Source organism: Amblyraja radiata, chromosome 3 (assembly GCF_010909765.2).
Source record: "Amblyraja radiata isolate CabotCenter1 chromosome 3, sAmbRad1.1.pri, whole genome shotgun sequence".
Classification (NCBI taxonomy): Eukaryota; Metazoa; Chordata; class Chondrichthyes; order Rajiformes; family Rajidae; genus Amblyraja; species Amblyraja radiata.
In genome coordinates, this window is record NC_045958.1 from 100,101,627 (window position 1) to 100,173,715 (window position 72,089).

General features: G+C 44.8%; 2 long non-coding RNA genes across 2 annotated transcripts; one reads left to right on the plus strand and one right to left on the minus strand.

Moving 5' to 3' along the window:
- The first annotated feature begins 3,085 nt into the window (after positions 1–3,085).
- LOC116970703 lies at positions 3,086–8,959 on the plus strand. The gene is made up of 3 exons (XR_004411277.1): positions 3,086–3,150; positions 8,058–8,060; positions 8,949–8,959. It is a non-coding gene; the product is annotated as an uncharacterized LOC116970703 (long non-coding RNA).
- A 13,930-nt stretch (positions 8,960–22,889) lies between these two features.
- On the minus strand, positions 22,890–38,681 carry LOC116970704. The gene is made up of 3 exons (XR_004411278.1): positions 38,671–38,681; positions 32,524–32,528; positions 22,890–22,970 (listed from the first exon to the last, which is right to left on the minus strand). It is a non-coding gene; the product is annotated as an uncharacterized LOC116970704 (long non-coding RNA).
- Positions 38,682–72,089: the final 33,408 nt, after the last annotated feature.

Here is a 72,089-nt window from a genome sequence, read left to right on the forward strand (position 1 = left end):
AAGTACAAACTCCGTACAGACAGCACCCGAAGTGAGGATCGAACCTAGGTCTCTGCACTGTAAGGCAGCAACTCTACCGCTGCGCCACCGTGCTGCCCGATAATTACTAGGCTGGGTCTTTATTCCTTGGAGAGCAGGAGTCTGAGGGGTGACCTGTCTCGCGACGGCAACATCTTTCATCTTCATCCTTTGAAACTTTTCCTGGAGCTTTATCCTTTTGTTTCATTTTTTCTGTGGCTTGAGGTGCCCCGCGATTAGAGGAGATCGTGACAGATAAGGGCACGCGATGCTGGTGGTGGTGCCTGAGGAATAGCCGCTTCACTGCCAGTGCCCCGCTTTCGTAAGAGCAATCGATGGAAGGTGCAGCTCGGTGAAGAGGCTTCAGTGCATGGGGATGGTGTCGTCACTTGTGAATTTCTGACCTCCTTTGTGAATAAGTACATTGCATTCCACCGTCTGCCTAACGTCCGCGTTCCCTGCACCACAACCAAGTTTAAATGACCAAATTAAGGAAGGTTCAATCGTAATCTATGCCTGTCTAGCACTCCATTACAGAAACTAAATCTTGATGGCAAGATTAGTAAGGGAAGCTAATGTAAACTTCCATTGCATATCTGGGTTTGATTCCTTTGTGTATTCCAAATATAGACGTTGGAATCTTAGTCTTACCCTGACAGAGATGCAATTGAGTGTAATAATGTCATGAAGGTGGTATGTAAAATTAAACCTGCCATTTGTATTGTACAAGCCATGACCAAGCTGGGAAGCAAAGAAGCTTGCGTCCACCCACCTCATTTATACAGAGGATGACGGGACTTAACAACAAGACTTGTAGCAAAGTGAGATGAGGCCAGCAAGAGGTGAAGGCTTTTGAACAAAGGACGGTAGTCCTGATCGATGGGAGGGTAGCCAAGGGCATTCTTCTTGGGAAACAGGAGGATGCAAGGCGGGAACGATGTAAAACAAAAAACCTCTCATCACTTCTGTGTAAGAAGGAACTGCAGATGCTGGTTTAAACCGAAGGTAGAACACAAAAAAGCTGGAGTAACTCAGCAGGGACAGGCAGCATCTCTGGAGAGAAGGGATCTCTGCAGAGATGGCAGCTGTCCCACTGAGTTACACCAGCTTTTTGTGTCTATCTTCTCTTATCACTTCTGATTGCCATGGAGGGTGAAAACACAGGGAGCAAGCGTGCCGAGAATCTGTCATCAGGGAATGTTGTTCTCATTTTATGGCAGGGTGCTGCACATAGAAACATAGAAACATAGAAATTAGGTGCAGGAGTAGGCCATTCGGCCCTTCGAGCCTGCACCGCCATTCAATATGATCATGGCTGATCATCCAACTCAGTATCCTGTACCTGCCTTCTCTCCATACCCCCTGATCCCTTTAGCCGCAAGGGCCACATCTAACTCCCTCTTAAATATAGCCAATGAACTGGCCTCAACTACCTTCTGTGGCAGAGAATTCCAGAGATTCACCACTCTCTGTGTGAAAAATGTTTTTCTCATCTTGGTCCTAAAAGATTTCCCCCTTATCCTTAAACTGTGACCCCTTGTTCTGGACTTCCCCAACATCGGGAACAATCTTCCTGCATCTAACCTGTCCAACCCCTTAAGAATTTTGTACGTTTCTATAAGATCCCCCCCTCAATCTTCCCCTCATAAAGGAAAACGTGGGGCGGCACTGTAATGGCGGGGCAGTACAGTAGTGCAGCGGCAGAGTTGCTGCCTCACAGAGCCAGAGACCTGACTAAGGGTGCTGTTTGTACAGAGTTTGCACATTCTCCCTGTAACCACATGAGTTTTCTCCGGGTGCTCTATTTTCCTCCCACACTCCAAAGACATGCAGGTTCATAGATTAATCGGCTGCTATAAATTGTTCCGAGCGTGGAAGATAGAACTAATATACGGGTGATCACTGGGTGGCGTGCACATATTTGGACGATTAACCTGTTTCCACACTTTCATCTCTCTGAACTCTCTAAACTATCTGGACAAGAAAAGCTGGACACGGTCCAGCCACCCAACGGCACAGTGGTGTAGAGAGATGAGGCACTGCGTCATACCTGCAGCATCCCTGGTTCAATCCTGACCTCTGGTCTCTCAGTGTGGAGTCTGCGTTTAGTTTTTTTTAGTTTTAGAGATACAGCGCGGAAGCAGGCCCTTTGGCCCATCGAGTCTTCACCGACCAGCGATCCCCGCACATTAACTCACACTAGGGACACTTTAAACTTGCACCAAGCCAATTTATCTACACACCTGTTTGTCTTTGCAGTGTGTGAGGAAAGCGAAGATCTCAGAGAAAACCCAAGCGGGTCACAGGGAGAATGTACAAACTCCGTACAGACAGCACCCATAGACGGGATCGAACCCGGGTCTCCGGCGCTGCAAGCGCTATAAGGCAGCAATTCTACCGCTGCTTCACCATGCTGTCTTGTTGTCCAGTGATTGTTTGGGTTACCCCTGGGTGCTCCGGTTTCCTCCCATATTCAAAGACATGTGTACGTTAGTGGTGGGATCTGCAGTGCATTGATAGAAATGTCCGAAGAATAAAATGGGTTAGGGTAGGATTAACTTAAAAATAGGTGGCTGATGGTTAACATGGACATAACGGGCTGAATTGCCTGTTTCAGTCACTACATTACTCCAATTAGTCCTTCAGAGCCCTGAAAATAAATGTCCCATGGAGACACAGTGGAGCAGTGGTCAAGTTGCTGCCTTACAGCTCTTGAGACCTAAGTTCGATCCCGACTATGGGTGCTGTCTGTACGGAGTTTGTACGTTCTCCCTGTGAGTGCGTAGGTTTTCCCCAGGTACGCTGGTTTCCTCCCACACTCCAAACACGTACAGATTTGTAGGTTAATTGGCTTCAGTAAAGATTGTACTTTGTCCTTCGTGTGTGTAGGATAGTGCTCGTGTACGGGGATCACTGGTCGGCGCGGTTATCTCCAAAGTAAACTAAACAAAACTAATCCAGACGAAGCACTATAAATGCTGGGCAGGTTTTTTACATAGAGGGTGGTGAGTGCCTGGAAAGAGCTGTGTGGATGATGGTTGAAGCAGACAAGTTGGTAGCATTAAAAGCCTTTTGCATAGGTACGTGGATATGCAGGAGATGGAGGGATAGAGATTATGTGCAGGTAGATAAGTATCCTTGGGCAGGGAATTTAGAGAGTTTAGAGAGATAACAGTGTGGAAACAGGCCCATTGGCTTAATGTCCACGCCACCAATGATCACCAGTATATTAGTTCTACCCTACACGCTAGTACATAGGCACGTGGATATGCAGGGGATGGAGGGATAGAGATAATGTGCAGGTAGATAAGTGATGGTTGATAGATAAGTGATGGTCTTGGCATCATGTTATGGGCCAAAGGGCCTTGTCTTGTGCTGTACTGTTCTATGTTCTATGTTCTTCAAATTCCAGGTGCCACACGTTTGTCTGTCAAAGAGTCAGAAACTGAGGTTTTATGCATTTGTGTACAGGACCAGAAGAATTGAATTGTAGCCACTCAATCAAAAATAACCAAGCGAACTCTAAGTTCATGAGTTGATCGCGTTTCCTCTGCAATTCAATCATGGTTAATTTATCTTTTCCTCTCAACGCCATTCTCCTGCTCTCTCCACATTTTTTTTTCCTTTCCAAGGACTTTATTCAGTACCAACATGTACATAAACGTTCAATGGTTACAATACATCAAGCAGTCACTATAATACAATGATGCAGTCATTATTTGCAATGCTCACGGAAGGCCTCCAGAGTCCCCATGGACACCAGGTCTTCCCTCTTCATGGACATGCGAGCATGGACATAGACCCGGAAGAGGGGCAGGCAGCTGACTCTGTGTAACCATCGACCACCTGCTCCTGGTAGAGCCAGGCCTGTCAACCGCCTCCGAAAAAGACACAGGAATGGCTCCACACAGACACTGTACAACTGACCAGACATGGGACACCCCACTCCCAAAGTGAATGGGTGCCAACAACACGCCATTAACCTTCACGGGACAATCCGCTGCAGCGTACAAAAGTCGGAAAATGCGATCCCAACCTGAACACTTGCAGCGTCCCGAAGATGAAGTTATGATCTACCCTGTCAAAAACCTTCTCCTGATCAAGGGACAGAAAAGCAGCTGACTGACCAGCACCCTGAGATAAATGAATCAGCTCCTGAACCAGGTATATGTTATCCTGGATGAACCGGCCAGGGACGCCCTCTCCACATAACCTCTGACACCCGTACTAATCCTGAATCTCATGTGATAGGAGCTAATTTCAGGTTATTCGGCCCATCATGTCTACTCCACCATTCAATCATGGTTGATCTATCTCTCCCTTAACCCCATTCTCCAGCCTTCTCCCCATAACCCCTGACACCCGTACTACTCAAGAATCTGTCAATTTCCGCCTTAAAAATCTCCAAGCTGTTGGCCTCCACAGCCGTCTGTAGCAATGAATCCCACAGATTCACTACCCTTTGTCGAAAGAACATTTTTCCCATCTCCTTTCCAAATGCACGTCCTTTTACTGCAGAGATCGGTGATGTTCTTCTGAGTGGATAGAAAGGACTTCACTCCAGGGAAGGTACTGGATTTGACATTTCCATTGTCATTCTCGAGATGAAATTAAGTAAAACGTTTTGTTTGATAATAAAGGCCAAGACTTACTGTCGAGAACTTTATCGAGCATGAGGTGGGTAGTTAATGATAGTACAACAATAGTCCGTGTTATACTGGAGGTAGCCACATTGGTTCAATAATATATATTAATGAGGCTTGACGGAGAATAATTGCCTGAAGCAAAGTAATTCATCTCCCGAGATTCCATTCATGTAATTAAGAGTTTGTAGGGACTTCAAGCAAATGGGATTAGCCTAGTTTGCCAACTTGGTCAGCATGGACTAGGTGGGCTGAAGGGCCTGCACGGCACTCTATGACTTGCACAGGAGATATTGTTTGATATCAGTGTGGTACTGAGGGCATGTTATATTGTTGGAGGAGCAGTTAAAAAGTTAAACCTAACTGTTCATTCTCTTAATTGTAAGAACAGCTGTGTAGATCTTCCAAACCTGTGGTAGACACAAAAATGCAGTAACTCAGCGGGACAGGCAGCATCTCTGGAGAGAAGGAATGGGTGACGTTTCGGGTCGAGACATTTCTTCAGACTGTGGGCCAACTTCTAAGTTCAACTAGTGTTCAGGGGAAGTAAAATTTGATTGATGGGATCTTGTTATGTGGTAAATAACACTGAGTTACTGAGTTACATGTTTACAGATTATAGTCTAGTATAGATATTTAAAACACAGCATGCATTATTGCCTGTAAGGTATGTTAAAATATCCTGTTCGGCAATAACCAACCAGATCTCCTGTTGGCTCAGCACTTCAACTCCCCCTCCCATTCCAAATCCGACCTTTCTGTCCTGGGCCTCCTCCATAGCCAGAATGAGTCCCACCACAAATTGGAGGAACAGTATCTCATATTTCGCTTGGGTAGTTTACACCCCAGCGGTATGAACATTCACTTCTCCAATTTCAGGTAGTCCTTGCTTTCTCCCTCCTTTCCCTCCCCTTCCCAGCTCTTCCCACAAGCCTACTGTCTCTGCCTCTTCCTTTCTCCCCCCCCCCCACCCCCGCCCCCCCGACATCAGTCTGAAGAAGGGTCTCGACCCGAAACGTCGCCTATTCCTTCGCTCCATAGATGCTGCCTCACCCACTGAGTTTCTCCAGCTTTTTTGTCTACCTTCGATTTTTCCCGCATTTCCAGCATCTGCAGCTCTTTCTTAAACAGATGTTCTGTAAGGTGCTTTGTAAATTAATGCATTTCAATGACAACAACTTCCGATTTTAGTCTAGTTTAATTTATTTTAGAGATACAGCGCGGAAACATCCCCTTCGGCACTCCAAGTACGTGCCGACCAGCGATCCCCGCACATTAACACTATCCCACACACACAACACACTAGGGACAATTTTTACATTTATCAAGTCAATTAACCTGCAAACTTGTATGTTTTTGGAGTGTGGGAGGAAACCGAAGATCTCGGAGAAAACCCACGCAGGTCATGGGGAGAATGTACAAATTCCATACAGACTGCACCCGTGGTCGGGATCGAACCAGGGTCTCCGGCGCTGCATTCGCTGTAAGGCAGCAACTCTATTGCTGTGCCACCGTGCAGCATTCCTTAAAACCACAGTTTTTGATTCATAATTGAAAGGCAAGAACTTCCAACCCAATTTTTGGGAAGAGGTTCGGTGGCCTGGTACAGGAGGTGTCAGAAACTGGGGCCATGCCCATTTTATTGTATCACCCAGCCTATAATCACTGCGCTGGCTGGAGAATTCAGTTTTGGCAGGAGAATAATAAAGGAACTGCATAAAGGGGACTGGGTGGAACATGACAAGGTGTGTACATTGGTCACACCATACATGGAAAAGATAAAGATGTTTTTCATGGACAATAGAATTCTTGAGCTGAAAGCAAACCAATATTAAATATTGGAGTCAAGAGCGTTTTATTGTCATATATCCAAAACCGAACAGTGACACTCTTACAACAGATATGTTAACATAATACTCAATAGATACCATAATAAAGAACAAGAAGTTCAATAAATACCGAGCTGCAGTGAAAAGCTTTTGTTGGTGTGCTATGCAGTGAGGGAATAGACTGTACGTGAATGCAAAGAAGCTTATTACCTGCTACGTTTTATCCTCCCTCTCCTGTCTTCTGGCTTTCTCCCCCCACAATAAGTCTGAAGAAAGGTCCCGACCCGAAACGTCAACTATCCACATTCTCCGTGTGCTGCCTGACCTGTTGATTTACTCAAGCACTTGGTGTCATTTTGTGCAGACCAGCATTGCCGTTCCTTGCTTTGACTTCTTCAGCTGCAGCTCGCTTGGTGTCTAGCAGGAGTTTGGAGAATCTCCAAGGAAACCCTTGTCATGTACAATATCCTCACCCACACAACCACCAGGAATCGCCTTGCATTTTGAATGTAAAAATGGATGGTTTTATTTCTCTTAGTTGCTGCACAATATTTGGTGTCGATGAAGGGGGGCGGGGGGGGGGGGCTTGGTTGCATGTGCACCCATATGTTTAGTTTGGTTCAGAGATACACTATGGAAACAGGCCTTTCAGTCCATCGACCAATGATATTTCTACACTGCACACCAGGGACAATTTATCAAAGCCAATAAACCTGCATGTCTTTCGAATGTGGGAGGAAACCATAGCCCCCAGAGAAAACCCATGCTGGTCACGGGGAGAGCGTACAAACTCCGTACAGACAGCACCCGTAGTCAGGCCTCTGGCGTTGTAAGGCAGCAACTCTACCTCTGCGTCACTGTGCCAACCGAATAGTTGGGCACTGTGCTCTTTTTTTTAAATAGTTGTATAAACAAGTCACCTGGTCAGAGGGTGTAGAAATGTCAGCATGTATAATAGTAGGATTAAACGAGAACTTACCAGTTTGAAGTTTGATCTGTATTTTATGAGGAGTTACGATGAGGGATTACGTGAAGAACCCGTCCAGCACGCATGCGCGACATACTTCAAAGCAGCAGTGTGGGATCACAGAAACAACACAATAATTGAAATAAACATAGTAAAGACAAGCAGAACTAAGTTACCAGATGATCTCTATAATTGAGGGTGGGAGCGGAGGGCACGTAATCCCTCATCGTAACTCCTCATAAAATACAGATCAAACTTCAAACTGGTAAGTTCTCGTTTAATCCTACTATTTTACTTCGGAGTCACGTGAGTGACTACGTGAAGATTTTAAAGCTCTGTGATTTCAAACCGTGTAACAGTTCATACTTCACTCGCTGCCGAAGTCATTCGAGGGAGGAAGTATGTTATCGTAATCAACCATGAATCTGTTTGTAAAACAATACTGGTGTTATTAACAATAACAAGACCAAAATGCTCCCCCGGGCTTAAATTATATATTTGCAGATTCTAATACTTTTTCTGCAAACGATACAGATTCTGCCAGCGGCTTGTTATAAAAGTTTGGAACGTATACTCCCTAGACCACCCCGCTGTAGCCAGGATGTGGTCCATAGGCTCGTCCATCCTCTTAGTCACCGATGTGGATGCTGCCCTGGTGGAGTAAGATTTATACACGTTAGTATTTACTCCAGCAACTCCCAGTACCTGCTTGAGCCACTTGGGATAGTTTGGCTCATCACCCGACCATGAGGTTTCTTGTGGCTGACCCATAAGGCTTTTTCTCTCCCTCGGGGATTTCTTATTGTGTCGATGTAATTCAATAAGTGGGTCATGACACATAACCGTGGTTCAGGTGGGTATGCCCGGAATTCCATGACTGGACCTGATGTTCCTGGTCTGCTCTGTTTGACCAGCCCCTGAATGGTAAATGTGACACTGAATTGGTAAATCGTAGTAGATGGAGGAACTGGACTTTGTGCTGAGACAAGGCCATCAGCATGACCGTCTTCAGGGTAATCTGTTCCAGGGTGAGGGACCTGGCTGGTGACCATCCCCTAAGTTACGTCATAACCACACTGACATCCCAGATTTGGGTGTACCTACTGTAGGTCTGGGGATTAGAGTTGAATATGCCTCTCCTGAATTTGATCACCAGTGGGTGGTACCCTATGGCCTGTTGTCCTGGTGCCTGAGTTAAGTAGGCTGACAGAGCACTTCTGGCTGTATTGATGGCGCAGTAGCTGAGTCCTTCATTGTGGTGAAGACCTGCCAGGAACTCCAGTACAGGTTTTGTTGTAGTTGAATATGTAGTCCCTGTATTTGAACAGTATCTTCCCACTTCATGATGTTCGCCAAGTCTGTTCCCTTGTGGATATGCGATGGGATGCTGTCATCGTGTCCATAGTGCTGTCTGACAATCCAGGCCCGGCGGTGGTCTTCCCAATTCTGCAACCCAGGCCCAGCAGTGGTCTTTTCAAATCTGCAACCCAGTAGTTTAATTTATCGTGGCATGGGTGGCTTATGCCTGAAACTGGGTGAGTTGATAAGTCTGGGCTACTGGGAAAATCATTAGGGATTTAATGACCATGTCGAGGACCACTGGGAACCATGACTGTGGGTTTAGTCGGGTACTATCAAAATAACTGAAGCAGAGTCCATCTGTATTTTGCGTAGTACCCGACTGATGAGGCCGTAGCACCTGACTGATGAGGTAGAAAAGGGGAGAACATAGAGATTAGATTCCCCCCCCCCCAGTTCAGTGGGAATGTATCCATTGCCGCTGCCTCAAAGTCTGGTTTCATGTGACATACATCGGTACGTGGTGATTCAATTGGAATACAAGAAATTCGATATCTGGTGTTCCATATTGCTTTGTATTTTCAGCAAATACTTTGGTTTAATATGTCTGTTTACAGTATTTAGCTCACCTGGTAGGTAAGTTGCTGATCGTCAAATATGTTTCACGACATACGGTTACCAATTGTTAAATAAATTGTCACATGATATCGATTTTATTCCGCCCAAATGGTTTGGTATATGCCACCACTGTGATGTTGTTAATTTATAAACGAACATGCAAAATGGTGCACTACTGAACAATATGCTTTTACCCATTGAACGTACTCAATATTTCCAACTAGGTTTTATGCCCAGTGTTTATAGTGATGACGACTCCAGATTAGTCCATTTGCCACCATGTTCTGGGTATGGGTTATTTTGTTTAAACACTAGCACCTTAGCTCTAATGGAAAGGTTCAAGTTAAGTAGCTGGTAATGCTGCTACTAATTCCCAATTACTCTAGCCACTTTGTTGAATGGTTGGTTGATTGATACCATTAATTGTTACAGGTTGTGTCATACGCTGACTCTCCTTATGGCAATGTTATAGATGAGTGGATAGAGTTAATTGAATACCAGATAGTCAATAGTTGTGGATGGTGTCAATGTAGATTTATCTGGAGTGTATGACAGAGCCCAGGCTAAATAAGTTTTAGTAACTAATGCTGCTGATTTAGCTATTTTCATGGATTTGTCTGTCGTTAATATAATTGAGACATGCCATGACGATATGTTCCTTAATAGTGTCAGGGCTGGTTTGAATATCTGGGAACAGTTTTGGCTCATATTAGCCATTGTCAATAATTTATACTGCCATAGTTACCCCATCCAGGTAAATTATGGTATCTCCGAAAATCTTTTATGAATGGGTACTGAATAGTATGCATCTTTTAAGTCGATGTCTACCATAAAGTATCCTAGGAAATCCACGGTTAGCAGTTACAAGTTTCCATAAAGTGTGTAACCTGGTGAAAATACTCAAGTGGTTAAGTCAATGATGGTGCGACATTCACCATCTTTTGTTTTTTTGGTACCAAAGGTTCATATTAGACTTCTTTATGACCCCTTTGTATATCTTTTCCAGTTAGCTAGTCCCTCATGTTCTTTTTTAGTGGGAGGGTAGATCCCTTTGGGGTGCATGCTGAACTGGTGGCAAGTTTCTTAATTCAATTATTATCCTTGAATATTTTTGGTATATAACTACCAAGTGTGATAGATCTTCATGCTTCCAACCCAGGTGTGATCCCCCCCCCCCCCCCCCCCCGTTAGTACAAACCCTTCACCTTTTATGTGATGGTAGGAACCATATTTATCTGTCTTCACTGTTGTTAGTGGTGTGTTCATTTCTTAGGTTTCTGGTTCCTTGTCTGTAGGGATGGTATTGTTGGGGGTTGGCACATTTTCCATGGGGCCCGCTCTGGACCCTGGCCTGAAAAGGCTTACGGGGGCTGGCATGCGGGCCCCGAGCTTACACCAGTACCATTAAGTAGACACCTACTGGTGGACGCATGGAGGTACTGCTGTCTGGTTTTGTGTGGTTTGCTCATTCCAGGCCCTGCCTTCTTGATGCCGAATATCTTGGACACTTCATCCAGTTTTTAGGCTTGGTTTGGTAACTTTGCCAGATAGCAGGATCTGTGGTTGTGAGGTCGGCGTTCTCACAGTCCTGTGAATTTTTTAGGTTGAGGGCAGGTTTTATGACTTCCTTCGAGAAGTAGCGGAGCATACTGTGTTGAACAGTAGGGTCAGGTGTTTTGCCATACTACCCTGCCCCTCTGCAGTAAGCATGCAAAAATGATAGCCGATGTCAGGGGTATCAAATGCAATTTAAGATATTTGGGTTTTTAAATGCCCTGCTCAATGTACCCCCAATAATGGTAGGCAATTTGAGTAAATGCAATTTTGGGGAAGCGTGATTAAATCCAACGCCTCATGACTACCTGTCTTGGAGAGGTTTTTTTTGTTGGAAAAAACAGGTAGTAAGCTGGCCGTCAGTTTAGACTGAAAAGACCATCTCGCTAGTGGTGTAGCCACGTAGCGGCCACACCCAGCAGCTCTTCCTGATCCTGTACCTCAAGCATACTCCCGATGTTGTTCAGCCAGTGACCCCTCTTCTTGACCAGCCCAGCCCTGGTCGCCATCTATCCCTCGATAAGGGAGATGGCCAGTGCTGTTAGTGCACTGGAGCGGGAGTGTTATGCTCCCTTGGCGAGCTTGCCCCAGCTCCCGAGGCAAGTCTAGCTGGAGTTTTTTACTCCATGACTTTACTCTAGACTTGGAGAACAGACACTTACTTGCTCTCGGGCGGTAGTTTATGTGCCGGTTCCATCTTCCGTGTCTGTCTCCAGCCCGAGGTTTGGTTGCTGACTTTGCTCTAGAGGCTGCCTGCCGTTTTCGGGCGGCATTTCTGCGGTTCTCGGGTGGCGAGTCTCCTTGTCAGGAGTATGCAAGGGTTACCGGCCGGTTTTTGAGTTTCCTTCCAGTCCGCTGCTGTTGGTCAGACAGCTGTTAGCGGACTGGGCATCGGCTCAGTACACTGACTGTGGACCGCAGCGTGTGCGGTCCAGGTGCCGCCTCTCCCCCCTCCACTGACAGAACGTTCCTTCCCTGGAGTCGAACGGGGGCCGCTTCCCTCTGTTCTGCTTTGCTCTCTCCAGTTTCCCCTGGAGCAACAAAGGGGAGCAAAGTTGTAAATTCGAACCTGTGGATAAGTGCTTACCTAACGGTCCGTTCTTTCAGGCTTGTAGCGGTAGCGCCCGTACTCCCGTTCGTCGCTGTTGCATCTGCGTGAACGCTCATGTCGCGCATGCGTGCTGGACGGGTTCTTCACGTAGTCACTCACGTGACTCCGAAGTAAAATGAAAGTACTGTGTGTAGTGATCTCCTTGACATTAATTTAAGATTAAGCAGCTTTGTTTGAAGCTTGTGTCTTCTATCAATGTTACTGTGGATGGGTCTGCCAGCAATTCATTACTTTCTACTTAAGAATACGTTGCAAGAGTCAGAAAGATATTATAACATAGAACATCAAACAGATTGCAGAGAACAGTTTATAGAGATTAGAGAATGATGCAGTGCAGGAATAGGCTCTTTGGCTCAGCAATACTGTGACAAACATGAAGACAAATTAAACTCAACCAAACTCCATATACATGGTCCATGTACCCACATTCCCTGCCTGTGCATGTATCTGTTTAAATGCGTCTTAAACACTTTCTCTTGCAGGAAGTTCATCATCAACCATCCTAGCTGAAGATGGACACAAAATGCTTGAGTAACTCAGCGGGACGGGCAGCATCACTGGAGAGGAGGAATGGGTGACGTTTCAGATCGAGACCTTTCTTCAGACTGAGAGTCGGGGGGGAAAGAAAGGTCTTGACCCGAAATGTCACCCATTCCTTCTCTCCAGAGATGCTGCCTGTCCCGCTGAGTTACTCCAGCATTTTGTGCCTATCTTTGGTGTAAACCAGCATCTGCAGTTCCTTCCAACCATTCTAGCTGTCCTTGTAAATCTCCTCTAAAATCTTCCCCTCATCCTTACTATTTGAAATGTCCATCTTGTGTTAAAGACCATCTATGCTGTCTATGCCTCTCGCCATTTTATAAACTTCTATCAGGTCGCCTCTCAGCCTCCGATACTCCAGGTAAAACAATCCTAGTTTGTCTGACTTCTCCTTATAGTAGGTATGTGGCGGCGCTGTGATACAGCTGCGGCTCGCCTGCAGTCTGTCTGTTTTTACTTTTTATGTTGTTTTTTTTTGTCTAGTTTAGTACATTTTTTGGTTATTAGGTGGTGTTATGTATGTGGGGGAGGGTGAAACAGAGCTTTCTGTCTCTCCCTTCGAGGGAATGCGACTTTTTGTCGTATTCCCCTTCTCTTCCCCTGTCTGCGCTGAGGCCTAATGGCGGAGCTGGCGGCCTCCAACCTGCGACCGACCTCGAGGGTCCGGAGGTAGAGCCAGCCAGGACTCACCAACGCGAGGCTGGCCGTCTTCGAGCTGTGGCGACGTCCAGGTATCGGCACGACTCGGCGCTCTGGTGAGGGCGAACGGTGCGGGGCTGAGACACTCCTGTGCGGCCGGCACGGCTACCGGCTGGAAGGCGCTCCCGTGTGAGCAGCCTGGTGTGGGGCTGAGACGCTGCCGTGAGGGCGGACCGGCTCCCGGCTGGAAGGTGCTTCCGTGGGGGCAGCCCGGTGCGGGGCTGAGACGCTGCCTTGTGGGCGGCCCGGTGCGGAGCGGAGACGGTGCTACGGCGGCTGAGGCGGCGGCGACCTGGATCCGGGGCTCGGCCGCGGGCCAGTGGATGACAATGTCAGGAGCTCGCAGGTCACAGGCTGGTGCCTGTTTTCCGGAGCACCCGTTGCAACAGCTGCGTCCTGGACTGGAGGGCGGCAGCTTTGACCACCCCCGGGCCGCGGAGCTTGAACCGCGGACTGACTTACCATCGCCCGGTGGGGTATCGCCTCGGCGCAGAGGGAGAAGAGGAGGGAAGAGACAGTAACTCTAAGACTTTTGCCTCCATCACAGTGAGGAGGTGTTTGGTGAACTCACTGTGGTGGATGTTAATTTGTGTTTATTGTGTTTTGTTATTATTACATGTATGGCTGCAGGCAACAGCATTTCGTTCAGACCGAAAGGTCTGAATGACAAATAAAGGTATTCTATTCTATTCTATTCTATTCTATGTTGTAAAACGTACCTGAAGCGTCGCTGAAAATCTGTCCTAGCCCGTGTGCGCGATTTTGGCGCCGTTTAGAGGGGGGCGGGTTTAAAACGTGATTTTCTCTAGGCTGTTCAAATCGAGGATGTTCAGCCTAGTTAATTATTAACAAAAAATCGCTGGAAGATTCCGTCGCTTGAGCTATTTTTAGTTTTAAGGGGTTTATTTACTTGTTATAGTAGGTTAAAAATTAACCTCTAAACCCGCGACCGCCGACAGCGGGCCAGATCTCATACAGGGGACAACGGAAGGTAGGTTGTTTATTTTTATGTTAAAAAGGGCTTCTTAAGATCCCTTTATACAAAATGTAATGTTGCGAGTAGCTAATTTGGGGCTCATTATACCCCGCAGTATTTTTCTGGGCATTTGGGGGCACAAATCTACCGCAATGTGAACGTTCTAAACCAGCGCGTTCCACAGGATTCCCCACTCGCAAGCTGATTTAAATGGCCATTAATTTACAGCAATTGAACACTAAATTCCTTCCATTTGGCCTATAAATTAATGTCAATGAGATTTAAAAATCATGTTTTATTGTGAATTCTTTGTGAATATTATTTGGACACTTAGGCTATTTAAAAATGTTAATCTTTACTTAAGAAATGGATAGATGTTTAGATCTAGTAATTGAAGTTTGGAATTAGCTACAATTGGGTAACTAACTAACTATATGCTTTAATTTCAGGTCATCCAAGTAAGATTATTTTATATTTGTTTCAGAATGCTTCAATCTATGATAACTGGAAATTTCATTCAGTTCTCTTAATTTTTAAGAAAGTTATGGGCTTTTGACTGTCCTCGATCACAGCTTTTTTGTAATGTCCATAGAAAATCAATAGGGAACAAGATGTTAATTTCCAAGTATGAAAATAGCCATAACTTTTTTAATACTTGAGATATGAAAGTGAATTAGGTGTCAAATTAAACTTCTTTTTATGCTTTATCTGGTGGGATAAATTGCAGGCTTGATTTTTAAAATCTCAACATTTTGTAACATTGCTACTTATAGCTAATACTATCTTATCCTGCTAACCTTTTTTTACATCCTCTCCAAGCAGCCACTTTGTCCCTGTAGTGCGACGACCAGAACAGCACACAATCTTCCATAAGTGGCCACACCAAAGTTTTATACAGCTGGTACGTGGCTTCTCAACGTTTAAACTCAATGCAGTGGGGCAGCACAGTGGAGCAACGGTAATGTTGCTGCCTTACAGCCCCAGAGACCCGGGTTCAATCCTGACTACAGGTGCTGTCTGTACATAGTTTGTACGTTCTCCCTCAGACCACATGGGTTTTCTCAGAGATCTTCGGTTTCCTTCCACACACCAAAGACGTACAGGTTTGTAGGTTAATTGGCTTGATATAATATAAAATTGTCACTGGCAGTGTTAATGTGTGGGAATCACTGGTCAGTGCGGACTCGATGGGACAAAGGCCCTGTTTCTGCGGTGTACCTATAAACTAGACTAAACTCAACCAAACGAAATGCCCTGACCTACGAAGGTAAGTATGCAGTGGACCTTCTTGACCGCCCTCTCCACTTCTGTTGCAACTTTCAAGGAAAGTGTAAAAGGATATTAAAGGCAAGAAGTTTAGTCATCTAACTTAGGAAAAAAATCATGCTTTAAACCATGTGCTTATCTCATTAACTCTGCATAAATCTCTGGCCACAAGTAAGGACAGTAAAACATGTGTCAGGTCTAGGGTGGCATGGTGGCACAGCGGTAGATTTGCTGCCTTACAGCGCCAGGGGCCTGGGTTCAATCCTGACTACGGGTGCTGTCTGTATGGAGTTTGTACATTCCCCCCATGACCCGTGTGGGTTTCCTCAACTAGCTTCAGTTTTGTCCCACACCCCAAAAACTCCAAAGGTTTGTAGGCGAATTGGCTTGGTGTAAATTGTCCCCAGTGTGTGTAGGATAGTATTACGATAGTAGGACAGTGCGGAGATCGCTGGTCGGCATGGACACAATGGGCCGAAAAGGCCGCTTTCCGCGCTGTATCTCTAAACTAAACTAAAATTATTCCTGCTGTTTTACTCTGCAGACATCAGTCACATTCAATTTTATATATATCCTGAAGGTCACATCAGTTGCAGTTGTGTTTGTTTGTTTGTCAAACATCAGGCTCACCAACCAAGCAAGATTAAAGCAAGGAAGACAGCAAAGGTGTAAATAGTGGAACAAGCTAAAAGTAAAAGCACAGGGGAGCTCCTGTACTGTGATAGCGTTTTGGCAGGAAAGTAAAAAAAACAGCAGGTCATAGGCAACTGGGTGGAATATAAAAAGGTGCGTCTAATGGTCACAGTATACATGGAGAAGATGAAGATGTTTTTCATGGACAATAATATTCTTGAGCTGAAAGAACATCAACGAGGGGTTGAAGGTTTTGTGGCAAAGTTTGTAGATGATACGAAAATAGGTGGAGGGGCAGGTAGTGTAGAGAAAGCAGGGACTCTGTAGAAGGACTTGGACAGGTTGGGAGAGTGGGCAGAGAAGTGGCAGATGAAATATATTGTAGCAAAGTGTAGAGTCATGCATTTTGGTAATAGGAATAAAAGCATAGACTATTTTCTAATTCTGAAATTGGAGGTGCAAAGGGACTTGGGAGTGCTGGTGCAGGATTCCCAAAATGTTATCCTGCAGGTCGAATTGGTAGTAAAGAAAGTAAACTCAATGCTAGCATTTATTTCAAGAGGACTTGTATACTAAAACAGGGAAGTAATGCTGAGGTTCTGTAAGGAGCTGATAAGGCCACATTTGGAATATAGTGAGCAATATTGGGAAGGACGTGCTGGCTCTGGAGAGGGTCCAGAGGACGTTTTACAAGAATGATCCCAGGAATGAGTAGGTTAACCTATGATGAGTGTTTGTCGGCACTGGGCCTGTATCACTGTAGTGTAGAAGAGTGAGGGGGGACCTTATTGAAACATACAGAATAGTGAAAGGCTTGGATAGAGTGGATGCAGAGAGGATGTTTCCACTAGTGGGAGAGCCTAGGACTAGAGGTCATAGCCTCAGAATTAAAGGACGTTCTTTTAGGAAGGAGATGAAGAGAAAATCTATTTCGTCAAAGGGTGGTGAATCTGTGGAATTCTTTGCCACGGAAGGCTGTGGAGGTCAAGTCAGTGGATATTTTTAAGGCAGAGATAGATAGATTCTTCAGTAATGCAGGTGTCAGAGGTTATGAGGAAAATAACCTCTGACGCAGGAGAATGGGGTTAAGAGGGAGAGATAGATCAGCCATGATTGAAATGGCGGAGTAGACCTGATGGGTCAAATGGCCTATTTCTACTCCTATTCCTTGTGGCCTTGAAGTCAAGTGTTTTATTGTCATATGTCCCGAAACGGAACGGCAGGTATGTAAACATAGTACTCAGTAGATACCACAATAAAGAACAATAAGCTCAATAAATTAAAAAAGAACAATATACTGTAGTGTGAAACCAAACATAGAGCCCTAAGTCCTTAGTGCCACGAAGGCAGTGCATCCAAGAAGTGATGGAACAGAAGAAAATACCCAAACAAAGTCTGAAGAAGGGCCCTGGCCCAAAAATTCACCTCTCACTGTACTCTGGAGATGTTGCTGAACCCGCTGAGTTACTCCGACACTTTGTGTCTTTTCTTATATTGGATAAGGCAAAAATCAGTTGAGGGGCAGCACGGTGGTGCAGCGGTTGAGTTGCTGCCTTACCAGAGACCCAGGTGCGATCCTGACCATGAGTACAGTCTGTACGGAGTTTGTACCATTCTCATTTTGACTACGTGGGTTTTCTCCGGGTGCTCTGGTTCCCTCCCACACTCCAAAGACGTACAGGTTTGTAGGTTAATTGACTTCGGTAAAAATTGTGAATTGCACCCAGTGTGTGCAGGATAGTGTTAGTGTACAGTCACTCGTCGGCGCGGACCTCCTGGGGCCAAAGGGTTGTATCTCTAAACTAAACTAAACTAAGATGATTGAGTAGAAGTGATTACTGCACAAGGGGGTGCTTTATTTGCATTACTGCAGAGATTGCTGGATATTGGAAGTGAAACCTTGATTTTCACCTTCCAACTTCTAGGTAAATGTTTCTTTGCAAAAGGCAAGACTTGGTACTAAAATAGTTCTAAAGACATACTTTGGGTAGTCTGGACAAGAGTCCAAACAAAGCTTTGTAACCATTCTTTAATTGCAACTTTGCATTATCAGCTGACCAAGGATGGTCAAATGGGCAAGTAAATGGCCTGTCCCACTTGGCGATATTTTTCGGCGACTGTCGGCATAATTGACTGACGTATCAGGTCACCGTACAAGAAGCTGCGGTGACGCGGCGTGATGACGTATTGGCGCGCGGTGTTTCCTCAAGTGTCGCAACATTTATTTTGTCGCCGTTGGATTTTGAAATGTTCAAAATATTTTGGCGACCCTGATACGTCAGTGAATGACGCTGGCAGTCGCCAAAAAAATCGCCAAGTGGGACAGGCCCTTTAGGTACAGTAATTGTTTAACAGTTCTCCGGGAAAGAAGTGTTGATGAGTTGCATGCCCAAGTCAATGGAATTGTTAATATGTTGCCAGAAGGTTTGTGTATCGGCAAAACACTGAGAAGGAGTTCGAGGAACACACAAAATACTGGAGTAACTCAGCGGGTGATGCAGCATCTATGATGAGAAGGAATTGGCAATGTTTTGGGTCTCGACCCAAAACGTCGCCAATCCCTTCTCTCCTTTGATGCCGCCTCACCCGCTGAGTTACTCCAGCATTTTGTGTCTACCTTCAATTTACCAGCATCTGCAGTTTTTTCTTAAACAAAGAAGTTCAAGGAAGTTGTGTCAGTGGGCCGTTTCCATCTTATATCTTTCAATTAATTCTATCGATTCTTCAATATACATATCCCCACTATGTTTGTCTATACATATACAAACATTTTAACTCCCCATCATATTCCCACACTGACCTTTCTGTCCTGGGCCTCCTCCACTGTCAGAGTGTGGCCCAGCGCAAATTGGAGGAACAGCACCTCATATTTCGCTTGGGCAGCTTACACCCCAGCGGTATGAACATTGACTTCTCCAATTTCTCGAGCCATCACCCGTTCACACTCATTTTATGTTATCTAACTTTTTACCAATCATGGACATTGAAGAATATAGAGAAATTGTTGCTTAAGTTGAAAAAGCCAAATTAAATATGAGTGTAGAAACAGCAAGTGAAAGTAGGATAAGCCCAAAACATTCAGCAAGTCTGGCAAGCTCTATGGAAAAAAAAAAGTTAACATCTCAAGTCCAGGGGCTTTTATCAGGGAGAGAAGCAAAAAGTTGTTTTTCAGGAGCAGAGAAGGTGGGTGGGGGATAGATAGAACAAAAGGAATATCTCTGGTAGGGTGAGACCAAATGTTTAGTTTAGTTTAATTTAGTTTAGCTTAGTTTAGTTTAGAGATATAGCATGGAAACAGGCCCTTCGGCCCATCGAGTCTGCGCTGACCAGCGATCCCCACACATTAACATTATCCTACACACTAGGGATAATTTACAAATTTGGCTTGATTGAACATAATGTATAATATTATCTGACTTGATTAGATGGCATGCAAAACAAAGCTTTACATTGTACATTGGTACAGGTGACAATAATAAACCTAAACTCAAACCTGTTTATCTCTCCATAGATGCTACCTGACCTGCTGAGTGTCTCCAGTATTTTCAGATTTTATGTCAGATTTCCAGCATCTGCTGTTTTTGTTTTTTTGATTTCCAGTCCACAGACACATTTTGCAACTCAGTTTGCAAAGAAGGATTGTGTACTTATGCCAGATGCATAATTTATGATTTCAATGTTTGAAAAATATGTCGATATACCTATAATTCTGTTATACCTCAATAGTAAAGGCACTGCGGCAGCCCTTTTCTAAGTATGTTTTAAAGTATGTTTTTAATGTTTCTTTGTGTGTTTTGTGTGGGGGGTGGTGTGGGGGGGTGAGGGGGAAACCGTTTTGGCCGCCTCCTCCATGGAGAGGCGACTTTTTCCAGGTCTCCTCCCCCGTGGCCTAACAACAAGGATCGGCGCGGCCTTTCCCGAAGACGCGCCCGGGGCTTCAGCGGCGGGCGCAGCGTGGACTCTCGGCGTGGAGCGGGCGAGCCCTCGCTGGGGCTCGCTGGAGGGGAGCGCTCCGTTTCGCTGGCCCGGGGCAGCCGGCAGCCTGAAGCCGCACGCGGTCTGCACCGTTCCAGCTGGCGCGGCGTCTACAGCCCGGGATCCCTCATGGGGGACCCGGTGGAAGAAGAAGCCATCACTGCCGGCCCGCGGCCAACTTCTACCGCGGGCGCGGTGGCGACTTACCATCACCCCTGGAGGGGAGCTTCGACCGCCGGCCCTGCGGTCTGCGGTGCTTCTGGCTGCGGCGCGGCGGGAACTTTAAACTTTAAATCTTCGACCGCCGGCCTGTGGCCTACACCAACTTAAAGCCACAGTCTCCAGTGGGGAAGAGCCGACTCTGGACTTACCTGGACTTGTACCTTGTCCTTTTACCATCTGGACGCCCGCAGCAATGGCTGCGGAGGGTTGAGGTCCCGACCACGGGGGAAAATGGAGGAGGACTGGTCAAATTATGTGCCTTCCACCACAGTGATGAATGCTGTGGTGGATGTTTATGTTAAATTTTTTTATTGTGGTTTTGTGTGTGTTCTTTATAATTGTACCGCTGCTGACATATACATTTCACTTGCACTTATGTGCAATGTGACAAATAAACCGTATTGTATAATGTAAACTGAAATTATTTTGCATTGCAGTTGGAGTTCAGGGAAATATTCTTCCCAGCTGTTATCTGGCAACTGAACCATCCTCTCACCAGCTAGAGTGTGGTCCAGACCACCCATCTACCTCATTGGAGACCTTAGAACTATCTTTAATCGGACTTTATCTTGCACACTCAAATACCCTTTATGCTTTATCTGTGCACTGTGTACGGCTTGATTGTAATCATGCATGGTCTTTGCTTTGACTGGTACACGTGAAATAATAAGCTAGACTAAACTAAACTAAACTTAACTAGGAAGGAAAGGAATTTTGTATTTAAGGATGAATTCAACAAATGAGGAAAGCTACTCTTTTCATTGCGGTCTTCTTCTTGTTGAGCCCACACACAAGATTAGAAGTTGGTCAGCCACTGAACACACTTCTCGGCATCTGCATACAATGGTGTTTGCCTTGCGTTTCTTGTGCGTGGTGGTGGGAAGATTAGCGGAAACAGGGCCGCGACATGAATGCTCTTTCCTTGACCCCTTCACTACAGTGAAATTCATCTAATTTCCACTTTAAACATATCTAAATCCAAAAATAAGTTAAATATTTTAAGTGCGATTTAAAAAGAAATTTGCAACGACCTCAAAAATCTGAAGTGGTAACAACTTTGAATTCAGTGTTTCATGTAACTCTAGCCAGACCACAATGGTGGCTTTTACACCAAAATGTAAACTCATGAATCAGAGATGCTGAACGCTGACCTAATCTGGAGTCCCTCTGCAACCCTAAAAATATGCTTTTGGACATCTGCTGCGGTTTATCCCTTGAGCAGCTGGTTCAACACTAAATACATTGGATAAACAACCCCAGAATTGAACGTTCCCCCATTATTTTGACAAATTGTTCCTGGCAGACTGGTTTCTTTTGTAAGGTACAGCTGAACACAAGAGGAAAAATGTATAATATACCCTTGGCACAGAGATATCAGGCCACAGGCAGAGCGCGGAGAGAATTTATTATGTGTGGAATTGCCCTGTCAAAAATCCATTACAAAACTACTATAAAAGACTTTGCACAGTAAATATTGCCATAACTAAATGCCATATGGAGGACTGCATCTCTCATCTATATTCTTTAATCTGCAGAGCAAAGTAAACGACGGCAATCTTGTTAAGTTTATCTTAAATCTAGTGCTGTAAATGTTTTCATTAGACTTCAATACCCCTATCAGCGTCCCATATATCTGAACATATTCCCAGTTGTGTCGTGGGTCTGTCTCTGCCTTTCATTTTCTCTCAGTGATATCACATCACAAGTTCACAAGATATAGAAGTAGAATTAGGCCATTCGGCCCATCGAGTCCGCCATTCAATCGGGGCTGATCTCTGCCTCCTAATCCCTTTTTCCTGCCTTCTCCCCATAACCTTTGACATCGGTTCTAATCAAGAATTTGTCTATCTCTGCCTTAAAAATATCGACTGACTTTGTCTCCAATGACTTCCACAGATTAACTACCCTCTGTCTAAAGAAGTTCCTCCACACCTCCTTTCTAAAAGAGCGCCCTTTAATAAAAGGGTGTCAAAAATTATAGGGCAAAGGCAGGAGAATGGGATTGAGAGGGAACAATCGATCAGCCATGATTGAATTGTGGAGTTGCCTTGTTAGGCCAAATGGCCTAATTCTGTTCCTATGTCATGGTCTAATGATCTATGGATCTGATGACATAAGTCTTGATGGGGTCCAGAGTAAATTGCAAGGACTTCCAGTCCAGTGTCACTCTATTCATGACCTTTGATCACGATGCCACCATCTATCAGTCACTCCGACAGGAAATCGGAATGGATTTTGAATGGATCCACAATATCTGAGCCTTCAATTCTGGCTGAAATGTAGGATTCTGCATGTGTGCTTATTTTAGGCTTTTGCCTGACTAGTCATAGAGTGATACAGCGTGGAAACAGGCACTTCGACCCAACTTGCCCACACCGACCAACTTGCCCTACCTATGCAAGTCCCACCTGCCTGCGTTTGGCCAGTGTAACGCCAAACCTTTCCTCTCCACATACCTGTCCAAATGTTACTTAAACATTGCAATAGTACCTGTCTCAACGACCTTCTTTGGCAACCAGTTCCATACACCTACCACCCTTTGTGTAAAAATGTTTCCCTCAGGTTCCTTTTAAATCTTTCCCCCCTCACCTTAAACCTTCGTCCTCTGGGTCTTGATGCCCTTAAAATACTCGATGGATTTACCCGATCTATTCCCCTCATGATATTGCACATGTCGATAACATCACCCTTCATCCTCCTGCACTCCATGGAATAAAGGGTTAGCCTGTCCAAACTCTCCCCATAGCTCAGGCCCTCGAATCCTGGCAACATCCAAGTAAATCCTCGCTGTACCCTCTCCGGTTTAACAGCATCTTTCCTGTAAACAGGTTGACCACAACTCTCCAGTCCGAGCGACAATTCTTCTGGGTTATACACAGATTCCCAGCTCTCTGTGAGAAGGTCTTCTCACGTCTGACTGCACTCTGCGTGTCAGCACTGTGTCGGAAACTGTTATCCAGCAAATGAAGAGTGACTTGGCTGGCTTTATCTGTATGGTGTTCTGAAGTAGCTGCTACACGCAATTACTCAGCCACTCTGAGGCCAATTCAATGGTTCAATGGTTCAATGATACTTCATTGCCACATGTACCTGGGTACAGTGATATTCATTGTTTAGTTTAGTTTAGTTTATAATTGTCACATGGAACTAGGTGCAGTGATATTGACCAGTCTGAAGAAGGGTCTCGACCCGAAACGTCGCCCATTCTTTCTCTCCAGAGATGCTGCCTGACCCACTGAGTTACTCCAGCTTATTGTGTCTAATTACAGTGATATTCCTTGTTTAGTTTATCATTGTGACATGGAACTAGGTACAGGCAAATTCCTTGTTTAGTTTAGTTTAGTTTATTATTGTCACGTGTACCGAGATAGAGTGAAAAGCTTTTGTTTGCATTCTGTCAAGTCAAAGAAAAGACTATACATGAATATACCATTCAGTAAAAATCCTACTAAACATCGGCACAATCATACCTAAATACTCGGGTAGCACGATCGCGCAGGGGGACAGTTACTCTCTTACAGAGCCAGAGACCCGGGTTCGATCCCAACTATGGGCGCTGTCTGTATGGAGTTTGTACGTTCTCCCCGTGACCTGCGTGGGGTTTGCTGTGAGATTCTTGGTTCTTGGTTTCTTGGTCCTCCAAAATATTCCAAATGGAATTTAAACTGGATCTTCGGTCTCCTCCCACACTCCAAAGACGTACAGGTTTGTAAGTTAATTGGCTTGGTATAAGTGTAAATTGTTCCTAGTGTGTGTAGGATGGTGATGGTGTTGGTGTGCAGGGATCGCTGGTCAGGCTTGGTGGGCCGAAAGGCATCTTCCGCGCTGTATCTCTAAACTAATCTTTAGGATAGCGTTAATGTGCGGGGTTCACTGGTCGGCGTGGACTCATTTAGCCGAAGGACCTGCTTCCGCGCTGTAAACTAAACTAAACTAAACTCCTTACAGACAAGCACCCATAGTCAGGATCGAAGCTGGGTCTCTAGTGCTGTAAGGCAGTAGTTCTATTGCTGCACCACCGGGATGCCCACTCATCTCCAGTGCTTTGTGTGTGAAGTTTGCACATTCTTCCTGTGACTGTGGGGGATTTAGTCTGTGGAATTCTCTGCCTCGGAGGGCGGTGGAGGCTGGTTCTCTGGATGCCTTCAAGAGAGAGTTAGATAAAGCTCTTAAAAATAGTGGAGTCTGGGGATATGGGGAGAAGGCGGGAACGGGGTACTGATTGGGGATGATCAGCCATGATCACATTAAATGGCAGTGCTGGCTCGAAGGGCCAAATGGCCTACTCCTGCACCTATGGTCTTATTGTCTATTGTCTATGGTCTATTGTGCAGGAGTAGGCCATTTGGCCAGCATCGCCATTCAATGTGATCATGGCTGTTCCACAATCAGTACCCCGTTCCTGCCTTCTCCCCATATCCCTTGACTCCACCATCTTTAAGAGCGCTACCTAACTCTCTCTTGAAAGTATCCAGAGAATTGGCCTCCGCTGTCTTCTGGGGCAGAGAATTCCACAGATTCACAACTCTCTGGGTGAAAAAGTGTTTCCTCATCTCTGTTCTAAATGGCCTACCCCTTATTCTTAAACTGTGACCCCTGGTTCAGAACTCCCCCAACAATGGGAACATGTTTCCTGCCTCTAGCGTGTCCAATCCTATAATAATCTTACATGTTTCAATGAGATCCCCTCTCATCCTTCTAAATTACAGTGTATACAAGCCCAGTCGCACCATTCTCTCAACAAATGACAGTCCCGCCATCCTGAGAATTAACCTTGTGAATCTACACTGCACTCCCTCAATAGCAAGGATGTCCTTCCTCAAATTTGAGACCAAAACCGCACACAATACTCCAGGTGTGGTCTCCCAGGTTAATCGGAGGGTGGTGAATCTGTGGAATTCTTTGCCACAGAAGGCTGTGGTGGCCAAGTCAGTGGGTACTATTAAAGCAGGGATTGACAGGCTTTTGGTCCTAGACTCTCCCATAGCGCAAACATCCTCTCCACATCCACTCAATAAGGCCTTCACTATTCACTAAGTTTCAATGAGGTACCCCCTCATCCTTCTAAACCTCAGCGAGTGTTCTGCTGTCCTTTCCGGTAGACCCTTGGAGCTACTGCCACCGCCAAGTCCAGACCATGTTTTACTTTCCCTTGGCTTAGTGCGTGGGATATGTCCCACATCCCAAAGATGTGCAGGTTGGTAATTTAGTTGTCTGCTGTAAAATGTTCCTAAGTGTGTCGGTGAGTTGTGGAATCTGAGGGGCTTGATGTGAATAAAATATATTGTAGTGCACCAGTTCCTTAGACAAAGCCCAATGTCTACAATGGGGTAGAGGTGAATTGGACAATATCTCAGCTTATGGAAGGACCGTTCAGAAGCCTGATAACAGAGTGGAAGAATCTATTCCTGAGTCTGGTGACACGCATTTTCAAGCTTCTGTATCTTCTACCTGATGGGAGCTGGGAAAGGAAGGCATTACCAATTTGGGACAAGTCTTTGATTATGTTGGCTGCTTCACCGAGGCAGCGTGAAGTGTCGATGGAGTCAGCGGTGGGTAGTCTGTTCTGTGTGATGGATGGGGCTACATCCACAACTCTCTGCAATTCCTTGCGGTCTTTGTTCCCAAACCAAGCTGTGATGCAACCAGACGGTACGCTTTCTACGGGGCATCTGTAGAATTTTGTAAGAGTCTTTGGAGACGTGCCGTATTACCTCAGTCTCCTGAGGAAGTGGAGGTGTTGGTGTGCCTTCTGTCGCTATAACTTCAACATAGTCGGTCCATGACAGATCGTTGGCAGCTGAATGCTTACTTGATCGATAGCTGAAAGCTCGCAGGTAAGCAGAACAAACAATGTGTGGCCAGCACCCTCAAATGGGCATACATGAGTCACACAAAATAATCCCAGAGCAAGTTTTCCACTAGTTTAGTTTAGTTTAGATATACAGCGTGGAAATCGGCACCTTGTGTCTATCTTCAGTCCAGCGCTTTGTGTCTACGTGTAGGAAAAATCTGCAGATGCTGGTTTAAACCGAAGATAGACACAAAAAGCTGGAGTAACAGGCAGCATCTCTGGAGGGAAGGACCAGGTGATGTTTCGGGTCGAGACCCTTCTTCAGACTGGTTAGGATAAGGGAAACAAGAGATATAGACGATGATGTGGGGAGATAAAGAACAGTGAATGAAAGATATGCAATAAAGTAACAATGATAAAGGAAACGGGCCATTGTTAGCTGTTAGTTGGGTGAGAACAAGAAGCTGGTGCGACTTGGGTGGGGGAGGGATAGAGAGGGAATGCCAGGGCTACCAGAAGTTAGAGAAATCGATATTCATACCACTGGGCTGCAAGCTGACCAAGCAAAATATGAGTCTATGTGTCTATATTCAGCCTCAAGAGATGCTGCCTGAACCGCTGAGTTGCTCCAGAACTTTGTGCCTATCTTCAATGGAAGAGATGCTCCGACCCAAAACGTCACCTGGTCCTTTTCTCCAGTGATGCTGCCTGACCCACTGAATTACTGCAGTGCTTTGTTTCTATCTCCGATGGTAATAAGCAACTTCAGCCCACACTGACCATCGATCACCCATACACACTATTTCTATGTTATTCCACTTTCAGCTCCTACACACTAGGGGCAATTTTCAGAAGCCAAACCTGCACGTCTTTGGAGTGTGGAAGGAAGGAAACCCCGCTGTCACAGGGAGAACGTGCAAACTCCATACAGACAGTTGGGGTCAAACGCGGGTGTACCCAGAGGATAATCGTCACGTTGAGACAGGGTACAGGCTGAAAGCCTTGCATCTGTCATCAAACAGGAAGTGGATATGGTAACTCTACACCAAAAATAGGAGTGGGAACCAAAAAGATAAGAGTAGAAGAATAATAGGAGAAAATGTTGAATACAAGGTGCAACAGTATGGGTGGTGCAGTGGTAGAGTTGCAGCCTTACAGCGCCAGAGACCCAGGTTCCATCCTGACAAAGGGTGATGTCTGTATGGAGTTTGTACGTTCTCCCTGTGACCTGTGTGGGTTTACACCGGGATCTTCGGTTTCCTCCCACACTCCAAAGGCTTATAGGTTGCAGGCTAATTGGCTTGGTAAAATTGTAACTTGTCCCTGTTGTGTGTAGGACAGTGTTAGTGCACAGGGATCGCTGGCCTGCGAGAACTCGGTGGGCCGAAGGGCCTGTTTCCGTGCTGCATCTCTAAACTAAACTAAACTAAAGAAGAATTTCACTGCACCTGTGCCTAACTGTATTTGTGCATATGACAATAAACTGAACAAACTTAAATTGAGCCTTGTAACTGAATATACAACAAGTCCCAGCTACCGCTCTATCACATGTTGAAATCACCCCTCCCAATATTTGTGCCCTCTACAATTCTCCAAATCGCTGATTCTGATCCCTGCAACCTCTCTCCGCTGGTAAATCTCCAAATCACCTCTCCTGATCTGTCTAACCTCTGCTCTCTATAAATCTCCAAATCTCACCCACCAATCTCTGTAACCCTTCCCCTCGATAACTCTGTAAATCATCTCTCCCGATCTCTGTAACTCTTCCCCTCTATAATTATGCGAATCATCCCTTCCGATCTCTCCACCTTCTCCCCTCCACATTTCTCCAAACCAACTGGTGATATTCTGATCAATAGTCAATACTCGACATGGAATTGGTGGGATGGAGGGACTATTTGCATCCTGTATCTCTAAACTAAACCAACTCACCCTTGCCCTCTGAATCCTTCTCATACATTAACATTTTGCTTTATAATTCTTCTGAGTCTCTGTGGTTCTCCTCTTTGTCCTCTTATACATCATTGATTTCCCCTCAAATTATCGTAGATGCCTGGCCCTTCATTTCTTCACCTTTATTTTACTCCTTCAAATGTGCCTTTCCCACCAGGTTTGCAGTTAACTGGAATTTAGAAGGATGAGAGGCGATCTTATAGAAACATATACAATTTTGAAGGGATTGGACAGGCTAGATGCAGGAAAAATGTTCCCGATGTTGAGGGAGTCCAGAACCAGGGGTCACAGTTTAAGAATATGGGGTTCGCCATTTAGGTCTGAGATGACGAAAAACTTTTTCACCCAGAGAGTTGTGAATCTGTGGAATTCCCTGCCACAGAAAGCAGTGGAGGCAAATTCATTGAATGGTTTCAAGAGAGAGTTAGATTCAGATCTTAGAGCTAATGGAATCAAGGGATATGGGGAGAAAGCAGGAATGGGGTACTGAATTTGGATGATCAGCCATGATCATATTGAATGGTGGTGCTGGCTCGAAGGGTCGAATGGCCTACTCCTGCACCTATTTTCCCTGTTTCTATCTTTCTATGTAACTCTTCTAATAGTTTGCTGCACGGCTCAGTGTCAAAGGCCGGCTGTTCATCTTCCTGTGAGATAGGAGTGAGCTTCCTCGAGGCAAAGAATCGATCCAAGTGAAACATGTGAAGATGTACAATCAAAAGAAGTTATGAATCCAGAATGGCTGGCTCCCATTTGAACTGTGAGGTCTAATAATAATAATAATAATAAATTTTATTTATGGGCGCCTTTCAAGAGTCTCAAGGACAACTTACAAAAATTTAGCAGGTAGAGGAAAAACATGTAAGGGGAATGAAATAAATAGTAGAGATATGACTAGTACACAAAGTAAAGACATAATTCAATACAAAACACAATATGAGGCAATTAATGCACAGATGAAAAGGGAGGGGGACGTGGGGCTAAGGATAGGCAGAGGTGAAGAGATGGGTCTTGAGGCGGGACTGGAAGATGGTGAGGGACACGGAATTGCGGATCAGTTGGGGGAGGGAGTTCCAGAGCCTGGGAGCTGCCCTGGAGTAGGCTCTGTCCCCAAAATTGCGGAGGTTGGACTTGTGGATGGAGAGGAGACCGGCTGATGTGGATCTGAGGGACCGTGAGGGTTGGTAGGGGGAGAGGAGGTCAGTGAAATATGGGGGGGGCCAGATGGTGGAGGGCTTTGTAGGTGAGGATCAGGATATTGTAGTTGATCCGGAGGGAGATGGGAAGCCAGTGAAGTTGTTTGAGGACTGGAGTGATGTGATGTCAGGATTTGGTGTGGGTGATGAGTCGGGCGGCTGCGTTCTGGACCAGTTGGAGCCGGTTGATGTAGGTGGAGCTGATGCCAAGGAGAAGTGAGTTGCAGTAGTCCAGTCGGGAGGAGATGAAGGCATGGATGAGTCTTTCAGCAGCGGGATGTGTGAGAGAGGGTCTGAGTTTGCGATGTTGCGGAGATGAAAGAAGGAGGTTTTAATGACATGGCGGATGTGAGGCTCAAGGGAGAGGGTGGAATCAAAGATCACTCCAAGGTTGCGGGCCTGGGGAGATGGGGAGACAGTGGTGCCGTCGATGGTGAGAGTGGGGTTATTGATTTGTCTGCTTGATTTGTGGTTGCATCAGTGAACACAGTAAGGTACACAAACGCCTAGTACAATATGAAAGGCCTCAAATTCATGGCATGTTAAAAGAATCAAAACCAAAGCCCGAATAGCTACTTCCCCACAGCCATCAGGCTATTAAACCTGGCTCGGACAAAACTCTGATTATTAATAACCACTTTCTGTTATTTGCACTTTACCAGTTTATTTATTCATGTGTGTATATATATTATATCATGGTATATGGACACATTTATCTGTTTTGTAGTAAATGCCTACTATTTTCTGTGTGCTTAAGCAAAGCAAGAATTTCATTGTCCTATACAGAGACACATGACAATAAACTCACTTGAACTTGAATCCACATCCTCTGCTCCCTCCCTGCACCAAAGTCGTATTCATTTCTACTTTGCGTGACGAGACAACAGAGGTTTTTATTTACACAAGAATAAAATATGAAAAGAGATTTAGTCTCCTGCACTTCAGAAGGCAAGTCACGTTGTTGTTTGCAAGCAGATTCAGTTTGGGGTAACCTTCCATGACATTCCAAGACTGAGCTGTCATGCCAAATGTTGGCAAATCCTGAATGCCTTAAGATTCGAATGCAGTTCATAAGATCATAAGTGATTGGTGCAGAATTAGGCCATTTGGCAAATCAAGTCTACTCTGCCATTCAATCATGGCTGATCTCTCTCTCCCTCTCAACCCCATTCTCCTGCCTTCTCTCCATAACATCTGACACCTGTACTAATCAAGAATCTATCTATCTCTGCCTTAAAAATATCCATCAACGTGGCCTCCACAGCCTTCTGTGACAAAGAATTCCACAGATTCACCATCCTCTGACTAAAGAAATTCCTCCTCAACTCCTTTCCGATTAGAATGTCCTTTAATTCTGAGGCTATGACCTCTAGTCCTAGACTCTCCTACTAGTGGAAACATCTTCTCCACATCCACTCTATTCAAGCCTTTCACTATTCTGTACGTTTCAATGAGGTTCCCCCTCATTCTTCAGACTAACGTCTAACAGTTGCAAACGTGTCGGGTTGAATGCTTGCATTGAAAAATATATGATGCTCCAATCTGTAAATAAATACAGGAGTCATAACTGATTTTATGTGGAGCTGCAAATTAATCTACAACATATTTTGCAAGTGAGACGAGTTGCATAACCATTCAGGAGTAATGACAGAAGTGAATTCATTCAATTCTCTTCCCGTTTCAAATTACAACTTTGTGCCAGCAGCACATTATTCTTTTAATTAAGCATTGAATAAGATACCTGAAAGAGAATATCACAAGTGCAGTGACTCATTTTCAGTTAATCTGCAGTTAACGCCTAAACGTATGCGTTAATTTTGATATTCCATCTTAAAATACCTGGTTCTTATCTCAAATCCCTTCGTTATATTTCTGAGTTGGCCAGCTATCTGCTATTATCTTTCAAGAAAGCACAAACTGGTCCATTTTAACTGGCGTTGGCCTTTACACATAGTTTATTGTAGTTATCCTGAAATATTGAACTAATTTCACATTTGATTTTACAGCATTTATGCAAGCGGTACTGAATTTTAATTTCATCCATGAGGAAAGATATAGGCTGTAGCCCACAACAAAACCTACTGTATGTCCAGCAAATTTACACCATGCAGTCTATTGAATGTAGAAATCAATCCAGCCCTTGGATTAAGTTTATATTATGCATTATAAAATAAAAATATAATATATAAATATATCATAAAATAATACTAAAAATAGAATAATATTATTCTAATATTCTATTCATTATAAAAAAATAAATAAAAATAGAATAATATAATTCCAATAGCATTAAGTTCACATTATATTCTTCTCTGAAGGTGAATCCTGTTTAATTTTTGACATTGTTAAGAACATTGTAGTTTAGTTTAGTTTATTGTCACGTGTACTGAGGTACAGTGAAAAGCTTTTGTTGTGTGCTGTGCAGTCAGCAGTAAGACAATACGTGATTACAGTCGGGCCATTTACAGTGTATAGGTACATGATGAGGGTACATAATCCATAGATACACAGAACATTCTGTTGCCCTGGTGCCTGAAGGTTTTACAACCAGTTTTTATCAGACACCACAAAATGCTGGAGTAACTCAGTAAATGCAGGCATGCAACTCTGGAGAGAAGGAATGGGTGACGTTTTGGGTCGAGGCCCTTCTTCAGTCTGCAGTTCCTTCCTACACATTTTGTCATAGACAACTGTTATGTTGTGCTGCTGCAAGTAAGAATTTCATTGTTCTATCTGAGACATGCGACAATAAAACACTCCTGACTCTTGACTATCAGACACTGCCAGCCTTGCAAGCGGCCGTGTAAACAACCTGGTCCTGCCTTCAGTTCACTGTGTGTAACAGACTTGGAACGAGAACAAATCGCAAACTAATGGCTGCAAAGCCCAACTCATCTGGGAAGCTCCCCATCAGGCCCCGCGGCTTGGCACTGAGTAATGAGGTGGCTGCTTGATATTCGCCCAGACTCTGCTCTTCACGCCTCATTCATTTTCTTCATACTTCCACCTCACCTAGGGTAACTCGGCCATATGGGACGAACCATTGCTCAACTGATTTATGGCTTATGAATTGTGGAGGGAAGGGATAGAGACAGCTTGAATGGGTCCAAATTACAGCACAACGGAGCATAATGAGTGCTACAGTTTAGCCAGATAATAGAGTTCTGCTTGCTGGCAGCCGCACAGGCCATCTCTTGGCCCTGACCCTGGTACTGAACATTGTGCACCACTCGAGCTGCTCTTTAAACTGTCTCATTGCAAGGGTGTGTCGTCAGGCAGGGCCTAATGACAGCCGTCCAAGGGTGGGATGATGGAGACACAGATTACAAACTTAGGCTGATGGGCAAACATGCAGGGAGCTGATCTATCTGGTGTAGGAGCTGCTATGGCGAGGTGAGTTATGACCTCGTTAAAGGAATGCTGCTGCAGAGACCAGCAAGTTCGCACGGGGAGGTTGTTTATATAGCTCATCTCACGGCCTTCTCATCATGGAGGCATAGAGTCACACAGCACATACACAGGCCCAACTTGCCCACTCCGGCCAACATGTCCCAGCTATACTAGTCCTACCTACCCGCGTTTCACCCATATCCCTCCAAGTCTGTCCTATCCATGTACCTGTCTCTCTCTCACACCCTCTCTCTCGCTCTCTCTCTTGCACTCTCTGTCTCACTCCCTCTCTCTCTCCCTCTCTCTCTCTAGCACTCTCTCTGTCTCACTCCCTCTCTCTCCCTCTCTATCTGTCTCACACCCACCCTCTCACACACTCTCTCTATCTCTCTCTCACATTCCCTCTGTCTCTCGATTATAACCTTCATTCTGGAATATGTTGCCTTCCGTAACACCTGTCGTTCATGCCCATGTATCATGTATCCATGTACCTGTGTAACTATTTCTTACACATTGGGATAGTCCCTGTCCCTCGTTTCATGTTGGCCAGTGTGGACAAGTTGGGCCGAAGAGCCTGTTTCCATACTATATCACTCTACGACTCTTTGACTCAGTGAGTTGAGATCACCGATAGCACAACAACTTTTGGTGTGTTTGGGTGCACAAAAAAAACTAACATTACATTTTGGATTTACCCCATACTAATAACATACAAAAACTGAGAAAAGCATTGGCTTTAAGTAATCAGGACTTGCAGAGCAATGGGGAAAAAATGCTTAAGTTAAAAGCTGTGAGAATATTAAATTTAAAGAGGATCATTTTAAGGAAATGCAAGATAAATTGCAAATCCCTTCATTGAGAAACTGGTGTAAGTTGTTGACACTTGACCCCAGTCCTCTGACTATGCTGAGCCTCTAGAATCTTCTTTCTTTTTTTTAAATTTATTTTTTACCAAAAAATAATTTTAATTCACAATTTACAAAAATACACAGAAAAATACAAACAAACCCACCACCATAATACAAAATAAACAAATATTCTTAAATATTATATCACTATTTCCCCATCGTTAATGAGGATATCCTCCACCCCACGTGGTGCCCAACAGTCCCGGAAATCTCCCATGGAGCCTGTGGACAGCGTGTACTCCCTGTTCAAAATCGCCCGGGCACGGACATAACCTTCTTTGTGCAGTTCTGTCATTTTCCTGCATTGCTCATCAGGCAGATCTACTGTCTGTGTTGATCCTTGCATTCATCTGTACACTTCAATACAGCCAGACTCTCCCTTGTGCTGTCTCCTCCCACTCCCTTCCCTTTAAAAAAAAATCAAAACATGTATTGAATATTTAAAAATAATATTTACAATACAATAAAACAAAACAGAACCCACCACCATAATACAAGACAAACAAATATACTAAATAAACTGCTATACAACTATGTTACACTCCTTGTCAAGGATGCATTCAACCCCCCCCGCGATGCCCAGCAGTCCCGGAAATCCCCCAAGGTGCCCATGGACAGCACGTAGTCACTCTCTAACGCCACCCGGGCACGGACGTAACCCCGGAAAAGGGGCAGGCAGCCGGCTCGGGCAGAGCCCTCTTCCGCCTGGCACCAGTGACTCACGGATGGCCAGCTTGGCCAGGCCCAGGAGCAACCCAACCAAGACATCCTCGGCCCTACCTTCTCCCCTATGCACAGGGTGTCCAAAGATGGGGATGGTGGGTGTGAAATGCACCCAGAAGGCAAGGAGCAGCCCCTTTAGGTAATGGGACAGGGGCTGCAGCCTCACACACATGGAACACAGACTCTTCCAGCCCACAAAAGTGGCAAGCATCTTCCTTCCCCTTGGAAGGAAGGCCAAAGGCGGCACAATGGTACAACTGGTAGAGGCATTGTACTTTAGACTGTAGAGATACAGAGCGGAAATAGGCCTTTTGTCCCACAGAGTCCGCGCCTGGCTGCGTGGAGTTTGCATGTTCTCCCTGTGACCTCGTGGGCTTCCCCCAGATGCTCCGGTTTCCTCCCACAACCCAAAGACATGTGGGTTTGTAGTCCCCAGTAAAATTGGCCTCTGTAAATTGCCCTTAGCGTGCAGGGAGTGGATACAAAGGTGGCATAGCATGGAACCATTGTGATTGAGTGATCGATGGTCGATGTGGACTCAGTAAGCCAAAGAACATCTTTCCATGCTGCATCTTTCAATCAATAAAAAATCAATACTCCTCGATGACAGTCTGCCCTCAAGCATCTAGAGTCAAGGGGGATTCTTCATAAAGAACTAATGCTCATTTCTTTAAGTCTATCTCAGATATCACTTATCAGAAACATTAATTTTATCCAAATTCTGATGAGAGGCCGTCAACCTGAAACTTTACCTTGGCTTTTCTATTGACCGATACTTTACTTTAGGCTTTAAATTTTAAAGACACAGCGCTGAAACAGACCCTTTGGCCCACTGAGTCCATGCTGACCAACCATTACCCCATGCACTAGCACTATCCTAGAACAAGGGAAAACTTATATATTTGGAGTGTGGGAGGAAACCGGAGCACCTGGAGAAAATTCATGTGGTCACAGTGAGAACAGACAAACTCCGTACAGACAGCATCAGGATTGAACCCGGGACTCTAGAACTGTAAGGCAGCAACACTACCGCTGCACCACTGTGCCACCCTTAACTGTCTGCTATCTGCATTTAATGTCACTTTGTATGAGACACAGGGAGAGATAGTGAACCAACATAGGTCTGGGGAGGTCACTGTGGTGCAGCGGTAGAGTTGCTGCCTTACAGCAAATGCAGGGCTGGAGACCTGGGTTCGATCCCGACTATGGGTGCTGTCTGTGCGAAGTTTGTACGTTCTCCCCGTGACCTGCGTGGGTTTTCTCCGAGATCTTCTGTTTCCTCCCACACTCCAAAGATGTACAGGTTTGTAGGTTAATGGGCTTGGTAAATGTAAAAATTGTCCCCTAGTGGGTGTAGGATAGTGTTAATGTGCGGGGATCGCTGGTCAGTGCGGACCCGGTGGGCCGAAGGGCCTGTTTCCGCGCTGCATCTCTAAACTAAACTAAAGGTGCAACTGAATGAAGATCATTGTAGTCAATGGTGAAGATTCGTGTTGATTCTGCCCAATCCTATTACTATTATCTAAGTGGCCTACCACCATTCCTTTAATAATGGATTGCAACATTTTCCCCTTCTCCTAAACTGTGCACCCACTGCCCTGTCGGACACCTTCACCCTACAAGTGGCAGAAATGTAGAATGGTTCACTGTTGGATGAGGGGAAGGTGACAACAAGGCAGGCAAACAGTAAAATTAATCAGTAGGACAGTGAAACTAGTAGAACCAGGGTGGGGGAGGGACGGAAAGCAAGGGTTACTTGAAGTTAGAGAAATTATAATTCATAATGCTGGGTTGTAAGATGCCCAAACAAAATATGAGGAGGTCCTTGGGCAAGATGAGCTGAAGGGCCTGTTTCGTGCTGCATGGCACCACGTCACACACAATGCTGAAGGATTGCGTGAGTAGAAGAGAATGAAGTGAGGCTTCATCTCCAATTGGGTGTCTGATCCAGCTTTACGTAATTACTGATTCCTGTAAATGGGGCAGTTACAGGGCTGGTGCCTTTCAGGTAAGATCTGGCTGCCTGTACATTGACCACATTACATTGTTAATTACATTCCCCTGGTTATACCATCACAGGGAACTGGCAGCCGACTACAGCACACAGATTAATGCTACCCAAGCAGTTCCACATGCACTATGTGTCTGGAGGAAACAAAAACACACAAGATGATTGAATTTCTTGCTTAGTAATTAAACACAAACACCACAGGGAAAGGTCCCAGTCTTCTCCTTTCAAAACAAAATAATTTACTATGTACATTCTTTCTTGATATATGTAACATTCTATTTAATTTAGTTTAGTTTATTGTTATTTACTGTGCAGAAATAGTGAAAAGCAAAATCAAAAGCTTTTCACTGTACCTCAGTACACGTGACAATAAACTAAACTGAAACTGAGACATTGTTTTGCATGCTATCCCTTCAAACTCTGCTATACATGAGTACAATCATAGTGCGTTTGGCTGTACAGAGCAAAGACACTAGAGGAGCAAGATAGACCACTCCTAAAAAATCCAATGGACTGACGTGTAGTACGCAAAAGAACGTCACTTCTGCCATTTTAGGAATAAGACCCCGACCTCCGTTATGCCTCTCGCAGTTTAATCCAAAGATACTAGAGGGGTTTAACCCACATCAGTCCCTTGGATTTTGCAGGTGTTTATCTTGGTCTCTTAGCCTTCTATGGTAGACCATTATGATCTTTGTTTATAATAAATAAGGTGCTTCTTTTAAAAAATAAAATAAAAAGGGTAATTGCATATAAAGTGAGCAACAATGCACAAGGAAAGGTCTCTGGCCATTTGCATTCTATGATCTTTGGTTTAATCAATGTTGTGGGGCAACGGTATGTGTGTGTTTCTGTGTGTTCCTCTAGTATCTTTGGTGCGGAGTTTGTACATTCTCCCGGTGACCTGCGTGGGTTTTCTCCAAGATCTTTGACTTCCTCCCACACTCCAAAAACGTACTGGTTTGTAGGTTAATTTGCTTTGTATAAGTGTAAATTGTCCCTAGTGTGTGTAGGATAGTGTTATTTTGCAGGGATCACTGGTCGGTGCGGACTTGGTGGGCCGAAGGGCCTGTTTGCATGCTGTAATCTAAACTAACACTAAACTAAACAAATAGAAATAGCAATTATTCTAGTGGATAAAAGTAGCTGTAGATACAAGGAACTGTAGATGGCCAACCATTCTGCAAGTTAATTTGTATTTGTATGCTTTTGCACAACCTTCTCAATTAAGTGTTCAACTGATTTACTTTGACCTTAAATACACTGCTGGAAGCTTCAGACCAAATCATTTCCCCCTAAATCCCTTCGAGTGGAACCTTCACAGCCACTGCTATTTCATTAGAGATAAAGGTCACTTGCAGGTCATTATGAGCGGATGAGTGGACATGGAGGGGTGATGGATGGGTCCACTGAGATGCCTCCGCTAGTTAATCCAGGCTTTGCGGGATTACAAATTATGGAATTATAGGCAACGCCGCAGAACAAAATCAAACCAATTCATGACCTCTCCAATCTGTGGTCTCTAAAGAGGCCAGAGCATAGAAAGAAATGGTTGATTATCTGTTTTATATTCAGTAAAGTGAAGTAATGCTTGGGAAGGCAGTATTCTAGGAGCGTTGTGCCTGTTCTGGAGGAAATTAACCTCATCTTTTGTTACCTATTTGTGTTCAAATCCATCGGCCAACCTTTCTATAAATTTTATGAACCTCATCTGAACACAGTTTAATCGCAACCTGCATTTTCAGTTACTTTGTATTATTTCATTTTGCTTCATAATTTGCCTGCAGAGTGGTCCAAAGAGAAGATAGACACAAAATGATGGAGTAGCTCAGTGGGACTGGCAGCATCTCTGGAGGGAAGGAATGGGTGCTGTTTCGGGTCGAGACCCTTCTTGAGAATACAAAATTCAAACCATAAACACTGAACAAAATCACAGCTCGTGAAAACCCTTTACAACTGGTAACATCGGACAGCTTTGAAAACTGAGTATTGATTGTTTAAAGTGGGACACCTTACATGGAAGATCTTACACAATCATTCATAGATTCATAGTCATAGAGTCATACAGCATGGAAACAGGCTCTTCGGCCCAACTTGCCCACACCGATCAACATGCCCCATCTACACTAGTCCCACTTGCCTGCGTTTGGCCCATATCACTCTAAACCTGTACTATCCATGTACCTGTCTAAATGTTTCTTAAACGTTACGATAGCACCTACCTCAACTATGTCCTCCGGCAGCTCGTTCCATACACCCACCACAAAGTTACCCCTCAGGTTCCTATTAAATCTTCCCCCCCCCCTGACCTTAAACCTATGTCTTCTGATTCTTGATCCCCCAACTCTGGGCAAAATTGTGCATTTACCTGATCCATTCCTCTCATGATTATGTACACCTTTTAGTTTAGAGATACAGTGTGGAAACAGGCCCTTCGGCCCAATGGGTCCACGCTGACCAGCGATCCCCGCACAATAACACTATCCTACACCCACTAGGGACAATCTTTTACATTTACCAAGCCAATTGACCTACAAACGTGTACATCTTTGGAGTGTGGGAGGAAACCGAAGATCTATTACTCAGGCCCTCGAGTCCTGGTGTCATCCTTGTAAATCTTCTTGGTGAACAATAGTAAACACAATACTCTAAATGTGGCCTCACCAACGTCTTATATTACTGCAACATGACATCCCAACTTCTATACTCAATTACCTGACTGATGAAGGCCAATGTACCGAAAGCTTTTATGACCAACCTATCTAGCTGTAAGGCCAATTGAAAGGTGCATAGGATATAGAACAATGCAGCACAACAATAGGCCTTTCTGTTCACAATGTCTGTGCCAAACATGATGCCAAGATCAACTCTTATCTGCCTGCACATAATCCATATCCCTCCATTCCCTGCATGGCCATATGTCCACCAAAAGACTCTTAAATACCTCTACCACATTTGCCTCAACCACCACTCTGTGCAGTGCATTCCAGGCACTCATCACCCTCGGTATAAACAACTTGCCCTGCACACCTCCTTTAAACTTTTCCCCTCTCGCCTTCAGGCTACTACTGTATGTCCTCTAGTATTTGATTTTCCCATCCGGGCAGAAAAAGTTCTGACTGTCGACTCTGCCCGTGCCTCTCATAATTGTATATACTTCTCTCAGGTCTCCCTAAAGCCTCTGGCATTACAGGCAAAACAATATAAGACTGTCCAACTTCCCCCTGTAGCTAACACCCCATATATTAGGCACCGTTCTGGTAAACCTCTGTGCCTTTTCTTAAATCTCCACATCCTTCCTATTATTTTGGATTTGTTTTCATAGTTTAGAGATACAGCGCAGAAACAGGCACTTCGGCCCACCGAGTCCACACTGACCAGCAATCCCCGCACATTAACACCACCCTAACCACACTATGGACAATTTTACATTTACACCAAGCCAATTAACCTACATACAAGATTCAAGATTCAAGAGAGTTTAATGTCATGTGTCCCTGATAGGACAATGAAATTCTTGCTTTGCTTCAGCACAACAGAACATAGTAGGTATGACTACAGAACAGATCAGTGTGTCCATATACCATTACATAATTACATACACACATGAATAAATAAACTGATAATGTGCAAATAACAGATAATGGGCTATTAATGTTCAGAGTTTTGTCCGAGCCAAGTTTAATAGCCCGATGGCTGTGGGGAAGTAGCTATTCCTGAACCTGGTTGTTGCAGTCTTCAGGCTCCTGTACCTTCTACCTGAATGTAGTGGGTAGATTAGTTTGTGGCCAGGATGGTGTGGGTCCTTGATGATACTGCCAGTCTTTTTGAGGCAACGACTGCGATAGATCCCCTCGATGGTAGGGAGGTCAGAGCTGATGATGGGCCGGGCAGTGTTTATTACTTTTTGTATTCTTTTCCTCTCCAGGGTGCTCAAGTTGCCGAACCAAGCCACGATGCAACCAGTCAGCATGCTCTCTACTGTGCACCTGTAGAAGTTAGAGAGAGTCCTGTATGTCTGTATGTCTTTGGAGTATGGGAGGAATCCGAAGATCTCTGAGGAAACCCATGCGGGTCACGAGGAGAACATAGAAACTCCGTACAGACAAGCACCCGTAGTCAGGTTCGAACCCGGGTCTCTGCTGCCCATTTTTTTTCTTCCCGGGATATATGATATAAGAGCAAAGAGATCCTTCTACAGTTGTACAGGGCCCTGGTGAGACCATACCTGGAGTATTATGTGCAGTTTTCGTCCCCTAATTTGAGGAAGGACATTCTTCCTATTGAGGGAGTGCAGCGTAGGTTTACAAGGTTAATTCCAGGGATGGCGGGACTGTCATATGCTGAGAGAATGGAGCAGCTGGAATTTAATACTCTGGAATTTAGAAGGATGAGAGGGTTTCCTATAGAAACATATAAGATTATAAAGGGTTTGAACACGCTGGAGGCAGAAAACATGTTCCCGATGTTGGGGGAGTCCAGAACCAAGGGCCACAGTTTAAGAATAAGGGGTAAGCCAATTAGAACGGAGATGAGGAAACACTTTTTCACACAGAGAGTTGTGAGTCTGTGGAATTCTCTGCTTCAGAGGGCGGTGGAGGCCGGTTCTCTGGATACTTTCAAGAGAGAGAACTAGATAGGGCTCTTAAAGATAGCGGAGTCAGGGGATATGGGGAGAAGGCAGGAACGGGGTACTGATTGGGGATGATCAGCCACGATCACATTGAATGGTGGTGCTGGTTCGAAGGGCCGAATGGCCTACTCCTGCACCTATTGTCTATTGCCTATTGTCTATAATGTGTTCATCAAGTTATACAACTAGTTATTTGAAAGCACTTAATTTACCAACCAGGAACAAACCTTGGCATTGTTGTTAGCAAAAAAGGGTGACTTTTTAAACCATTCCAAACTAAAATTGTAGTTGTGAATAGCTTTTCAATTAACAGCTGATTAAATAGTTACATAAAATACGTAGATATGTAAAAAACGTGACTGCTCCAGTTCACTCTTTGCTGAGTTTCCATTAAACTTTGTCACTGTTACCTGGTCATGCATTCCCTGGGATTAGCCTTCACTTTGCTGAAGTGAGACTTTTATTTGTTGATTTTTGTTCTCGTTATTAAGAAATAAAAGTGTAGTGATGCTGGTAGTTACATTACAATTTGTTACTCTTCTTCAATGCTGCGAGACTGATTAAAATGCCTATTTCCTTCGCTCCATAGATGCTGCCGCACCCGCTGAGTTTCTCCAGCACTTTTGTCTACCAAAGTATTTCAAAGCAGTTCAGATGATTTAAATGTCATATCCTTGTGACAAAACATGGCCTACGTCTTTGAGGCAGTCGAGGCAGGGGTTATCGCAACATTTGAGAAACATTTACACAGGTACATGGATAGGATAGGTTCAGAGGGATATTAGCCAAACGCAGGCAGGTGGAACTAGTGTAGATGAGGTCTGTTGGCTGGCATGGGCAAATTGGGCCGAAGGGCCAGTTTCTGTGCTGCATAACTTTATGATTCCATGATGTTCAGAGATACATTCAGAGATTCAGAGATACAGAATGCATTTTGAGTCCTGCAAATACGGTAACTGTGTAAATTGATTTATTTGTGAAATAGCACAAAGGGATCCAAATTGAAGTAAATTACTGCTAAATAGAAAACTGTAAAATATTATTTTTGCTATGTGTTCTGTTACTTTATGAAGGGCTAATTGAAACTTAAATTATAATGATGCTGTTGTCACTGTTTACAAATATTGATGTTTGCAATGTTATTTGCAGAGAAAAATAAATCTCTAAGATTCTACAATGTCCAGTTCTAAATCTTCATTCCCAGAAATATGTCCACACAGACTCGAGTGGCATGGTGGCACAGCAGTAAAGATCCAGCCTAAAGCGGCCTTTTCACGGGGCGACTTGACGCAAGAGTTAACCGGAGTTTAACATCGTGGGAACCTCGTGTGATAACAGTGCGGCATTCGTGGACCACCGTGGACCACCGTAGCGCTAACGGCAGGTCATCGTGTAACTTGGTCACTCGGGAGAAAATTCAAGAAAGTTTGAATTTCTCCAAGATTGACTTGTACACTTGTGGTTGAGTATTGCAACATTATATGAACGTAGTGGCCAGTGCGATATCCGTAATAACTCTTGCGGGTACCGTGGGAACTCCTGCGAACGGTGAACCCGGAAGCTGGACAGAGGGAACAGAAGGTAAGTAAAAATTATCTTATGTGGGATTGAATTTAAAAAATAAATAAAAATAAAGATTTGCATCCGCATATGGACATCAACTTATTCATGAGTTATGTTAATGAGATTCAAGAAAATAACTATAATCTTTAAAAGGGACTTTAAAAGGGACTTTACTGAAAGGTTACGCATTTTTATGGTCCGTGAGAAATTTTTCACATGTACTTCTTTGAGAGATACAGGTCGGAGTCCTCGGGTCCAGGGGTCCGGAACGCTACCAATCAATGTTGTACAGAGACCCGTGTAAGGAGTGAACTGCACATGCTGGTTTAAACCGAAGACAGACACAAAAAGCTGGAGTAACTCAGCGAGTCAAGCAGCATCTCTGGAGAAAAAAAGCTGATGTTTCGGGACGAGACACATCTTCAGACTCAATTCCGATTAGGCTGTCTGAAGAAGGGTTCCAGTGTTGGGGGAGTCCAGAACCAGGGTCCAAGTTTTACAGTCTACCGTGGGAACTCTTTAACTCAGTAAAGTGAAGTAGCCTTTATTGTCATATCAGCGCACAGGCAGCAGTTGACTGTTGCTCTATTCAGTTTCCCAGGGGGTCGGGACGGGACTGGAGTTGGGAGAGAAAGGTGGGGGAGTCGAGGGAGAGGAGGGGGAGACAGATGGGGGTGTCTTCATTTACTGACGGCGGGTGTCTGTCACTGAAACAGGCAGGTGAGATTTCACATCCACCTTGTGTGTGCCTCTCTCTCTCTCTCCCTCCCTCTTACACAGGCTGAGAGACTCAGCCTCTGTGAGTGTACGTCTCTTTCTCCCCCTCTCCCACACACAGTAAGACCGAGGTACTGTGCTCAGTCCATCTGTGTCTCCCACATACACAGTAAAATATGTCTCCAAATGAGCCAATTCAACCAAGGGAGGATATATATAGTGTGTGAAAAAAAAAGTTACATCATTTGTGTCACGTGTAGTTCACGATGTTCATTCAAGATTTAACGGGAATGCTCGGGAAACGGACAAGTCACTCGCACAAATAGCAGAAATGCCGAGTACCGTGGGAACTCTTTATCTACCCCCGTTATATCGTGCGAGACTCGTGCTGGACCACGACCTCTTCACTCTGGTGACATCTTGCGTCAACTCGCCCTGTGAAAAGGCCGCTTCACAGCGCCAGAGACCCGGGATGCTCCTGGTGCTGTATGTACGGCGTTTGTACATTCTCTCTGTGATCGTGTGGGTTTTTCTTGGGTGCTCCGGTTTCCTCCCACACTCCAAAGACGTACAGATTTGTAGGTTAATTGGCTTCTGTAAATTGTAATTGTGAATAGCTTATCAACTAACAGCTAATTAAATAATTACTAAAAAATACATACATATGTCAAAAGTGTGACTGCTCCAGTTCACTCTTTGCTGAATTTCCATTAAACTTTGTCACAGTTACCTGGTCATGCATTCCCTGGGATTAGCCTTTACTTTGCTGAAGTGAGACTTTTATTTGTTGATTTTTGTCCTCGTTGTTAAGAAATAAAAGTGGAGTGATGCTGGTAGTTACATTACAATTTATTACTCTTCTTCAATGCTGCGGGACTGATTCAAATGGAAGCATTTCAAAACAGTTCAAACCAAAGATACTAGAGCAAGAGCAAGATGGTCCACTCGGCGAAAAGCCGTAGTAGGTCATGGGTAATTTTTTGTGCCATCTTGGTAACCAACTTCACATAGAGCATTATGGTACAGAGTTCGCAGCGCCACGTTAGTCATATCAACATTAATGTTATTATATTAAGGAACATTAATGGGGGGGCCCCATTATAATCATTTTGTTTATACACGTCTGCAGCCGTGATTAAGCTATTTGAGTCAGCTAGCACAATAGCAACAGCGTTCCTAGCTCTGTGTCCTTCCCGCGTTATCTCTGAGGAAGTAATTTCTCCCAAATTTGGACCATGCAATTAGTTTAATTCATTGTGCAAACTTTTTTGAATGGGATTGCAGTGGAAAATGCACGCACCCTGGGAGCGAAAATATGGGAAGTTTTCCCGATCTGTCCTTGGGTGCTTGCATTCACTCGTTAACTTTTATTCACGTATTAAAAAGTAATTACTAGGCAGGTAATTTGTTTAGATATTGCACACATTAAGTAATGAAATGGCCCATTGTGAAAATGAACACTGAATAAGTTCTTATCTACTTCTCATTTAAGATTGACAACATATAATGTAGATATATTTAATTTTGTGAATCAAACAATAAATGAAAAAATGCAATTAAAATTTTAAAACCTCCTCAAGCATAATTTAGATACCATTTAAATGATTTAATAGGACTTTAAAAAAAACAAGATCATGATATATGTTAAAATCAAAACTAAACTATTGTAGCAATGTACATAATTCATGTCTAAAGCTAGAACTTCTGTATCAGTGTAGGTATGTATACACTCCATTTTATTTCACTAATATGGAATGAAAAGAATGAAAAAATATCTTGGCATGTGTTCATGGATATTTTATTCACAATATTAGGGTTTCTTCGAGGGAAAGAGAGAGAGAGAGAGAGAGAGAGATTGAAAGAAAAGGGTTGCTCAACAAATAATTAGAGGAAATCACAAGAAAGAAACTAGATAAATATACAAGTGTGAGTGTGTGTGTGTGTGTGTGTGTGTGTGTGTGTGTGTGTGTGTGTGTGTGTGTGTGTGTGTGTGTGTGTGTGTGTGTGTGTGTGTGTGTGTGTGTGTTTGTGTATATATTTACATTATTATATATTTGTACATATTTATCTACATATATATCACATATATATATGTGTGTTTTTACAATACTGGGTACAAAATGTGTGACATCGTACATAAAACTGAGGTTCACAAATAAATTATTTCCACATGATTCAGATTAATCAAAAACCCTCACAGCGGCAGTACATGACAGGGAGAGATAGTTCATGAAGTTTGAGAAAATTTCATTAATGAACAAAATTCTTTGTTTAACATGCGTTACCTTGTTTTTTTTTACACTTTATGTTTGGTGTCCACCATAACAACCGTTACATGAAATTTAAAAAGTTCTTTTTTTCTAAAGCATGATAGCTGATTTCTTCACTTTTGCGGTTTTTCATGGAATATGTGACCAAACGAGCAATACTCCTGTTATCTACTGAAACATGCATTACACGCGTTACACAGTGTCCAAGTGTTCAAACCAAAGATACCAGAACTATGATCTTAGGTTCAAACGATTCAAATGTCATATCCTTGTGAGAAAACATGTCTTGGCTCTTAGAGGTAGTTGAGGCAGTGGCTGCAGCAAAATTTGCGAAACATTTAGACAGGTACATGGATAGGGTAGGTTCAGAGGGATATGTGCCAAACGCAGGCAGGTGAGACTAGTGTAGATGAGGTCTGTTGGCTGATGTGGGGCTGAAGGGACTGTTTCCACGCTGTATAACTCTATAACTCCATTACCTTGTTTAATGATGTATTTGGAATGCAATTTGAGTGCTGCTGGTAGTTACATTAAAATCTGTTACAGTTCTTCAATGCTACGAGACTGAATAAAATGGAAGCTGTTCTAACAATTTAAATGTCATATTCTGGTGAGAAAATATGGCTTAGGTCTGCTGGGGGCTCTGTAGATCAGTCTGTCAGAGGCAGTGCTGTGCCTTTTCCATTTGGGTCACTAAACCACTGATTAGTCTAGGAATTGGGTTGATTAGGACTTGCTTTTTGCGTGTGAATTACCATTATAGCAATTTAACCCCAGGTCAGGCTGGCCAAGCAATCTTTGCCGAATGAATTTGTTGCCTTCGGGAAACTGAGTGCTATTCATTTCAGCTCTCTTGATAGCGTTTTGGTAACAGGAGTACAGCTAATGACATCGCCTCCCGAGCTGCACCCAGTGCTGATCTTAAACTATTCAAAGGATCAAGCTACAATTGTTGAAGATAGGCACAAAATACTGGAGCAACTCAGCGGGACAGGCAGCATCTCTGGATGGAAGGAATGGGTGACGTTTTTGGTCGAAAACCTTCTGCAGACAAATCAGTCTCAAGAAGGGTCTCGGCCTGAAATATCACCCGTTCCTTCCATCCAGAGATGCTGCCTGTCCCACTGAGTTACACCACCGTTTTGCATTTATCTTCGGTAAACCAGTATCTGCAGTTCCTTCTTACAAACTGTAATCTTCATTGAATAGTCACAGCAAAGCAAGGAACATATCGCATTGAAATCCTCACTTGCATGTCAATAGAAAGGCTTCAAATCTGATGTTGATTTCAGAAGTTCAGAAGTGCTAGGAGCTGAATACAGCCATTTGGCCCATCAAGACTACTCTGCCATTCAATCATGGCTGATTTATCTTTCTCCCTCCTGCACTCCCCATTCTCCTGCTTTCTCCCCATAAGCTTTGATAGTCTCCAGGCAAGCGAGAGTGTGCAACCACGCAAAAGGCAGTGCCACGGTAGATTTCACTGCATCAACAGGAGATGTTGAGGGAGACCACAAATCACAGGCTGAATGTCAACTCTTGGAAGAAGGTGTGGTCCGCACCAGGTGTGGCTACACTCATCGTACAGGCAAGAGAGCTGCCCTGAACTCCACTCCTCATCATCTCCGAGATCTTCGGTTTCCCCCCACACTCCAAAGACGTACAGGTTTGTACGTTAATTGACTTAGTATAAGTGTAAATTGCCCCATAGTGTGTGTAGGATAGTGTTCATGTGCGGGGATCGCTGGTCGGCGTGGACTGAAGGGCCTGTTTCTGCGCTGTATCTCCAAACTAAACTAAACTAAACTAAACTAAATCCCCTGTCCCAGTCCGTCCAACACTCCGCCTTTCCTGGGTTGCTGATCTGCTCCTCTTCAGATTCTCACTCCTTCCTGAGCCAAGGAGTGATGAGAATACTCCATCATCGCCACGGCAGCTTAGACAGAAGGCTGAGCCCTCAATCGGGTTCCTGGCACAGAGGAGCGCAAGAGAGGGCAGGACAAGGCTTTGCGCCAGAGCAGCGACACTGCCAGCAATACAACTCTTTGTGCAAAATGCAATCATGGTGAATGTTTTGTAGTAAAGAAAGCAAACATAATGCTAGGATTTATTTCAAGTGGGCTTGTTTACAAAACCAGGGGTGTAAGGTTGAGGCTCTATAAGGCGCTGGTAAGACAGCATTTGGAATATTGTGAACAATTTTAGGCACCATATCTGAGGAAGGATGTGCTGGCTCTGGAGTGGGTCCAGAGGAGGTTTATTAGAATGATCCCAGGAATGAGTGGGTTAGCATATGATGAGCGTTTGTCGGCACTGGGCCAGTACTCGCTGGAGTTTAGAAGAATGAGGGGGGCCCTCATTGAGACGAATAGTGAAAGGCCCGGATAAAGTGGATGTGGAGAGGATGCTTCCACTTGTGGGGGAGTCTAGGACTAGAGGTCATAGCCTCAGAATAAAAGAACGTTATTTTAGGAAGGAGGTGAGGATTGTCTATTGACTATTGAAGTCCAAGCCCAGAAGTCTGTCCGGCTGGAAGTGATGACACTTCCTATAGATTTGCCTTCCTGCTGATGACATTTCTCTGTCATGATATGAGCTCATGATGACATCATCAATCTATGTGGAGCAAAGCTCTCACTTCCTGGCAGGAATTGGATCATCGTTCCATTGATCCAGCACAGGCTCAGTGGGACGAAGGGCCTGCATCCATGTCATATCTCTACAGTCTAAATCTAAAGGCTCAGCTCAACCTCAGAAATGTCTTGTGCAATTTTAACAGAAATCCCAACTTCTATACTCAAATCCCTGGCTGATGAAAGTCAGCATACCTATCGCCCGCTCCACAACGTTCTGCAGCTTTTCTCCACAAAATACAAAGGGTTTAATTCAGGGAATTGGGCATAGAAGATCCAAAAGCTGAACGATTGAATCCGGTGGTGGGGTGAGAACGTTTAAAAGGTGCTACATTGCTGCTTCGTAACACTAGATGCCAGTAATGTGCTGGTGTTACTTTTGACCTGCATGATATGGCACAGGCCCCACATGCACGATTTGGTGCATTTCATTTATACGTGGCCTCAAATGCCCTGATGATGCCATTATAAAAGTCAAGTAACTGCAGAATTACTTTCAAATGACATTCGCTCCTGCCTATCTCAGTGCCGGCAATGAGGTTATTAGGAATCCGAGGGGTGACTTTTTCACACAGGATAGGTGGGTGTATGGAACTGGCTGCCAGAGGAGGTAGTTGAGGCTGGGACTATCACTCCAACCCGGATGTTTTTAGGATAAGAAGATATGGACGACACGGTGGCGCAGCGGTAATTTGCTGCCTTACAGCGCCAGAGTTTCAGGTTCGATCCTGACCACGGGTGCAGTCTATAAGGAGTTTTACCTTCTCCCCGTGACCTGCGTGGGTTTTCTCCGAGATTTCCCGTTTCCTACCACACTCCAAAGACGTACAAGTTTGTACGTTAATTGTAAATTGTCCCTGGTGTATGTATGAAAGTGTTAATGTGCAGGGATCGCTGGTCGGTGCGGACTTGGTGGGTTGAAGAGCCTGTTTCTGCGCCGTATCTCCAAACCAAACTAAACTAAAGAGGAAACCGGAGCAACCGAAGGATTCCCACACAATCACAAGTAGGGCAGACTCCACACAAATAACACCCTACGTCAGGATTGAACCTTGCACTAAACGTTATTCCCTTGTTCTGTAAATGTACTGTAATACACTGTACACTGTTTGGCTCGATTTCAATCATGTATTGCCTTTCTACTAACAGGAGAGCACGCAATAAAAGCTTTTCACTGTCTCAGTACATGTGACAATAAACTAAACTGAACCTGGGTTCTGAAGTTGTGCGGAAATAGCTTGACCTGCACCACCACTGTGTTGCTCCTTATTCAAATGCTTTAATGGTGAATGTTTTAAATCCTTCAAAGATGTTGCCCCATCCCCATCTCTATGGGCAGCTCTATGGTCCACCAACATCCTTTTATTTCTCCCAGGGTGATATCCAATTTTCTCCATTTTTAATCTCCCATTTAACTGGATTTCAGATTACTTTATTGTGATATACATCAGGATGCAGTGAAATTCCTTGTTCATATCAAGGTCACAGAGCGACAATATATACCTAGCAATGATAAACACAACAGTAAATAACACAAGAGCAGAATTGTAGAATGGTGCAAGATTGTACTGCAATCTCTGGAGTGTAATAAAGCATTTTATAGAAACAATAACGGAACAATTGAAAGAGTTAAACATTATTGGTGATCTTCCTTACATGTAAGTTTATAACACTGACAACCTCTGTATCCTGTATTACCCTCCTAGCTGTCTCAACCTCACCCTTGCCTCTCCCCACCTGCCTTATTTTTTGTCTGCCTCCATCAATCACCCACTTGCCTCTGTTCCCCAATTCAGAGCGGTAGAACTGCTGCTTCATGGCGCCGGAGACCCGGGTTCAAACCTGACCACGGGGTGCTGCCTGTACAGAGTTTGTACGTTCTCCCTGTGACCGCGTGGGTTTTCTCCAGGTGCTCCGGTTTCCTCCCACACACCAAAGATGTGCGGGTTTGTACATCAATTGACCTCAGCAAATTGCCCCTGGTATGTAGGGATTGGGTACAAAAGTGGAACAGCATAGAACTAGAGTGAATCGTTGGTCGACGTGGACTCGATGGGTCGAAAGGCCTGTTTCCACGCTCTGCCTCCACACTAAACTAAATTAAAATTCTTCCCTCCACCTTAGATGCTGCTCGACCCCTTGAATTCCTGTAGCAGATTGTTTGTCATAGTCATAGAGTGATAGAGTGTGGAAACAGGCCCTTCGGCCCGGCTTGCCCACACCGGCCAACATGTCCCAGCTACACTAGCTCCACCTGCCCGCGTTTGGTCCATATCCCTCCAAACCTGTTCAAACCTGTTCTATCCATGCAGATACAAGTAAATTGTTATCACATTTGTGAGATCTCACTGATTGCTTATAAGTTGATGCGTTAATACTGAGGAAGGTATAGAACCACAGTCATAAAGCATGGAAACAGGCCCTTCGGCCTAACTTGTCAATGCGGAACAAGATGTCTCATTTAAGAGACGCACGAAATGCTGGAGTAACTCAGCGGGTCAGGCAGGAAAAGGCCAGAACAAATCCATGCATATTTTGCAGTGGAGTTGACAAAACGTAGAGAAAGGAAATGCAGATGCTGCTTTATACCGAAGATAGACACAAGGTGCTGGAGTAACTCAGCAGGTCAGGCAGCATCTCTGGAGAAAAAGGATGGGTGACATTCTGGGTCGGGACCCTTCTTCAGACTGAAAGTAAAGGGGAGGGAACTGCAGGAAAAGGACAGAATAAATCCATTCACTCCTTAACCTTGACACTAGGTGGCAGAGGGATCAGAAACTTGACACAGACGGGTGAAAGAAGGACAAGGTCGGCAGTCAATACATTATTTCCTGTTCCTTCAGGCTGCCAGCGCCTGTTGTGCTTTTGAAGAGATGACAGAGGGTTGCGTTGTGACTTAAGAAATTGATCTAAAATTCTGCCTCTCTCCGCACGGAAGGCAAAAGTGGATCTCTAACTGCCGTAAAGTGAGTCAGGAAATTAATTAGGAGGAAGCAGATTATGATCTGAAATGAGTCAAACACCTTCGCTCAGTCCGCCTAAACCTACCTGATCTCCCGGTCGCTAAACATTTTAACTCCCCCTCCCATTCCCATACTGACCTTTCTGTCCTGGACCTCCTCCATTGTCAGAGTGAGAACCTGCGCAATTTGGAGAAACAGCACCTCATATATCACTTGGGCAGCTTACACCCCAGCGGTATGAATATTGATTACTATAACTTCAAGTAACCCTTGCTTTCCCTCTCGCTCCATCCCTCTCCCTTCCTAGTTGTCCGACCAGTCTTACTTACTGTCTCCGACTACATTTTATCTCTGTTTGCTTTGTTGTTAACTTCTCCCAGCTAACAATGATCTATTCTATATGTTCCTTGATCTCCATCCCCTTTGTCCTGTTTTCACACCTTACACTTCCTTATCTATGTATCTCCCACTCCCCTGACATCTGTCTGAAGAAGGGTCTCGACCCAAAACGTCACCCGTTCCTTCTCTCCAGAGATGTTGCCTGTCCTGCTGAGCTACTCCGGCATTTTGTGTCTATCTACAGTCTAAACCAGCATCTGCAGTTCCTTCCTACGCATACGTTCTCTCCTGTTCCTTCAGACTGCCAACGGCTGTTGTGCTTTTGGGGAGGTGACAGAGGGTGGCGTTCTGACAAGAAATTGACCAAAAAACTCTACCGCTTTCTGCACGTGAGGCAAAAGTGGGTCTCCGACTCTCCTGAATTTCGTTTGCTCGTGTGTCAGACGACGCATAGCTCGCTGTTGGCTTCCATCGCGTCGATGTCCAACGTGTTGACAGAATTGGTTGCCCGACGCGTCACAGAGTGCATCTTGTCGTCGTTTCCGGGGATCGCCACGAGGAGTCTTCTGTCATGATCCCCTCTCTTGAAGTGAGTCAGGCAAATAACTAGGAGGAAGCAGATTATGAACTGAAGTGAGACAGGATGTGAGTCAGTGCATAGCAGCTGTTAAGTGGAACCTAACTACCGAAGAATAGAATGCTATCGAGGAAGAATGGTCGGGTTTATGAGCAGGCACAGAAGGCTGGGCACGAGGAGAGAAAGCTGGGACCAGGTTAGGAGATGAATTCCTTTCCCCGGAGGAGTGGTTGGTGTGCAGAAAGTGGAGACAAGAGATAGGAGAGAGGAGTTCCCCACGGTAGTGTGGGTTAGTGGATGCAGTAACGCAGGCTGAGTGGGGGCTCGATTGCATCACAGCCTGATAACCGCTCGCTATTCCACATGGACTTTAATTTCAAACTGATGGTACGTGAGATACACGAAGCTGGGTGGCCGGGATTTGGCGAGTTTGCAGAAGGGCTTTGGGGAGATGTCAACAGACCAAGTGAATAGATGGAATTATTGCAGGTGGAATATGCGGTGTGAAGAGTTGTGACATCATTGACTTTGGTAGAGAAAAATAGTAGAGCAGAGATTTTTTTTAAGGCGAAAGCGACTGGAAGGTGTTGGTCTGCAAAGAAACCCTGGACCTTCTCGTTGACTGAAAGTTAACATGCAGGTGCTGTGAGCAACTCGGAAGAGAAATGGTATGTTGGCTTTCATCACAATAAGGTTTGAGTGCTCGAGTTACCGGAAGGCATCTCATTAAAAATACTTAGAACTTGAAGAGGTTCTCGAATGTATAGAATTCAAACTTGGGGCGGCACAGCAGCACAGTGGTGCAGTGGTACATTTGCTGCCTTACAGTACCAGAGACCTGGGTTCGATCCTGAACACGGGTGCTGTCTGTACGGAGTTTGTCTGTTCTCTCTGTGACCGCTCCGGTTTCCTCCCACACCCCGAAGACATGCAGCTTTGAAAGTTAATTGACTTCAGTAAAAATTGCAAATTGTCCCTGGTGTGTAGGATGGTGCTAGTGTGCAGGGTAGTGATCAGTGCTGGCTCTGTGGGCCAAAGGGCCTGTTTCTACACTGTACCTTTAAAGTCTAAAAGTGAAGTCTAAAGTGTACAGATAACAAAATGTATTAATAAGATTGTTATGATGCACATAGATTTCAATAAAATATTTGACAAGGTCCCACAGGGGGTTGTGGTCCAAATGGTAAGAACCCAAACAATCAAGTTGGCAAATTGGAATTGAAATTGTCTTGGTTATAGGAGGCAGAGGTGGAAGGTTGTTTTTGATTATTGGACACCTGTGACCAGTGGTGTACAACAGAGATCGGTTCAGGCACCATCATTGTCTGTTGGATACAATAACAATTTGGCTGGGATTGGAGGAGGCAGTGATCTGCAGATGACACGATATTGGGACTTTTGTTCAAGAGAGTCAAGAGTCAAGAGAGGAGTCAAGAGTGTTTTATTGCCGTATGTCCCAGATAGAACAATGACATTCGTACTTGCAGCAGCACAACATAATATGCAAACATACTACACTGTAAACAATAGAATAAACGAGAAAGGAAAAAAAGTTCAGTGTGTGTATATATACACGTACTCACAAGTAAAGTAAGTAAGTAAGTTTATTGACCAAGTATTCACATACAAGGAATTTGCCTTGGAGCTCCGCCCACAAGTAACAACATGACATACAGTGACAGTTACGAGTGACTCAGTACACATATCTATATTGATCATATATATGATGCTGGCTGCCTTTTTAAGGCAGCGACTCCAGTAAATCCCTTCGATGGTGGGGAAGTAAGAACTGGTGATGGACTGGGCAGTGTTCACTACTTTTTGCAGTCTTTTTCACTCCTGGGCATTCAAATTACTGAACCAGGATGTGATGCAACCTGTCAATATGCTCTCTACTGTGCACCTGTAGAAGTTCAAGAGAATCCTCTTTGACATACCGGATCTCCATAATCTTCTCAGGATGTACAGGTGCTGATGTGCTTTATTTATGATTGCATCAGTGTGCTGGGTCCAGGAAAGATCTTCAAAAAATGCATGCCCAGGAATTTGAAGTTTTTGACTCCCTCCACCATCGTCCCGTCGATATAAATAGGATTGTGGGTCCTCATCCTTCCTCTTCCAAAGACCACAATCAGTTCCTTGGTCTTACTGATATTGAGAGCCAGGTTATTGTGCTGGCACCATTTGGTCAATCGGTCAATCTCACTTCTATACTCTGACTTATCACCATCTGTAATTCGTCCAACAATGGTGGTGTGGTCGGCGAACTTCATGATGGAGTTTGCACTATGTCCGGCTACACAGTCATGGGTATAGAATGAGTATAGAGCAGAGGGCTGAGCACGCAGCCTTGAGGTGCTCCCATACTGAGTGTTATTGAGGAAGAAGTGTTTCTGCCAATTTGAACAGACCGTGGTCTGTGGATGAGGAAGTTGAGGATCCAGTTGCAGAGAGATGCGCAAAGACCCAGTTCCGTGAGCTTGGTAACCACAGTTAGGGGATGCTGTGAGGCAAGATCTACATGCATTTGGAAAGACAAGGGTTGATTAGGGATATTCTGCATGGTTTTGTGCATGGGAGATTGTTTCTCGTGATTTTGATTGATTTTTTGAAGAAGTAACCAAGAAGGTCGAAGAGTGCAGAGTGGTAGATATAGTGCACGTGGACTTCAACAAGGCCTTTGATAAGGTTTCACATGACAGGCTGCTCTGGATGGTTAGGTCGCACAGGATCCAGAGAGAGTTAACTAGACACATAATAAGGTTGATGGTGGGAAGCAGAGGACGATGGTGGAAGGTTGCTTTTCGGACGGTGAGTAGTAGTTTGCCTCAGGGATTGATGTTGTTGGTCATCTATATCATCGATATGGATGAGAATGTACAAGGCATGGTTAGTAAGTTGGCAGATGACGCAAAAATGGATGGTATTGTAGACAGTGAAGAAGACTATGAAGAACTATTGTACTTGCCCAACGGACACTATGACCTCCATCACATTTTAAGAAATGGGTTCCTTTCCGAATATATGAATTGTGGGTGCCCTGAACCTAACCCTGCATGGCAGTGAGGGGAATGTGGGCAGGCAACAGGGAGATACAGTCAGCCATGACAGGAAAAACTTTACCAGAGTTCAAGTTTACTTGAAAAGATACAGCAGCAATATTTTGTCAATAGTCGGGATTTTGTTTGATGGCATCAGACTTTCAGCAGGCTTATTTAATTAATGAAAGTTTGTAGTGCTGAATTGCTGCAATGTTATATCTATACATAGGGTGGGAGATACAGCATGGAAACAGGCATCTTCTGCTCACTGAGTCCACGCCGACCAGCAATTATCGCATTCACAAGCACTATCATATGCACTGGACACAATTGACAATTTACAAGCACCTGGTAACCCACAAACCTGTACGTCTTTGGAGTGTGGGAGGAAACCGAAGAACTCGGAGAAAACCCAAGTGGTCATGGGGAGAACGTACAAACTCCATACAGACAGCACCCATAGTCAGGATCAAAGCCGGGTCTCTGGCGCTGTAAGGCAGCAACTCTACCGCTGCATCACCGTGCCGCCTCAAAGGTGAGATTTAAATCTAAAGATGTTTTGATTTGACAGTCCCAGGTTCATGTGATGCACATTTCTTCTTTTTTTATTTCATATCTTCAACAAAAAAAACAACCATTCTTTCTCATCTGTGAGCCTGTTGAACAGGAATCAGTAGACAGAAAGAGTCCACTCAGCCAAACCTGCGACGTTGGTGCAATGCGGCAACCATGGGGTGGTGTGGATAATGGATATAAGGCAAGGGTCACCCACCTATCCACCACAATCGGCCTTTGAAATGGACTTTGCTTTGATTCCTAATGCCCCTGTCCCACTAAGGAAACCTGAACGGAAACCTCTGGAGACTTGGCGGCCCACCCAAGGTTTCCGTGCGGTTCCCGGAGGTTGCAGGTGGTTGCCGGAGGTTGCAGGTAGTGGAAGCAGGTAGGGAGACTGACAAGAACCTCCGGGAACCACACGGAAACATCACGCCGACAGAGTCAACAAGCTCATTAGGAAGGCTGGCACTGCCCTGGGGGTGGAGTTGGATTCATTGGAGGGGAGGATGCTCCTCAAACTGCGGAGCATCTTGGACAATACAGCTCACCCCCTCCATGAAACACTGGTCAACCTGAGGAGCACCTTCTGCAACAGACTGGTTCCACTAAGATGCAGTACATCTTGGTCAGATACAGACTTTGGCAGACCACTTTCCCTCCTGTGATAAATATCATACCCGTATCATATCATATCGTAACACCGTCTATATCTCTTGTTTCCCTTTCCCCTGACTCTCAGTCTGAAGAACGGTTTCGACCCGAAATGTCACCTATTCCTTTTCTCCAGAGATGCTGCCTGACCTGCTGAGTTACTCCAGCTTTTTGTGTTTATCTTCCCAATCCTCATATCTGTGTAAGTCACAAGAGAGGGAAAAAATGTGTGCAAACAGGTTTAAAAAAAAACACCTCACTGACAATTGAAATCAGTCTGGAGATTGAAGAACCGAAGGATTAAGTCTATATAATTACATTAGAAAATAACCCATTTCATTACTGTCAACACAATGTTTGCATTAACAGTGAAAAATGATTTAAGGTAAGGAAATTACATTGAACTTTAGTATCTATAAAAATATACATAGGAAATAAAAAACAATTTGTCCCAGTAGTTATAGGGAAATATTCACAACATCAAATCGTTGTAAGCTCTTTTAAGCTGATCTTGCGATTTCCATTAATTGATGGTCCAAGTAATTGAATTTGCTCCCAAACCTGATTAAATTTCATGAGGTGAGGACTGTTTGCAAAATTGATGCTACCAGTTAAAGCTATTGCACAGGAATTGAAATTTCTCTCCTGGGGTTCCACCAATGTGGCACGGTGAGAGAGCCTGGCATCTTTAAGTTATACTGAGGCAGAAAATGTAAATAGCAGTGTTCAGGCTTTGTATAAAATCAATGAAAATGAGGTGACCCTCTCCAATTAGTGCACTCATTTGTCATTATTTTATGCTGCTATGATTAATTCCTTTCTTGGTGATGATTTAAATTGAGTTAAAATGAAAGTTAAATTGTAGTTAATTTGATGCCCTTTACCCTCTAGTACTCACTCAAGGACTATTGATTAGTTTAGTTTAGTTTACTTCAGTTTAGTTTAGAGATACAGTGCGGAAACAGGCACTTTGGCCCACCGGGTCCGCACCAACCAGTGATCCCCGCTCATTAACACTATCCTACACACACACTGGGGACAATTTTTATTTTGATACCAAGCCAATTAACCTACAAACCTGTACGTCTTTGGAGTGTGGGAGGAAACCAGAGATCCTGGAGTACGACCACACGGTCTCAGAGAGAACGTATAAACTCCGTACAGACAAGCACCTTTAGTCAGGATTGAACCCGGGTCTCTGGCGCTGTAAGGCAGCAGTTCTACCTCTACACTGCTGTGACACCCTGCTTTAATTGATCCCTTTCTTGAAGGTATTGATTTAAATTTAGTTAAGGTTTATTGATGCCCTTTAGCTTCGACTACTCACTCAAGGACTATAGTTGATTAGCCTTCCTGGACAACATGTCATTTTTAGCCGCAGAGGGGATTATAAACCATTGGAAACTTGCTATCATCCAACTTTGTTGATTCTGACAGAATTCCTGGATCAGTAACACAGATGCATTATCAGGTAGTGACAAGGAACGGTAAGTGCTGGTTTACTGAACAAAGACACAAAATGCTGGAGTAACTCAACGGGTCAGGCAGCATGCCTGGAGAACATGAAGTGGTGACGTTTCGGGTCGGAATCTTTCCTCAGACTCATCATAATTTTTGGGTTCACCCACACACACAATCCTCATATCCGTGTAAGTTCCTGTGAAGGGAAAAAATGGGATCCAACCAGAAAAATAAAACTCCTGGAAAACCTCGCTGACAATTGAAATCAGTCTGGGGATTGAAGAGACGATAAACATAACTTCTGTAAAATTGTGTTAAATTGTAAGCCAGTCGGAAAGGATAAACTGTTGGGATGTTTAGGGAAGAAATGCAGATGTTTGGGATTCACTGTGATTTAGGGCGGCATGGTGGCGCAGCGTTAGAGTTGCTGCCTCACAGCGCTTGCAGCGCCGGAGACCAGGGTTCAAACTCGACTACTGATGCTGTCTGTGCAGAATTTGTACATTTTTTGTGAATGGAATAGATCTTCGGTTTCCTCCCACACTCCAAAGACGTACAGTTTTGTAGGTTAATTATAATGTGCGGGGATCGCTGGTTGAGTGGACTCGGTGGGCCGAAGGGTTGGTGCCCTATCTCTAAACTATTAGCGAAAAAAAGGTAGTCAAAAATGCTGGAGAAACTCAGTGGGTGAGGCAGCATCTATGGAGCGAAGGAAATAGGCAACGTTTCGGGTCAAAACCCTTCTTCAGACTTTCGACCCGAAACGTTGTCTATTTCCTTCGCTCCATAGATTCTGCCTCACCCACTGAGTTTCTCCAGCATTTTTGTCTACTTTCGATTTTCCAGCATCTGCAGTTCCTTCTGTAACAACATATTCGTTAAAAGATACTGGTTTACACCGAAGATAGACACAAAATGCTGGAGTAACTCAGCGGGTCGGGCAGCATCTCTGGAGAAGAGAAATGAGTGACATTTCGGGTCGACACATGTCTTCTTCAGAAGAAGAAGGGCCTCTGCCCGAAACGTCACCCATTCCTTTTCTCCAGAGATGCGGCCCGACCCGCTGAGTTACTCCAGCGTTTTGTGCCTGTCTTCGCAATAAGCTGAAGGGATTCTGGCCTTCTTCTACCCGGCAACTACTCGTGAATACGTTCTGTTTGGGTCAGTGAGGGGGACCATGAGCATGCATGGAGGGCAATGGCAGGCACACAGGGCAGGAACATTTAGCACAGTGGCGTGACAAGTGATGCATTACAGAGAGAGAAGAATGAGGAGAAGCAATATCAATTATAATTCTAAAGAGAATTTATAAAGGAGAAAGGGCAGGAGATTCGATCTTGAAGTCGGCCAGGCATGTTAAAAAGTCTCTCAGTTGCCAGATTTGGATGAGATCAGGTTTATAATCATTCATAATCCCCTCTGCAGCAAAATAGTACTCGGAAGTCCAATCAACTCTAGCCCGTGAGTGAGTACCGCAAGCTAAGCAGCATCATTGGGCCTTAAACAAAATTAAAGTCAACACCTCCAGGAGAGTGGTTTTGGACTAGTGGTTTTAGAACCAGGAGCTGAAGGTATAAAAGCAAGAAAATTGTGCTGAGCCTGGGCTCCAATGATGGCTGCACTTTCAAAAGGATGTAGAGGCCAGGGAGAAGGTGCAGGGATGATTTACTCAAATGATATCAGATAGTTACCGAGGGATATTAAAGAGACTTCAATTGTTCTCCTTAGAGAGGGGAGGATGAATGAAAAATCCAATTGGCCTGCCCAGAATTACAACTGCAAGCAAGATCAATAATCAATCAGCACAGATTTAGGATGATTATTTAAAACCCCCTTAAAAATAGCAATAACGTTTGACAAAGTTAAGTCAAGATTTATTAGATGCATAAGATGGATGGATAATGTGGATCTGAAAGGATACATTAAAAACACAACCGTATGATCAAAGAATTAAAAAATAAATAGGAGGCACAAAATGCTGGAGTAACTCAATAGATCAGCCAGCATCTCTGGAGAAAATGGATAGGTGATATTTCAGGTTGGAACACTTCTTAAGACTTTGAAGTCTGGTCTGAAGTAGGGTCCCAACCCGAAACATCACCTATCCATTTCTCCAGAGATGCTGACTGACCCATTGGGTTACTCCAGTATTTTGTGTCTATCTTTGGTTTCAACCAGCATCTGTAGTTCCTTGTTATTACATGAAAATAAATGGTAGATTGCAAACACCAGGGGGCACTGCACGATTGGCAGCCCCGCCAACAGTCTGTTTGTTTTTCGTCTTTTTTTATTTTTCTGAATAAATCTACCATTAAAAATAAAAAAAGACGAAAAACAAACAGACTGTTGGCGGGGCTGCCAATCGTGCAGTGCAATCTACCATTTATTTTCATGTGTGTTAAAAGTTTGTGTAAATGTGTTTTGGTTTGTTTTATCTGGGGGAGGGGGAAACTATTTTTTCAGTTTCTTACCTTGCCGGAGATGCGATTAATTTTCAGATCGCATTCTCCGGTCCTTCTGCGACCTACCATCGATGGAGCTGGAGGCCTCCTTGGACTGACCTTGGGCAGGGCAGTCCGCAGGGCATGGACTTACATCGGAGTCGATCCGTTGCCTGGGATCGCTCCAACCATGGGCTGCGGACTTTACATCGGGAGCTCGCAGTCTCGGGAGAGGCTGTGGATGTCGGGAGCTCCAACGATGCAGATGGTTCGACCAGCCCCGATCCGGGGTTCGATCATCCGGCGTGGGGGAGCTGACATCCCCCCCAATGCAGGAGCTGATCGCCTCGACATGGAGGGCCTGCCGCCAGCTACGGGAGTCAAGGTCATCCTGTTAACGGAGGGCCCGAGGCCCCCGACCGCTGGAGAGCAAAGAAAAGAGATTGGCCTTTTTTTCGCCTTCTTGAAAACGGACCTTTGTCCGACATCTGTCACCTTCACCGACTCCCTCCACCCTCCTCCCTGACTCCCTCCACCCTCCTCCCCGGCATAGAGTCATAGAGTCATAGGGTGATACAGCGTGGAAACAGGCCCTTCAGCCCAACTTGCCCACACCAACAGACATGTCCCATCGACACTAGTCCTGCTTGCCTGCGCTTGGTCCATATCCCTCTAAACCTGACCTATCCATGCACCTGTTTAAACGTTTCGTAAACGTTGCGATAGTCTCTGCCTCAAATACCTCTGCCGGCTACTCGTTCTATGCACCCGCTACCCTGGGTGACCTCTCAGTTTTCAATAAAATCTTTTTCCCCTTCATCTTAAACCTATGTCTTCTGGTTCTCGATCCCCTTACTCTTCAGGGTTGTGCAGGAGACGAGCCACGGCCACTTACACCACATAACCTACAAGGTTGCACATCTTTGGAGTGTGGAAGAAAACCAAAGCACCGGGACAGCACCCGTAGTCAGGATCGAACCCGGGTCTCTGACGCTGTAAGGCACCAATTCTACCGCTGAGCCACTGTGCCGTCCTCGAGTGCAGTCTGCATGGAGTTTGCACGTTCTCTCTGTGACCACGTGCTTTTCCTCCGGGTGCTCTGGTTTCCTCCCACATCAGAAATACTGGCAAGTTTGTAGGTTAATTAGCTTCTGTAAATAGCCCCTAGTGTGTAGGGAGTAGAAATAGTGTGTACGGGTTAATGATGGCCAGCAAGGACTCGGTGGGCCACAGGGTCCCGAACTGAAACGTCACCCATCTTTTTCTCCAGAGATGCTGCCTGACCCGATGAATTAGTCCAGGACTTTGTCTCTCTCTTCAGTGGGCCGAAGGGCCTGTTTCAATGCTCTAAACGAAACACTATAGTACTGTTAAGGGAATGGTACCAGTCGGATAGATCTGTCAAAGGGCAGGCACAGAATAGATGGGCTAAATGGTGCTTTGCTGTGCTGCCTTTATTTTAGTGTTCCACCTGCTTGTCACCTGAACAAGATAGACACAAAATGCTGGAGTAACTCAGCGGAATAGGCAGCATCTCTGGAGAGAAGGAATGGGTGACGTTTCCGGTCGTGACCCTTTTTCCTGAGCAATGTCACTGTGCTATGATTATGTAGTTCAGTTCAGTTTAGTTTATTGTCACGTGTACCAAGGTACAGTGAAAAGTGAAAGGGGGGTGAGGGGGAGTAGTATTTCAATCAATAAACCAGAGAGTAAGGTGACAAAAGATCCTTCATGAAATGTCCCTGAAGGGGATTTGAATTCACTCAAAATTATTTTGGGGAGTTTGTGCACTATTGGACAATCACAATGGTCCTCTTATTGAGGAATATCTTACATGAAGCGGAGGGAACGGTCATAAAGTTACAGGGTCAAAGATTGATACATTGTGGAAAAAGCCCCTTCGGCCCACCTTGCCCACCTTGCCCACACCGGCCAACATGTTCCAGCTACACTAGTCCCACCTGCCCGCTTTTGGTCCATATCACTCCAAACCTGTCCTATCCATGCACCTGGCTAAACGTTGCCTCAACTACCTCCTCCGACAGCTCGTTCCAGACACCCACCACGCTGTGTGTGAAAAAGTTACCCCTCAGATTCCTATAAAATCTTTTCCCCTTCACCTTCATCCCATGTCCTCTGGTCCTCGATTCAACTACTTTGGGCAACAGACTCTGTGCAGTTTCCCAATCTATTCCTTTCATGATTTTATACACCTCTATAAGATCACCCCCTTATCCTGCGCTCCAACGATTAGAATCACAGCCGACTCATCCTCTCCCGATAGCTCAGACCCTCTAGGCCTGGCAACATCCTCGTAAATATTCTCTGTGCACTTTCCAGCTTGTGAATTTCATTGGAATGGCCATTAGCTCATGTTGTTATGTTGTTTTTGTTTTTCCACAGGCTACCTGCTGCCTCTAAACCACGCATGTTCAGCATGGTATATATTCCAGTTCAGGTGAGAGGGGAATGATTTAACAGGAACCTGAGAGGAACATTTTTCACACAGAGGGTGGTGAACAAGTCGAAAGTGGTGCCAGAGGAGATGGCGGCATGGTAGCACAGTGGTGGAGTTGCTGCCTTTCAGTTCCACGGAATTGGGTTCGATCCTGCATGCAGATGCTGTCTTGTATGGAGTTTGTGCGTTCTCCACGTGACCTGTGTGGATTTTCTCCGGGCGCTCCGGTTTCATACCACACTCCAAAGATGTACAGGTTTGTCGGCTAGTGCTAGCGCTAGTGGGGATTGCTGGTCGACCCCAAAGGGCCTGTTTCCACGCAGTATCTCTTAAAAAAAGGAGATAATTAAGGATAAAAAATTCAGATATTGATCACAACATTTAAAAGACATTAGACAGGTACATGGATAAGAAAGCATGACAGACATGTTGTTTAAGAAGGAACTGCAGATGCTCGAAAAATTGAAGGTAGATAAAAATGCTGGAGAAACTCAGCGGGTGAGGCAGCATCTATGGAGCAAAGGAATAGGTGACATTTCGGTTCGAGACCCTTCTTCAGACTGATGTGGAGGTGGTGACGGCAGGAAGAAGAAAGGAAGACAGTGGGCTGTGGGAGAGTTGGGAAGGGGAGGGGAAAGAGGGAGAAAGCAGGACTACCTGGTAATTGGATAGACATGGTGCTCATTTCTTGTGTTTCCCCACACACTAACTCCCCCCGCCCCCTGCCCCCACCCCACCCCCAATCTCGCCTGCTATCATGTATCTGTACAATGCAATGTAGGTTTAGAGGGATATAGGCCAAACGCAGGCAGGTGGAACCAGTGAAGATGGGCATCCTGGTCGACCTGGGCTAGTTGGGCCGAAGGGCCAGTTTCCATCCTGTATGACACTACGACTCCATAAGCATCCATCTGAGGTGAACCACACTGGTCCTGGAAGGGGGTATAGAGGAGGATTCCCCAGAGTAGCACTGGGGATCAGGAAGTCCGGTTACAATGAGAGTGATTTCCTCTTCAGGCCTTGTCATACGAGGAAAGATTGGAGACAGTGGGCTTGTGCTCACTGGAATTTAGATGGATGAGAGGGATCTTACAGAAACGTATATAAGATTATTAAAGGACTGGACAAGCTAGATGCAGGAAAAATATTCCGCATGTTGGGGGATTCCAGAACCACGGGCCTACAGTCTAATGGCCCTGTCCCGTGGTACGAGTTAATTCCAAGAGCTCTCCCAAGTTTAAAATAAAATCAAACTCGTGGTAAGCATGGAGAATGAACATAGCGGGTACGTCGGAGCTCAGGGACGTCTCTTGGCGGCTCATAACGCTAACGGCAGGTACTCGGGAAGACTCGCTAATGGCAGATAACCTCGGGAAGACTTGTGAAGATTTTTCAACATGTTGAAAAATGTCCACAAGAGCCCGGAGTACCGACGAGCGGCTATTACCGTAAATCTCCGAGTTCGAATCAGGGCAAACTCGGGAGAGCTCTTGGAATGAACTCATACTGTGGGACAGGGCCATAAGAATAAAGGGGAGGCCATTTAAAACTGAGATGAGAAAAATCTTTTCCACCCGGAGAGTTGTGAATTTTTGGAATTCTCTGCCACAGAGGGCCGTGGAAGCCAATTCACTGGATGAATTTAAAAGAGAGTTAGAGCTCTAGGGGCTAGCGGAATCAAGGGTTATGGGGAGAATGCAGGCACGGGTTACTGATTGTGGATGATCAGCCATGATCACAATGAATGGCAGAGCTGGCTCGAAGGGCCAAATGGCCTCCGCCTGCACCTATTGTCCATGTTTCTATGTTCCTAAGCGAAGAAGTCAGAAGGGGAGATTTGACAACGGTGATACATTTTGACAGAACAGACACTGAGAAATCAGTCCACTGTCAGCAGGGACGATTACAAGCTCACAGACGAGTGGTAATTGACAGAGGAATCAAAGGGGAAATGAGGAGAAATTATTTCACACGTCAAGTTGTAACTATCTTCAGTGTACTACCTGAAAGGGCAGTTGAAGTTGATTAAAATGGTAACGTTCGAAAGGAGATTGGGTGTGCATGAGAAAAGGAAGATTTCCAGGGTGACAGGGAAAGAGCAGTGGATTAGGACTAATTGGGTAGCTCTTTCAGTGAGTTGAATGACTGCTTTGTAGGTTTCCATGGGCTGGATTGCATTGTGGAGATGTGCGGGAGGAGGTTGGGGGGCTAGATAGCGCGTGGGAAACCTCAGGATATGTGCAGCGTGTCCATCACGCTTTTCTCTGGCATTTTTATTGCAGCCGCTTCATTACCATTTACTTTTGGGGAGTTTCACCCAATTAGAGGGGACGTGCATGCGGGCAACATGCACGGTGCAATCTCAAACGCAGCCTTTAAAGGGACACTCCCAGTGTATGGTGTACTGAGCGTTTGTCGGCACTGGGCCTGTACTCGCTGGAGTTTAGAAGAATGACGGGGGACCTCATTGAAACTTACCGAATAGTGAAAGGCTTGGATAGAGTGGATGTGGGGAGGATGTTTCCACTAGTGGGAGAGTCTAGGACGAGAGGTCATTTTGCCTCTGAATTAAAGGACGTTCGTTTAGGAAGGAGATGAGGAGAAATTTCTTTAGAGGGTGGTGATTCTTTGCCACAGAAGGCTGTGGAGGCCGTTAGTTTTTTTTTTTAAGGCAGAGATAGATAGATTCTTGATTAGTATGGGTGTCAGAGGTTATGGGGAGAAGGCAGGAGCATGGGGAGAAGGCAGGAGCATGGGGTTAACAGGAAGAGATAGATCAGCCATGATTGAATGACGGAGTAGACTTGATGGGCCGAATGGCCTAATTCGACTCCGAATCCTATCACTTATGGTCTTTTGGCCTTCTGACCCTGCCTTACCTTTCTCTCCACCAAAGTGGATAACCTGACTGGATTCAATGCTGGACTCCATCAGCACTTTCCTCGTCCGTTCAATTATTATGTTCATATCTATCTCAGGCCTCTGCATGTGTAGGAAGGAACTGCAGCTGCTGGATTACACCAAAGATAGACACATAAAGCTGAAGTAACTAAGCGGGACAGGCAGCATCTCTGGAGAGAAGGAATAGGCGACGTTTCGGGTCGAGAGCCTTCTTCAGGCCATCTGCCTCATCTACTCTGCTACCTCCGGCTTTTTAGCTGTTGTGTGGTAACAACTAAATGAACCTGAAGCAAGAGGAACAAAGGGGTTTTGGGATACTAGTAGGTGGGGGGCGGGCGGTACATTTTTACCTACAAACCTGTACGTCTTTGGAGAGTGGGAGGAAACCGAAGCACCCGGAGAAAACCCATGCGGTCACAGGGAGAACATACAAACTCCGTACAGACAGCACCCGGAGTCAGGATCGAACTGGGGTCTCTGGCGCTGTTATGCAGCTAACTCAGCCACAATCCACAATCATGAAATGTTTTGAGAGGCCAGTTAAGGAACGCATTAAATCCAGTCTACCCAGCGGCCTTGACTCACTGCATTTTGCCTACCGCCACAACAGCTCCACGGATGAAGTCATTGTGGGCCGGATATCAAATAATGATGAGACGGAGTACAGGAAGGCGATCGAGAACCTCGTGTCCTGGTGTCGAGACAACAACCTTTCTCACAATGTCAGGAAGACAAAGGAGATAGTGATCAACTTCAGGAAAGGAAGCGGTACACATACTCCAGTCTGCATTTACAGCACCAAAGTAGAGATGGTCGAAAACTTCAAATCCCTAGGAGTCAATATCATCAACAACTTCTTCTGGACCACCCATATTGTAGCAACCACCAAGAAAGCACACCAACGCCTCTACTTTCGGCATGCCCCATACAACTCGCACCAACTTTTACAGATGCACCATAGAAAGCATTTTATCAGGATGCATCACAGCTTGGTTCGGGAACAGCTCCATCCAAGACTGCAAGAAATTGCAGTGAATTGTGGACGCAGCCCAGACCATCACACAAACCAACCTCCCTTCTATTGACTCCATTTATACCTCACGCTGCCTCGGCAAGGCCAGCAGCAAAATCAAGGATGTCGCACCCCGGCCACTCCCTCTCCCCTCTCTCATCGGGCAAAAAAGTGTGAAAACGCACACCTCCATATTCAGGGACAGTTTCTTCCCAGCTGTTATCAGGCAGCTGAATCAGCCTACCACAACCAGAGAGCAGTGCTGAATTACTATCTAGCTCACTGGTGACCCTCGTATTATTCTCGATCAGACTTTGCTGGCTTTACCTTCCACTATACATTATCCCCTAATCGTGTATTTATACACTGTACATGGCTGGATTGTAATCATGTATTGTCTATCTGCTGACTCAACAAAAGCTTTTCACTCTACTGAATACATGTGACAATAAACTGAACAATCTAAACTGTACCGCTGCGCCACTGTGCCAGACAGATTCTGGGCAGTAGATAAATTATGATGTTTAACAGGAAACATCATAATCATAATCATACTTTATTAGCCAAGTATGTTTTGCAACATATGAGGAATTTGATTTGTCATAGTCATACCAATAAAAAGCAACGAGACACACAAAATCCATTTTAACATAAACATCCACCACAGTAACTCCCCCACATTCTTCACTGTGATGCAAGGCGAAAAAAAAAGTTAAATCTCTTCCCTTCTTTGTTCTCCCATGGTCGGGGCCTCGAACCGTCTGTTAACGGGACGATCTTGGATCTCGTAGCCGGCGGTCGGGCCCTCCTCATCGGGGCGATCGAGCTCCTGCATCAGTGGGAATGTCAGCTCCCCGCGCCAGGCGATCAGACACCGGGTCTGGGCTGGTCGAACCTTCTGCGTTGTTGGAGCTTCCCAACATTGGCCTCTACCCGAGACTGCGAGCTCAGCGATGTTGAGATCCGCAGTCCGTGGTTGGAGTGTCGATTGGAGTGTTGGCTCCAATGATAAGTCCACGGCCCCGCACTGGGGCTCAAAGTCAGTCCCGAGCAAGGCCGCCAGCTCCATGATGTTAGGCCGCAGAGCGACCGGAGATACGATCCAGAAAACAATCGCATCTCTGGCAAGGTAAGAGATTGAAGAAAAGTTTCCCCCGACCCCCCCAATAAAACAAACCAGAGAACATGACCACAAACTTTTAAAATATGAGGCGAATCGGAGGATGTGAGGATGGGTTTTCAAGAAGCAGGCGGCAGGGGATCGGGAGTGGTTGGTGTGGAGGAGTGTTTAATCTGGGAACATTGACAATGTGTCAGGAAGCCAGCTCCAACCAGGCAACTTCTGCATTTCACTCCACTGCACTAAGCTGCGTGCGAGAAGCTCTCTCGGGAGAGGCTGGTTGTCAATTTCAATACGCTGCTCGCTCACTTAAAGTGATATTACCACGGCCTTTTGAATTTACTTGTGGGTCTGTGGCAGCAGCACGCACCGGAATTTAAACCCAGCCACCTCCTGAGGGCCACGCTGAAAACCTGCACCATGTATGACATGCACACACCCTTTCACAGGAAGAATGCAGGAGGAGGCCATTCAGCCCATTGTGACTGCTCTGCCTTTTACCCCTGCCATCGGGAAGAAGGTACAGGAGCTTGAAAACTGTAACGTCCAGGTTCAGGAGCAGCTTCTTCCCTGCAGCCATCAGGCTATTAAACACTACAACCTTGCTATTAAGGGAGTGCAGCGCAGGTTTACAAGGTTAATACCCGGGATGGCGGAACTGTCATATGCTGAGAGAATGGAGCGGCTGGGCTTGCATACTCTGGAATTTAGAAGGATGAGAGGGATTCTTATTGAAACATATAAGATTATTAACGGTTTGGACATGCTAGAGGTAGGAATGTTACAAAATTTTGAGATTTTAAAATTCAAGTCTGCAATTTATCCCATCAGATAAAGCATAAAACGAAGTTTAATTTGACACCTAATTCACTTTCATATCTTCAGTATTAAAAAAGTTATGGCCATTTTCATTTTCTGAAATTAGCTTCTTGTTCCCTTTTGCTTTTCCATTGACTTAAAAAATGTGATCGAGGACAGTCAAAAGCCCATAACTTTCTTAAAAATTAAGAGAACTGAATGAAAAATTCAGTTATTATAGATTGAAGCATTCTGAAACAAATATGAAACAATCTTACTTGGATGACCTGAAATTAAAGCATATAATTAGTTAGTTACCTAATTGTAGCTAATTACAAAATTCAATTACTAGATCTAAACATGTATCCATTTCTTAAGAAAAGGTTAACATTTTTAAATAGCCTAAGTGTCAAAATAACATTCACACAAAAATTCACAATAAAACATGATTTTCAAATCTCATTGTCATGAATTTATAGGCCAAATGGAAGGAATTTAGTGTTTAATTCCCGTAAATTAATGGCCATTTAAATCATCTTGCGAGTGGGATTTTGTGGAACGCGATAGTTTGGAACGTTGCGGTTTGCTGTGAATTTAAATCCCATATCGGCAGGAAAAACACTGCCGGTTCGTATGGGGCCTAAATCACCTTTTCGCAACGTAAAATTTGGATTAAAGTAATCATAAGAAGCAAGTTTATATGTGAAATAAACGGCTTACCTTTATTTGTCCCGTACGTGAGATCCGTCCCGTTGTCGGCGTTGACGGCGTCAGAAGTCGATTTTTATTTTACTCCTGCGATTAAATTATCCAGCGATGTTTTTAAAAAACTTCATAGAACGGATGTCGGAACGATTTCTCTGCAGCAGCTGAACAGCCTGAGAAAGATCAACTCCGACAGGCAGGAGAAAACGGCATTTTAATCCCGCCCCCCTCTCAAAGGCGCCAAAGTCAAGCACACGGCCAGTGGCAGAACTGCAGCGCCGCTGAAGGTAAGTTTGGTAACATACCTACTAGAGGCAGGAAACATGTTCCCGATGTTCGGGGAGTCCAGAACCAGGGGCCACAGTTTAAGTATAAGAGGTAAGCCATTTAGAATGGAGATGAGGAAACACTATTTTACACAGAGAGTTGTGAGTCTGTGGAATTCTCTTCCTCAGATGGCGGTAGAGGACAGTTCTCTGGATACTTTCAATAGACAATCGACAATAGACCATAGGTGCATGAGTAGGCCATTCGGCCCCTCGAGCCAGCACTGACATTTAATGTGATCATGGCTGATCATCCCTAATGAGTACCCGTTACTGCCTTCTCCCCATATCCCCTGACTCAGCTATCTTTAAGAGCCCTAAATAGCTCACTCTTGAAAGTATCCAAAGAACTGGCCTCCACTGCCCTCTCAGGCAGAGAATTCCGCAGACTCACAACTGTCTGTGAGAAAAAGTGTTTCCTTGTTTCTGTTCTAAAAGGCTTACACCTTATTCTTAAACTGTGGCCCCTGGGTCTGGACTCCCCCAATATCGGAAACATGTTTCCTGCCGCTAGCGTGTCCAAACCCTTAACAATCTTATATGTTTCAATAAGATCCCCTCTCATCCTTCTTAACTCCAGAGTATACAAGCCCAGCCGCTCCATTCTCTCAACATATGACAGTCCCGCCATCCCAGGAATTAACCTTGTAAACCTACGCTGCATTCCCTCAATAGCAAGAATGTCCTTCCTTGAATTGGGGGACCAAAACTGCACACAATACTTCAGGTGTGGTCTCACTAGGGCCCTGTACAACTGCAGAAGGACCTCTTTGCTCCTATACTCGACTCCTCTTGTTATAAAGGCCAACATAGAAACATAGAAACATAGAAACTAGGTGCAGGAGGAGGCCATTCAGCCCTTTGAGCCAGCACCGCCATTCATTGTGATCATGCCATTTACTTTCTTCACTGCCTGCTGTACCTGCTCAAAAGAGAGCTAGATAGGGCTCTTAAAGATAACAGAGTCAGGGGATATGGTGAGAAGGCAGGAACGGGGTACTGATTGTGGATGATCAGCCATGATCACTTTGAATGGCGGTGCTGGCTCGAAGGGCCGAATGGCCTACTGCACCTATTGTCTATTGTCTCAAATAAGCTCTGAATTACAATGCATAGGCTTGGGGGGGGGGGGGGGGGGGGGTTGGTTTTGTCTTTATGTACTTTTGTACGTGTGTGTGTGTATATATATCAATTGGTTAAATGGACATCACATACATTATATATATATATATATGTGTATACTTAAAAACAAACAAAACCAATAAGAGTGCAAAAAGCCAAAACTAATGCCCCCAAGTCTATGTAGTTCGTGGCTTATTGGCAGGTTGTGGTATTTGGTGTTAGAAGGCACAGTTCTAAACTGTGAAGGGCCTAGATCTATCTGCGCATCGGTCTTTGAAAGTGGCGGCCATGTTACGAGAGGAGGGGGTAAACTATGTGGGATTCTGCGCTTCATCAACACAGCTGGAGCAGGCGAAATCTAGAATACACTAGAACATAGAACGCATAACTGTACAGTACAAGATCAGGCCCTTCGGCCCACAACGTCCATGCCGAATATAATGCAGGACCAACACCACATGAGAGGAATGATGTGAAAGTCCCACAGATGATGCATAAAAGTTTTATTTAAAACATTTATTTCGAGGTTGGATGGACTTTAGCAACAAGATTCGTTTGAAGAAGCCTTGGAACAGAAATGGTGTGTTAGAGGTTTTAAAAAACTATACTCCATCATTGAAAATTAGATAAGGTACACTGGATAATTCAAGGAGCAGGGGACAGAAATTCATTGAACATAGAACAGTGCGGCATAGGAACAAGGCATACATCCCATAATGTCTTGGTCAACCATGATGTCAATCTAAAGTAATCACATCCACCCACACCATGCCCGGGGTGGTGAATCTGTGGAATTCTTTGCCACGGAAGGCTGTGGAGGCCAAGTCAGTGGATATATTTAAGGCAGAGATAGATTATTGATTAGTACGGGTGTCAGATGTTATGGGGAGAAGGCAGGTGAATGGGGTTAGGAGGGAGAGATAGATCTGCCATGATTGAATGACGGAGTAGACTTGATGGGCCGAATGGCCTACTTCTACTCCTATCACTTATGGTCTTATGTTCTTATGATTTTATGACATGGTCCATATCCTTCTATTCCTTATCACCTGACTTGTCTAAATTCCTATTTTGACATTGCTCTCGTCTCTGCCTCTGCCTCCACCACTTCCCCAGGCAGATTGTCCCAGGTACGCACCCCTCTGTGTGTAAGAAAACTTGCTCCCTTCATTTCCTTTAAACGTTGCTCTCTCTCTCACCTTAAACCTGTGCCCTCCAGCGTGGTTGACAATTTCACCCTGGGTAAAAGAATCTGACTGTCCACCCCGTCTATGCCTCTCATCTATTTATACACTTCCGTCAGGTCTCCCCTCAACCTTTCTGACGATCCAGAGAAATCAATCGAACCTCCTACTAGCTAAGGCTCTCCAATCCAGGCAACGTCCAGGTGAACCTCAGTTAGAGACGTCTGAAGAAGGGTTTCGGCCCGAAACGTTGCCTATTTCCCCCGCTCCATAGATGCTGCTGCACCCGCT